This window comes from Leucoraja erinacea, chromosome 27 (genome assembly GCF_028641065.1).
Source record: "Leucoraja erinacea ecotype New England chromosome 27, Leri_hhj_1, whole genome shotgun sequence".
NCBI lineage: Eukaryota > Metazoa > Chordata > Chondrichthyes > Rajiformes > Rajidae > Leucoraja > Leucoraja erinaceus.
The window spans coordinates 26,712,284-26,784,372 of record NC_073403.1 but is presented as its reverse complement, the minus strand read 5'-3'; the positions used below and the strand labels follow the sequence as shown (position 1 = coordinate 26,784,372).

The window sequence follows — 72,089 nt, the reverse complement described above, 5'->3', positions numbered from 1 at the left end:
CCAAGGTCGCTTTGCTTGTTAAAGGCAAGAACTTTTATCTGAAAGTGGACAACGGCGCAAGATGCAATGTCATTTGTCTAGCTGTGTTTTAAAAGTTACGAAAAACAGTTACTTTTGCTCCTACGGCTGCCTCCCTTCTCCCATTTGCAGGAGGTCCAGTGCACCCTATCGGTCAAGTTGAGTTACTTTGCTCTCTTAACTCACGTGTCCACAACCTGAGTTTCTATGCTGTTCGGGAGAATGAGCCGTCTTTACTGGGTGCCAACGCATGTCAAAACATGGGACTTGTCTCTTTCAGCCCTTCTATTTGTCATCTGACTACAGCCTGTGACTTTAGCCACCAAATCCTGGCACAATACAAAATTTTGTTTGACAAGCTGGGCAAGTTGCCTGTTAGGTACACAATTACCATTGACTCTGAGGTAATTCCAGTTGTTCGTCCAGCTCATCCCCATGCTATGCAGGACCGTGTTCAAAGTGAACTCAATAGGATGGTGTCTCTAGGTGTGATTGCTCGGATTGGGTTTCCACCATGGTCGTGACAATGAAGAAGAATAAAGACGAAATACGGATTTGTATCAATCCTAAGGACTTAAACACATCCATTAAACTACCTCACTATCCCATGCGCACTGTGGATGAGATTGCAGTGCAGATGGCTGTATTCACAGTACTAGATGCCAAGAGTTCATTCTGGCAGATTTCACGGGAACACAACTTCTCCAAGTTAACCACTTTCAGCACATCGTTCGGGCGTTACAGATTTCTTCACATGCCCTTTGGCATAAGCTCTGCTAGTGAAGTATTTAAACAAACTAAGGAGCAGTTGTTTGCAGGTTACCCATGCTCTATTGTGGTGGATGACATCCTCGTTGCGGGACGAACTGTCGAAGAACACGATGCTAATCTGGCGAAGATACTGGATCCAAGGCCATCAACCTCAAGCTAAATCCTCAAAAATGCAAATTCAGGGTAAGTTAGGTGAAATACATAGGCCATGTGTTTACTAAAGACCAAAGATTATAGAGGAGCAAGATAAACCACTCGACGAAAAAGCTGTAGTACGGTCATGGGCTCATGGGTAATTTGTGGCGCGCCATTTTGGGAATCATAGATATTTGGGGTTTTTTTTAATGCGCGGCTGTCATGGCGCCCAAATCTACATGTGTACCGAGCCATTCTGCTATCGTGCTCGAATCGCCAATGTAAGCGATTCCAGCACTTTATAGCAGTCTTTCGTCAGGTTCCCCACTAAAAACGAAAGGTAAGAACAAATTAGAACTTTCTGTCTTGAGGCAAATCTCTTCCTATAGCTCAGATCGCAGAACCGGTGGTCGCCAGAAGAATTGCTCTGATCGCTGGCCCGCGGACTATAACACTCTGAAGCCGTGGTGTGTGGAGCTTCTAGTCGTGGGGACAGCGTGCACTTTCCCTCCTGGAGTCTGGGATTCCTCGCTGGAGAACAGCGCCGGCTCGCGGCCTATAACATCATGAAGCCCCGGTCTCCGGTAAGAGGCGGCCGATTCAGGACCTCCAAGCAGCGGAGATCCCGAACCGGCTTGTGTTTAAGCCGGTTTGAAATAATGTTTAAAATACAGGATAAATTGTGTTAAATATACACAATGTACACGGATTAATGGTGTTTAAAAATATAATGAAAATACACGATAAATGCTATTAAATATACACAATGTTGGTATATCCCTTTTATCTCTTTTTTTACTTTTAATATATCTTCTGTTTTCTTTCTCTTTTTCTTTTTCTATGGCTTACTTTTTAATTCTTTTTCGAATATTTCGTGTCTAAGGGTCTCTTTTGATCACTCTTTCACACACACTTACTATCCTATTTCACTCTCTTTACTTTTCTGCTTTTTAAAGTTTAAAATATGAAGTGGTACAGGAAATGTATTATGTTATTTTTGGCATATTATTGTAATGTACACTACTAATAAATAAAATTATTTAAAAAAAATATATATATACACAATGTACACGGATCAATGGTGTTTAAAATACATGATAAATAGAGTTATAGGGAACAACGACATGCCACGAGGAGCACACATTAAAGCCTTAATTTCCTTCCCAATATATGATGACTGTAACATATATAAATCTATTCTTATGATCCCGACAATGTATTATATTATATAAGACATTTTTTTGGTACATGAGCAAGTTATTAGAAAGTCTTCTTTTATAGATCTAGACTTAGCACAATAATAAAGGTAGACAAAAATACTGGAGCATTTTTGTCTACCTTCGATATTCCAGCATCTGCAGTTTCTTCTTTAACAATAGTAAAGGTATCAATTTTTACACTGCTGTACATTTTTGGTTTTGTTCTTGTCGGAAGGCATGCATGGTATTGTAAGCTCTTCTACATTTAAGATAAATCAAGTCAAGTCAAGAGAGTTTATTGTCATGTGTCCCAGATAGGACATTTAAATTCTTGCTTTGCTTCAGAACAACAGAATATAGTAGGCATGAATACAGAATATATTCAGTAGGCATAAATTGACCTACTAGAGGAAAAATGCATCTTCAATATACATGTCTCTCCCCACCCCTGAAAACAATTGCAATTAAGTGACATATCATCCATTCTGCAGTTATAATCAGATTTGTTCTTATAAGTTAATTCTATATATTTTACTATAATTTCAGATGTTGACAGTGGGTCCAGAATACTTGTTGATAAGATCTCCTATAGGGAACTACGGAGTACTTGTCAAAGAACTGCCGTCTTTGTTCTGAACACCCTGTATATCTCACACATAAAACAATAAATTATGTAAATCTTACCATAAATGACAGAAATAAAAAGTGTTATCCTTGCTTATGAAATTTGTTGTAGAACAATTTAAAAATGAGTGGATTGATGCAATACACTGCTAACCCACAAATGTTTAGTTATGAGATATTCACATTTAAAAACTCACCCAGAGCTCGGGTGGCTGCAAGCGGCTGCCGGGCCCGGACAGAGGAACTGCAGCTAGACCCGGGGCTCGCAGGTGACCTGGGAACTGCAGCTAGTCCCGGAGGGTCCTGGCCCCTAGACAAAAAAGGCTGCGGATCCCTGGAATAAACCAAACCCTCGATTCTGTCCCGCCATCATTTTTTCAAAATTTAGCAACTCAAATGGTGGTGCGTCTTCATTGCCGGGAAATACGGTAACTCATTTCCCTCAAATATACGTAGATTTCCCTCAAATATATGTTAAATTAAAAACTAAACTATGGTAGCAATGCAGTTTTCATGTCTAATGCTCGCACTTCTCCATCAATGTAGGTATGTATACACAATATTTCTTTACACTAATATAGAATGAAAAAATATCTTGGCATGTGTTCATTTTTATTTATTCATAATATTAGGATTTCAGAGAGGTTGAATGAAAGAAAAAAAAGTTCAACAAAATTGGGAGATCACAGAGAAACTAGAGAAACATACATATGTGTGTGTTATATATTTATATACATATATATCACACATATATACACATTATATATATATATATATATATATATGTGTGTGTGTGTGATTATATATATATATATAAGAAAACTAGAGAAATATGTATGTGTTATATAATTATATACATCAATATCACATTTATATATGTGTGTGTGTGTGTGTGTATCATATATAATATAAATATAGGCAAATATATTGGCTTATGTTCCTTATATCTTATAGCAAAATATAAAGGCAAATATAATTGCCTTTATGGCTTATGTACATCATGAGTTGCTTTAAATCAAAGTTGCTTCTGATCCATGAGGAACTTTGAAATCTATTATCTCTATCTTGCCACTCACACACAGAAACACACACATACCGTTCCCCCACAACACTGATTAAACAAAAGATCATAGGAATTCATATGGTCCAGAGACCTTTCATTGCGCATTGTTGCTCATTTTATACGCAGTTTCCCTTTTTATTTTTTTATAGGTGCACCTTATTTATTATAAACAAAGATAATAATAGTCTAACAATGAAGGCTAAGAGAATAAGATAAATTGAAAAATCCAATGGACTGATGTGGCTTAAACTGTGAGAGGCAGAATGGAGATCGGGGACTTATTCCTAAAATGGCGGAAGTGACGTTCCGTGACGTTCTGATCCGTACTACACGTCAGCCCATTGGATTTCGTAGCAGTGGTCTATCTTGCTCCTGTATAATCTTTGCTAAAGACGGCCTAAAAACTGATTCGGCGAAAACCAGTGCTATCAATGAGCTCCCAGCACCCACAGACGTGCTTGGTCTGCAGAGATTCCTTGGCATGGTTAACTACTTGAGCAAATTTATTCCAGACTTCAGTGAAATATCAGCCCCGTTGCGCCAGCTTATACACAAAGACACTGCTTGGACCTGGCACGAGCAAAATCAGAGGGAATTCGACACTCTTAAGCAGCAGATGTCTTGTGCTCCTACCCTCGCTTATTTTGATCCTAAACGACCGGTCTCACTGACTTGTGATGCCTCACAACACGGAATACGCACAGCATGTCTTCAAAATGACGGGTAGCGGTTGTTTTTGCCTGCATGAAATTTAACGACTTTATCTTCGGACAAGCGGTCACGATTGAAACTGACCACCAACCTCTTATCTACCATCTTTAACAAACCTATATATGCCTCTCCAGGGCGCCTACAGCGGATGCAGCTGCAGCTTAAAAAATGACATTGTTCTGATCTACAAACGTGGTAAGGATATGCACCTGGCTGACACTCTCTCGCATGCACCCCGGAAGACCTGCGAGGGTCCGTTCTCAACGGATGATGACTTTGTCGTAATGACTGTGTCTTTTATTCCCTCGTCCTGTATGGAGGACTTGGTTGCCCACACTGCTGGTGACAGTACTTTACGATCGCTTGCCTCCGTCATTAAGCCCGGCTGGCCAGACAAACACTACAACGTTCTGCTGCCAGTTTGGCCTTTCTTTGCCGTCCGTGATGAGCTAGTGCTGCAGGATGGCATTATTGTAAAAGGACACAAGGCTGTGGTCACTGCTTCGCTCTACAGCAAGTATTTTAACGCTGTCCACGCAGGGCACACAGGCACTGAAGCTACCGTCCAATGGGCAAGAAACATGTTTTACTAGCCTGCATAGCCGAATACATCACCGAGAATGTGGCGTCCTGTGCAGTGTGTAACAGCTTGGCACCTCATCAACAAAAGCAACCACTTCTTTCACATCCGGCTCCTGCACTCCTGTGATCTACACTGGCAACTGACATGTTTGAGTGGCATGGCAAGCAGTACCTGGTATTTATCGATTCGTATTCAGGATGGTTTGACATTGATTTTCTTAGCAGCCTCACTTCTCGCGGGATAGTTTTGAAGCTTGCTCACCATTTTGCAGACCACGGATCTCTGTGCATACTGTTACCTGATAACGGCAGTCAATTTACAAGCCAACACTTCAAGGAGTTTGCTGCATGCTGGAGTTTTCACCACATCACCAGCAACCCTGTATATCCACAGTCGAATGGACTAGCTGAGCGGGCTGTCAAGAGTGCCAAACAGTTCGTACAGAACTAATTCGGACGTGTTCCTGGATCTACTCAACTTACACAGCATCTCCTGCGACCCTATTTTGGGTTCACCTACTCAACGTTTATTGCCGAGGCATACCCGAGCCACGGTGCCTGTGGCGGATCAGGCATTGATCCAACAGGTGGTTCCACCATCGGAAGTCCAGTCCAGGTTACAACAAAAACAGTGGTATGACAAAACAAATAGGCCACTGCCACCATTAACCAGGGGGCAGGTGGTTCATTTGCAGACTGACAAAGGACATGACCGTATCAATGTAATTTCTGGAACTGCTTCTAAGCCACTCTCATATTTGGTCAGTGCTGGTCAAAGGCCATGACCGTATCGGTGTAATTTCTGGAACTGCTTCTGAGCCACGCTCATATCCTGTCTGTGAATGAGCCAGCTCCACCTCTGTATTACCCGGACCATACAAGTGTACTTTCGTCCGTGTCCAGCGGCATTAATTCGCCTACACAAGCACAATAACCCACTTCTGGAGCGGCTGCATTGCTAGTAGCGATGCCCCCTCCAAAGCCACCTGTGAAGCCACCGGCTCTGTCCCCGGTGGGGGACAACGGGGATGGTCTTTATCTCACACATGCTGGTCGTGTCTGCAAGCCCACCGTGAAGTACCCGGTCTATGTTTGACTTTCCTCCAGCTTATTATCAATTGCTATGCATACCTTATTTAGTTAATGGTTTTGTAGTGACATTTAATTCTTTAAGAGGGAAGATGTAGATCAGTGACTCATGTTATGAGTCATACTTTGTAGCTACGCCCACTAGTTTAATAGAAAGCCAGCCGGCCCTTTCTCTCACACTTTTAGAGTATCGTGCAAAGATGAAGTTACTTATGCTGTAATATTAATAAAGTCTTTGGATCTTAATCACGGTGTGTGACAAGTTATGCTTTGGATCTTGGGCAGTTCCTTCTCTCCTCCAGACTTTGCTCTTGCCATCACTCTGATATAAGTTAATCTTCGTTTCATCAGACCACAATACCTTTTTCGAGAACTGTGGTCGCTCTTTTAAGTACTTCTTGGCAAACTGTAACCTGGCCACCCTATTTTTGTGGCTAACCAGTGTAGTCTTTGTATTTCTGTTCATTAATTCATCTGCGGACAGTGGTCAGTGACAAATCCACACCCAACTCCTGAAGTGTTTCTGATCTGTTGGACATGTGTTTGGGGATTTTTCTTCATTTTAGAAATAATTCTTCTGTCATCAGTTGTGGAGGTCTTCCAAGGCCTGCCAATCCCGTTGTGACTAGTAAGCTCACCAGTGTTCACCCTCTTCTTAATTATGTTCCTAACAGTTGATTTTGGTAAGGCTGAAGTTTGGCTCATGTCTCTAACAGTTTCATTCTTGTTTATCAGTCTCATAATGGCTTCCCTGACTTTCATTGGCACAACCTTGGTCCTCATGTTGATAAACAGCATTAAAAGTTTCCAAAGGTGATGGAAAGACTAGGTGCTAAGATCTGAGATGCTGGGGTTTAAAACAGCATCTGCAGTTCCTTCCCACACATAATTGATTCTAAAACTCAAGAAAGAGTATATGGTAGAATGAAAACCTCTGTCATTTCCCCCCAAAAAAAGTGCCAAAATTACAAAATGAAACTAATACTAAAACATTTTTCCAACTTAAAATCTTTCTTCAGATTTATAAACAATTATGAATATTTATTACATTTAATACATTAACTCTTGCTTGAGTTCATAAAAAGCTTGCTTTAATAAAAAGTGTTATTGTTTTCCAAATGGAAGCAGCTGGAACTTTCTTCATCACAATGCAAGCAAATCTTATCTTCTGAGAGATACTTTAACTTTCAAGCCACATTCCCAGTTTTTTATATCTGATGTGGTCAGAAAGCAAAGTTTCTTTATCCCTCCTTTCTAGCTTTCATTGAAAAAACTTCTAAGTTATATAAAACCTTTCAATGCAGATTTTTCTCATATCACTTGACAGACTTGATAATTTCACAATATTCATGAATAGCCTTATAAATGTGTGTAAATTATTGACACATTATTAAAGAATTGCAGATGCTTGTTTATAAAAAAGGGCACAAAGTGCTGGAGTAATGCAGTTTGAATGCTCTCGACCCAAAATGTCGCCTCAGAGGGCAGCTCTCTGGATACTTTCAAGAGAGAGCTAGATAGCGGAGTCAGGGGATATGGGGAGAAGGCAGGAACGGAGTACTGATTGGGGATGATCAGCCATGATCACATTGAATGGCGGTGCTGGCTCAAAGGGCCGAATGGCCTACTCCTACACCTATTGTCTATCCATGTACTTCAGAGTTCTGCCTGACTCGCTGAGATTCCCCAGCACTTTGTGTCATTTTTGGTAAACCAGCAAATGCAGCTCCTTATGTCTATATTTTATTGCTCCATTGGTAAGCTATGCCTAATTAAAGAAGTTCAACGCATGCCGAATTGAAGTTCTCATCACAGCATGAAGGGTCCCAAACCGAAATGTTACCTGACCCGCTGAGGTACTCCAGCACTCTTCATAATATAAATTGTAACATTTCAAAGATTGAGTTTTAATTTGCCTCTAATGGTTCAGAACATAGAACAGTACAATACATGAAATGGCCCTTTGGCCTCCATTTGGGCCAAATATAATGCCAAGTTAAACTGATCTCATCTGTCTGTACATGATCAATATCCCTCTATTCCCTGCACTTCCATGTGCATATCCAAAAGCCTCTGAAACACCACTTTCATATCTGCCTCCATCATCATCCCTGGCAATGCATTCCAGGCCCTCACCACTCTTTGCAAAAAAACCCAAAAAAACCTGCTCCGCATATCTCCATTCCTCCCTCACCTCATAGCTATGCCCTCTAGTGTTGGACATTTCCACCCTGGGAAAAAGGTTCTGTCTATGCATCTCATAATTGTATATACTTCTCAACCTCAGTAGTTCCAGTGAAAACAATCCAAGTATATCCAACCTCTCCTTTCCAAGCAGCATTCTGGTAAAACTCTCCTGCACGCTCTCCAGCCTTCACATCTTTCCTGCAATGGGGTGACCAGATATGCAAGTAATACTCCAAATGCAGTCTATCCAAAGTCCTATAGAGCTGCATCATGACTTCCTAACTCTTATACTCAATGTCCCTAGCAGTGAAAGCAAGCATACCATACGCCTTCTTTACTACCTTATCTATTTATACTGCCAGCTAATGTGTGCTACAAACCTGGACTCCAAGATCCCTCTACACCACAATGCTGTTGAGGGTCTCGCTGGGAACTGTATGCCCTCTCTTTACATTCAACCTCCCAAAGTGCATCACCTCACACTTGCTCAGATTAAACGCCGTCTGTCATTTTTCCACCCATATCTGCAGCTGATCTATAACCTGCTGTTTCTTCTGACAGCCTTCCTCAGTCTACTGCAACTCTAATTTTGGTGTCGTCAGCAAACTTACTCACCAACCCATCTACATTTACGTCCAAGTCATTTATATATATTCCAAACGGCAGAGGTCCCAGCACAGATCCCTGTGGGACATATTTGAACATCAGGATCTGGAAACATTCACAGGAACGGTACTGGACTATATCAAGTTCTGCATCGGAAATGTGACTGTAGACAAAAACATACGGGTTTTCCCAAACCAGAAACCCTGGATGTCCAGCCAGGTCCGCACACTCCTCAGAGCCCGCGATGCTGCCTTCGGGTCAGGTGACAGTGCTCTGTACAGGGCTGCTCGAGCCGATCTGAAAAGTGGAATAAAAAAAGCCAAGGCGGACCAAAAGAGGAGCATAGAGTCCCACTTGTCCAGCAATAATACACGGAAGGTATGGCGGGGCATACAAGACATCACAAACTACAGAGGCTGTGCCACAATGACAGAAGACCCGAGTGCGCCGCTGGCAGAGAAGCTAAATTGCTTCTTTTCCCGCTTTGAAACATCACAACAGCAGCACTCATCTGCTACAGCCCTGCTCCCACCCTTACCTGGCTCCTGTACTACTCCACTCACTGTAAGGGAGCACGATGTCAGACGGGTGCTCCTGGCAGTGAACCCCAAGAAGGCTTCCGGCCCAGACGGAGTACCTGGTAAGGTGCTCAAAGTGTGTGCCCACTAGCTCACCGTCATCTTCACCAGAATCTTCAACCTCTCCCTGGACCAGGCAGTTATCCCATCCTGCCTAAAATCAGCCACAATCATCCCAGTGCTGAAGAAGTCTCCCATCACCAGCCTTAATGACTACCGTCCCGTGGCCCTCACTCCGGTAATCATGAAGTGCTTTGAGAGATTGGTCTTCCAGCACATCAAGGACTATCTCCCTCCAGACTTCGAACCTCACCAATCCTATCGCACAAACAGATCCACAGAAGACGCCATCACCATAGCTCTCCACGGTGTGCTGAGCCACCTCGAGCAGGGGCAGAGCTACGTCCGGATGCTCTTTGTGGATTACAGCTCAGCTTTCAATACTATCATTTCGGACATTCTCATCGACAAACTGGTCACTCTTGGCCTCCCCACTCTCACATGTGCCTGGATAATGGACTTTCTCACCAACCGGCTCCAGACTGTGAGTCTCGGCCCCCACCTCTCCTCCACTCGCATGTTGAGTACCAGCTCCCCACAGGGCTGTGTGCTAAGCCCCCTCCTATACTGTCTCTACACCCACGACTGTAGTCCGGCCCACAACAACAACCGCATCGTCAAGTTTGCTGACGACACTACAGTAGTCGGACTCATCTCAAGGGGAGACGAGCAGCCTACAGAGGGGAAGTCCTGAGGTTGACAACCTGGTGCTCAGAAAACAACCTGGCTCCGAACACCAAGAAAACAAAAGAGCTCATTGTCGACTTCAGGAGGCACAGCACTGACTTAGCCCCCCTATACATCAACGGCGAGTGTGTGGAGAGGGTCAACACCTTCCGGCTTCTTGGCGTCCTCATCTCCGCTGACATCTCCTGGACAGACAACATCACGGCGGTTATCAAGAAAACTCAGCAGCGGCTGCACTTCCTGAGGGTCCTCAGGAAGCACAACCTGGACTCCAATCTGCTGCTGACCTTCTACCGCTCGTCCATTGAGAGCCTGCTGACATACTGCATTACAGCATGGTATGGCAGCTGCACCATGGCAGACAGGGAGAGGCTTCAGAGGGTAGTTAGGGCAGCACAGAAGATCACTGGCTGCCCTCTCCCCTCTCTGATGGACATATACGTCTCCCGCTGCCTCAGCAGGGCGAAGAACATCATCAAGGACAGCTCTCATCCTGCGTTTGGCCTGTTCGATTGCTGCCCTCAGGGAGGCGCTATAGGTGAATCAGAACAAGGACAAACAGATTCAAAAAGAGTTGCTTTCCAAAAGCCATAACCTCCCTGAACTCATACATGTATTGACTTCACAGCCAAACCCCCGGACTTCCATCTATCCACCTACTGTAATTTGTACTGTAATTGTATATAGGAATCCTATTTATTCACTCTATTCATCCATTGTCTTTTTATAGATATGTATATAGCGCCGCAGAACTGTGTACCTTATCCCCCCCCCCTTTGTTTTTGTCTTTGTTTTTTGATTAATTACATGTCTGCACTGAGTAGGAGCTGCTTTTAATCTAATTGTACATGTGTATAGTGACAATAAAATGGCATTATTATCATTATTATTAACTCCACTGGTCATAGAACTCCTGCCAGAATATCTCCCTCCAACATAACCCTCTGTCTTCTACAAGCCAGTTCCAAATCCATTCACAGTCATCGTGAATCCTGTCCATCTTAATCTCTTATTGAACTTTTACTGAAAGGTTAGTGAAATAAATGTGATTTGACATTGATTTTTCCTCAGAAGAAAAGGTTTGATGATTTTTGAAGAAACCATAATATAATATAAAAAGGCATCCAAACTCAAAAATGAAAGCATTCATTGAACAGGAAGGCACAGAGATGCATTATGACGCATTATGATATGAATGGTATGTGTATTGGGATCAGATGGTAACAATGTCAGGATTATTCATAGCCATATTACCAAAGGACTCGCAAAGCATATTTTTAAATGTGCTAAATTAAAGGACAAGCTAAAGTTGAGAATGAGGATGCTGTTAGAGGCTAAAGTTATCTCTGGTGATCTGACAATGACGAAGAAATCGAAAAAAAGAATATTGTATTAAAAAATGTAGAGGAATTTGGTTGTCCTTGATGTGGTCTCTCAGATATTAATAAAACAATCAAGTAGATTTTCAGAAGAGAATCAACAAATTTTTACTAGATTTTGTGCTTTTCTTTTGACCCAATACATCTTAGAGATTTCTTTTAGAGATACATCACAGCTTGCATTTAGTTTAGTTTACGTTTAGCATCGAAAGAGGCACTTCGACCCACAGAGTCCATGCTGACCATCCACTAGGCCCACTCGGGGCAATTTAGAGGCCAATCAACCTACAAACCCATGTGGGCACAGGGAGAACATGCAAACTCCACACAGATAGCAGTCAAGGCCAGGATTGAATCTGGGGTCTCTGATGCTGTGAGGCAGCGGCTCTGCCAGGTGAGCCCAGCCCCTGCTCGTCCTAGAGGACTGGAGAGCGTCAAGATGGTGGCCGACGCATGAACAAAGGGCCAGTAAGAGGATCTGGGGTCATACCTTTGGCGCCCTCAAGGTCAGCTGCGGGAGGAGCACCTGGAGCACAAGGGCTGAATGGTGGCTGGGCGTGGAGCGGGTCGACAGTTTGCTGGCCGATCTGGATTGAGGCAACGGCTAGAGGCCCTGAAGAACCGGGTTTGATTGGATCGGGCGCCACTCCAAGAGACAGAGTCTGATTACTGGACAGGGCCTGCAGCGGCATGGAGCGGTAGAGCACACCTACGCCTTTACTTGGTCAGGCTGACCCTGTAACTCAGCTAGAATAATAGGCCTTTATGGCTAGCAGCACTTGAAGCAACCATTGACTTTGAAAATGGCACCAAATTCTGGCGACTATCGTCTCAGTGGGCTATTTCTATACGCATTATACTTAATCTGGAATTGTTTTTATGTATAGTAATAATTTACTATACTGCATGCAAAAAAATAATTTCATTGTACCTTGGTACAAATGACAACACAAAACCTCATCTAATGAGATATTTAACGAGGTGGCTTTCAGAACATTTCCTTCCCCAGTGATGGCAGGCCCAGCATGTGGGTGTAGGGAGGGATTAGTTAATGTCCGCTGGAAGGAACAGCCTAGACTAATCAACTGTGATTCTGCCCTTGAGATCTTTACTGAGGTGCATTTGGCTCCATCTTATAGTGGTTTATCTGGCTCAACATTGCTGCCATTCCTGACTGACAAGAAGTTGGGAAGACTCAAAAATAACAAGGCCTCAGGAGGAGATGGTATCCAAATAGTAACGAGCTTCAGGCACAAATCCATAGCTCACACATTAGGGAAGAGGAGTATATTCTTGGGAACTTCAGAGATGTTGAAATCAGTTCATTTTCAAAAATGGAGACGTCTGACCATGATAACAATAATATGGTCTCCCTGTACACTAAAAGGGAAGTAATCAATGGGGTCTTCCTCGATTGTTTCCTCCCAGTGGCTGAACAGCAACTTCTTAACTCACTGTATTGATTCCTTCCATCCAAAGGCACATTGGATTTGATCTTCATTACAAGTCAACTCACAGAAAATTGCAGGAAGCAGAACCAACCACTGCACATGGTCTTTTTTAATTTCATCAAAGGCTTTAACTCCAACTGGAAGAGACTATGGAACACCACCCTCAAATTTAGCTGCTCATGAAGGCATGCAAGTCGTGAGATTAATCATTGGGTCCACAAGAACATTGTCAACAAAGACTGGTGCCGAACAAGGCTGCATCAATTTCCTAACATAATTGTCACTTGTTCCTGCAGCAAAGTTATATCTCACTTCCCACAAACCTCTTGTGGGACTGGAGCTGATAACTACTTGGATGCTTTCAAGTCACAGACTACAGACCAATACCAAGGTTGACTGAATTTTAGAAATCAAGCTACCGTTTGGAGATGATACTTGCATTTGCACATGGTCAGAGACCAATCTGCAAGCCATGGTCAACACATTCATTGAAGCACGAGAATATGCACAAGACAATTGTCCTCGGCCAGCCTATACGTTTTACACAATACTACCCTTTGAAAAAAAAAGTTTCTCATTGAGATGATGAGAAACGTGGACGACTTCCCATATGTGAGAGACATTGCTGGGTAAAAATACACGACATATACATCCACCTCAATGCATCAGCAAAAGTGTTTCTGAAAATCAAGATCTCTGATCTGCCAGATAGCAAACTACAATAAAGTCTGTTTTTTATGTTTTGAGACCAGGATTACATATAGCTGTATGTCAAAGCACTGGAACAATACCTATCTCCCTTCATAAAATCCTGCAACATTAAGGGAAAGACAAGCAAACCATCATCAGTGTCTTTACCATAGCCAACATCCCCAGTATTCGATTCTAGTAATTGTCAAAATACAAGGAACTGCAGGTGTTGGAATCTTGCCGAGAAGACAAAGTGCTGGCCAGGCAGCATCTCAGGACAACATGGAGAGATGATGTTTTGGGTCAGGATTCATCTTCAAACTGGCCTGCTGAGTTACATCAGCACGGTGTGTTCTCGTTATCCAACTAAGCCACTTTTTGCATTCCTGACACTGCAACCCTCTATATGGTCAATTACAGGATGCTCAATTACAAGAAGAGATTCCCATGCAAATGGAAGGACAATAATACACACTCTAAGCCTCCTTAAGAAACTACAGCAACCCCATAAAGTCTTGGGGTACCTCTGCTCCATAACCATTCAAAATGTTGTTTCAGCATTCAGGATGACATTAAGAATCACACGTCCAAACTTTGCAAGCATACAGATACCCTGCGCACGTGGCAGACTATACATTCATCTACCACAGAGTACATCTGTTGAAGAGTCTGTGTCCTTACAATGGCCTCATTAGCCATCTCAAAACCTAGAGTGTAGGAAGGAATTGCTGATGCAGATTTTGTATCTATCTTCTGTCAAAATCTAGAGCTGCAGCATATCATCCTCGATCTTGCGGACTGTCCAAGAAGCTAAAGAAAAGACCAAAACATTTGCAACTACGATCACTGAAGCGCTGATTACATGATCCACCTTGGCTTTCTCTTCATATACACACACCATAGAAGCCTATCTCCAGCCAACTCAATTCATGGTTTCAAGAAATGTTTGAGAGCACTGGACATAATGAACAGTCCATGCCTGCATGCAGAAAGACTCAGTCAACATTCAGGTACAGGCTGATAGATGGCATACCACAGAAGTACATGGCAATGATCATCTTGGTCAAAAAATAATCTGATCACTTAGACACATAGAAAATAGGTGCAGGAGGAGGCCATTCGAGCCAGCACCGCCATTCATTATGATCATGGCTGATCGTCCCCAATCAATAACCTGTGCCTGCCTTCTCCCCAAATCCCTTGATTCCACTAGCCCCTAGAGCTCTATCTAACTCCCTCTTAAATCCATCCAGTGATTTGGCCTCCACTGCCCTCTGTGGCAGGGAATTCCACAAATTCACAAGTCTCTGGGTGAAAATGTTTTTTCTCACCTCAGTCTTAAATGGCCTCCCCTTTATTCTAAGACTGTGGCCCCTGGTTCTGGGTCTGAAGAATGGTTCAGACCCAAAATTTTGTATATCCATGTTCTCCAGAGTTGCTGTCCGCATTTTCTCAATAGATATTAAATGAAACGATTAAAACCTTATTAACACAAGAGGTTCTCTCTATTGCTCTATGAAACATAATGCAGTCCCATGTCCTTGGAACCACGAATGTACAATAACGTAAAAAAGACCAGTGCTATAATCAATGACATCAAATATAGCTCTAAAGTATCTTTTCCCCAATTTGTTTTGTACTCTGTATATATGAATTACAGTAGTTGCAAAGAATGCATGTATAGACTTGTGCTGCATAAAATGTGGACATTGGCAAAATACACACAAATTGTTAACTGACATTTTTTGGAATAAATATGCTAAATATTTGTAAAACTGAATTTTATGTATATAACAGCTACAAGAACAAAAATATAATTATTACAATGCGTAATGACATACATTTGTATCTTAGAATTGCTTCTAGATTTTCTACATAAACATATAGAATTTTTTTTAGTAAAATAAAAAACATGTATTAACAGAACTTCTCCATAATGCTTCAAATGGACAGGTTAGACTAGACATTTACCAGTCTTAATTGTTAGCTTCAAAAATCATTGCAGCACAGTGATAATATAATTCTCTTATACAACACAAGAGAATGAGATTATTTAATTTAAAGGATTAAAATTTCCCACAATATTTAATCAATGCAAAAGAATAAGCATATTTTCTTAATGCAAATAATATAATCCAAGATAAAAATACATATCTTAACAACAGATATGAAGTGACAAAACTGGTTACATCTGAATTAAAAAGGTTAAGCCCTTAGTTCACTGTACAAGGACAGCTCAGTTATTTTACACTATGGAATTATTAACTAAAACATGATTTGCTGTTCAGTGGGCTAGTTGTATATTTGGAATAAGTACATTAAAATTTAATAAAAATAATCTTTGTAGTTCACCATGATTACTCAGTCTTTTGCTGCTTAGTGCACAGTTAACAGGAGAATCACCGAACCTTCAGCGCCGCTAAGTGGAAAGTAAAAATATTGAGTTCTCAATGATGGTGGCTTCCACCAGCAGCAGTATTTTTTTCAGAAATATGTTGCAGGAAAGTGATCTCGTTTTGACATCTGTGATTCACACCTTCAACATTGAAGAGGGCGGGTGGTGGTGGAAGGTGAGCAACAGTAGGAATTGAAAGTGTATGGTGATGGGGATGAAGATGTAGATGAGAAAGTGGATGGGGCATTGGTCGTGGAGGAAGAGAACTGTGCGAGCTTATGTTGACTGGTGGAGGCGAAGAAGTGGTTGTCATGGCGACAGAGGCAGTGGTAACATTGGGAGGGAAATTGACTGGACTGGTGACTCGGAAACACTTCTCTTTGTGAGCTTTCAACATGTTGGAGAATCGGAAACGTTGGCCACAAACATCACAAGGGTATGGTTTCTCTCCCGTGTGGGTTCTGCGATGGCGCTTCATGTTTGGTCTGCTTGTGAAACTTTTTCCGCAGATTTCACAAATAAATGGCTTTTCACCTGAGAAGCAAATTAGAGAGTTGGGTTACACAAACCAATATTTAAATATTTCATCTTTGTTGTTGGCTGCACGCAGGCTGATCGGGGTGCGATCATCCCATTCAAATACTTTCTGTAGTGAATCTGAAGAAGTCCAAGAATCTTTGTGATTCCTTCGAATGTTTCTGAATCTTCTCAGTCGCTTAAGAAAGTAAAATGCTGATGTGCATTCTTGATTAGATTGTGCAGGTTACTGGTGACGTGGATGCCTAGGATCGAGATGCAGTCGACCATAACTACAGTAGGTCCATTGATGAGGACAGGGTTGTGTTCCCCTTCACTTCCTTGAATTAATAACTCTTTCATATTTGTAACGTTAAGGGCGAGGCTATTGTCCTAACACCATGACACAAGTTTCTCGATTTTTTTCCTGTACTTCATTGCATCGTTGTTGTTAATCTGGCCAATACTTTTTTGTATATCTCTCTACATCATCGTCTATATCCCTCATTTCCCTTTCCCGTGACTTTCAGTCTGAAGAAAGGTCTCGACCTTAAACGCCACCCATTCCTTCTCTCCAGAGATGCTGCCTGCCCCGCTGAGTTACTCCATCTTTTTGTGTCTCTCTTCATTTTAAACCAGCATCTGCAGTTCCTTCCTACACAATAACATCAACATTTATAAACAGGTTGGGGAGAGGAATGGAAGTAAGACTATTACATCAGTGCACCACAAAGCAAAAAGCAAACATTGCTGCCTTTCCCTTGCCTGCAGATTCTGTATGGTCCATAGGATAAATGGAAAAAAACACGGGTTCTATAGCAGGGTGAGCCATGTTTCATTGAAACAAAGAACACAGTAGTCTCCAATCTCCCAAGAAGACCAAAATGGAGGACTTCTATTGTGTGAAGATAGAACCTAATCTTTGAGAAGGATGATGTGGTGGCCAAATGTAACAATAGCCCCCTCATGTTGGTTCTTTCACCACTTCATGCAATACCAATCTTGGGACTGAACCTTTCCACACCTGTTTAGCCGTTAAATTGAAAAAGAATTAAGATTATACTGTTATCTGTATTTGATTATGTTTACATCACTAATTGCAAAGTAACATCGTTCATTCTCCTTATTGAAGGCAATTGCATCAATTGGCGCTGCTTTTACCTGCTCTAGTTAGTTTTAATAGTTTTTGAATGTTTCTTCAGATAAATTTAGTTTACAATTACATCATTTAAATAGTCTACATTAACTAATGCTTACCCTATAATTTCAGTCATTTTCCTCAACTGAAATGAATGGGAACCATTCCCTATGCCGGGTCCAAACTGGAGAGTGATCCACCAGTTAAAAACCGCTGACTAAAACATTGCTGGTAGTCACAGAGGGAAATGCTGATATTTCCCCACAAAATTTGGACTGCTTATTAAGCAGGGGCGACCATATGGAAATCAACTTTTCCATTTAATTCTTTCACTGGACTTTTCTGCTTTGTGGAAAAATAGGGTGAGGAAAAATGAGCTGGTCCAGGACATCCTTGTAATATCATAATTTGATTTCTCAACCTGGCTCCGATGGTATGGGATCAGAAAAATCATTGAAAAAGTACTCTAAATGCTGTAAAGGGCCATTCTTTGGAAAGCGAACCAAAATGTCACACACGTTACCAAATGGCATCACATAAAGTAATACATTAGAAAATTCTTGTAAGAGATTAATCTTATTCATTGCTATTTTCCTACCTACAGAACTATAATGCATGTCTGCTAAAGAAATGAACATTCTAGCTTTTTTAAATTCACAAGAGTTTGTAAGATAAAACTGAGATGAGAAAAATGCTTCCGTGTGAAGTCACACACACGTGACCAGTCATATTTGACCTCTGACCCTAAACAAACATTATCAGCATAACAAATATTTCACTTGATAAACTTAAAAAAAAGAATCATATATGCAGTACAACACTATACCTGTAATGCTTTCAGAATTAGAATTGATGTATTCCACAATTATTCATACTTTTGGTCATACACGTGACTAAGAATGGGCCTAAAGCAAATAGATGCTCCGCAAAATGATGACATGATACATGGAGAAATTAACTTTTCACATCCTAATATCTTCTCATAATCTTCGTATTCAAATTATCAAAGACATCATGTGGCCTTAGCGTAATTTTAAATATTGTCTAGTTTTTGCCAACTGATTTGTTTGTCTTAAGAACAAAATCAATTCTGTTGCAAAAAGAAAATTCTAGCGCCAAGTTTAAATTTCAGTCGTACAGCAGCAGCACCATGTTCTGCTTATTTATAATTTAATTAGAAATTAAGACATTTTTTATATCATTAGACTTTGTTCTTGCCAAGTTCAGAATACGTCCACCAAAGAAACAGAATTTGATGCCACTAATTCGCATGACGCAAATTAAATGTAATTTGTCCCCCAGTAGAATTTTTTTTGGAAGAAGCTGGCTCCCTTTGAAATACTCACATATTCGTCATGTTGACATTAAATTTCATAGGAAGCACGTTGAAATAAATATTCTGATTAGAAACAGATATAAAACTTCAGGCACAGAAGCAAATGCTTACCAGTGTGAGTCTTCATGTGCTCATCAAAATACTGTTTCATGTTGAAATCCTTGCCACACCACTGGCACATAAATTGTTTATGACCAATATGAATACTCATGTGAGAGCGGAGCTGATACTTGTATTGAAATCTTTCATCACAGTTCTGAAAAGAAAAGATTAATCAGTTTTAAGATTTGAATATTTCACATTCAATAATTGTAAATTATAATTCAAGTTTTATGATCCCTTCAAAATTATAGTATTTTGAAGCAATCAATTTAGAAGATTTACAATTTAGAAAATTATCAGGTTTTGTAGTTTCATTTTTTCATCAATCAGGACCCAGAGTATAGGAATAGGTGCTTTATGTTGCAGTTGTACAAGAAGTTGGTGGAGTTGTGTCTGGAGTATTGTGCACAGTTTTGGTAGTTCTATTGTGGAAAGTCTTAATTAAGTTAAAAAGGTGTGCAAAGATGATTTAGGAGAATGTTGCCAGTGCTCTAGGGCCCGAGTAATAAGGAGGGACTGGGCAAGTAAGGATTATTCCTTGGAGCGAAGGAGATTGAGCAGCAACTTTATAAAGGTGCATAAAAACGTAAGGTGAGTGCACACAGTCATTTTTCTGAGGAAACGCAATCAAAAACTAGTGGCATACATTTAAATGAGAGGGTAAAGATATAAAAGGCAATGTTTTACATGTTATTTTATCTGATTGAAGAAGATATAATAACAACACTGAACGGGAATAAATGGAACCTTAGATGGCTATCTTGGGTAGCACGGACAAGTTGGGCCTAATGGCTTGTTTTCATGTAAATTATTATGTAAATTAATACCATATGATATATCTTTCAAAAACCCTGGAGCGTATCGTTGCGTCGCAACTTCATTCCCACCTCCTTGCGTATAACCTACTTGAACCCCTCCAATCAGGCTTTCGCCCCCTCCATAGCACAGAAACTGCTCTCCTCAAAGTCCTCAATGACCTCCTCACCTCTGCTGACACTGGTTCCCTCAACATCCTCATCCTCCTCGACCTGAGCGCAGCCTTCGATACAGTGAACCATAACATCCTGCTCACCAGACTCAAAGACCTCGGCATTGAAGGCTCTGCACTCAGCTGGCTCCGTTCTTACCTTTCCAACAGATCCCACTTCATCTCTTTCCACAACCACACCTCTGCTACAGCCACAGTCACTCAAGGCGTTCCCCAAGGCTCCGTACTCGGCCCCCTCCTCTTCATCATCTACATCCTCCCCCTTGGTCAGATACTCCGCCACTTCAACCTGGACTTCCACTGTTACGCTGACGACACCCAGATCTACCTCAGCACCAAATCCCCCCACAACCCCCCCCTCTCCCATATCAACTCCTGTTTGTCAGCTATAAAAACCTGGATGCAGCATAGTTTCCTCAAACTCAACAGCGATAAGACAGAATTCCTCCTCATAGGCTCCAAAGCCACACTCAGCAAAATCAATAACCCCACTCTCACCATCGACGGCACCACTGTCTCCCCATCTCCCCAGGCTCGCAACCTTGGCGTGATCTTTGATTCCACCCTCTCCCTTGAGCCTCACATCCGCCATGTCATTAAAACCTCCTTCTTTCATCTGCGCAACATCGCCAAACTCAGACCCTCTCTCACACCTCCCGCTGCTGAAAGACTCATCCATGCCTTCATCTCCTCCCGACTGGACTACTGCAACTCACTTCTCCTTGGCATCAGGTCCACCTACATCAACCGACTCCAACTGGTCCAGAATGCAGCATCCTGACTCATCACCCACACCAAATCCTGGCATCACATCACTCCAGTCCTCAAACAACTTCACTGGCTTCCCATCTCCCACCGGATCAACTACAAAATCCTGATCCTCACCTACAAAGCCCTCCACCATCTGCGCCCCCCATATCTCACTGACCTCATCTCCCCCTACCAACCCTCATGATCCCTCAGATCCACATCAGCCGGTCTCCTCTCCATCCACAAGTCCAACCTCCGCAGTTTTGGGGACAGAGCCTTCTCCAGGGCAGCTCCCAGGCTCTGGAACTCCCTCCCCCAACTGATCCGCAATTCCGTGTCCCTCACCATCTTCCAGTCCCGCCTCAAGACCCATCTCTTCACCTCTGCCTATCCTTAGCCCCACGTCCCCCTCCCTTTTCATCTGTGCATTAATTGCCTCATATTGTGTTTTGTATTGAATTCTGTCTTTACTTTGTGTACTAGTCATGTCTCTACTATTTATCTCATTCCCCTTACATGTTTTTCCTCTGTAAGGTGTCCTTGAGACTCTTGAAAGGCGCCCATAAATAAAATGTATTATTATTATTATTATATCAAGTTGTGCAATAATTGTAATTATGTAGTTATATTCTGGGATCAATTTCCAGTATCTAATTTAGTTCTGTTCATTTTTCAACAGTGTTTGATGTATATACATTTTCATCTAAACATACATGACCAAATTGAATCATATATGACTTGCTTTAATGACCACCATCCAGTCGCCTTGGCATCATGAAGTGCTTTGAGAGGCTGGTTATGGCACACATTAATCCAGCTTACCAAGCAGCCATGATCCACTGCAGTTTGCCTACTGCCACAACAGGTCCACAGCTGGTGCTATCTCCCTGGCCTTACTCTAATCCCTGGGACACCTTGATTAGAAGGACACCTACGCCAGACTCCTACTCATAGACTACAGCTCTGCTCTCAATACCAATATCCTAACCAATCACATCACCAAACTAGTGGAATTTGGGAGTCAGCTCTCTCCACTGCCAATGGATCTTTGACTTCCTGACCAACAATCAGCAAGGACAGGTGGCAAATCATCCTCTACAATATTCCTCAACATGGGTGCCATGCAAGGATACATTCTCAGACCCCTACTATACTCCTTATACACTCATGACTATGCAGCCAAATACCAAACCAACTCAATTTGCATGTTTGCTGACAACACCACTGTATTAGGCTGGATATCAAATAATGATGAGACAGAGTCTCACCCTAGACCCTCTCCCTTCAGGCAAGAGGTACAGAAACTTGAAAACACATACCCCCAGATTCAGGGACAGTTTTTTCCCAGCTGTTATCAGGCAACTGAACCATCCCCTCACCAGCTAGAGTGTGGTCCAGACCTCCCATCTACCTCATTGTGACACTCTGTATTGATATTTTATCTGTTACCGATGTTGTGAAGGATGGACCCAGGTAGATTGCTTAACCTAGAGGAAAATGTTGATTGCAAATCTGCAACACTGCAGACTACATGAAATGTTGCCAGAGTACTGTGGGAATAGGAAATTGTGGATCCTGTGCAGTGGTTCCCCAAGAAGACGGACTCAAAATGTAGGAGAACATGGATAGGTGACATTTCAGGTTGGAACCCTTCTTCAGTCTGTCAAACTCATTTGGCAGAATGCCATAATACCAAATCTGTGCTATATGAGCTGCTGTGGGGATACAATCAGAGACAATTGTCAACTGATGCTGGAAAACTATTAACGCAATGAATAACTCCTTCCAGGACTATGTCTTAAGGATTTTGCTAATGCTGGGTGCAGCCACTGCAAGAACTATATGGGGAAGGGTCACAGTGTAGGGGCCTCTTGTCATTGCAAACAAATTAATTGAAATTTGTGTTAGAATCCCATAAAATATTTATTACAATGTTATAAATTAATGATAACTGATGGTATGCTAATACCGTGTAATGGAAATCAGATGATTTGTTATGTAAGTGTTGACTTTGACGTTCTGAATTACACATCTTCGAACTTATTATGAATAAAGTATATTTTATAACAAAAAAATATGGAGAGGTTGGTAGAGGGCCTTTAGTTTGCTGTCGTTAAATGCTAGGCTCATTCACTCTCATGCTTTGCTGAATCAGTTGACAATGATTAGCCCTGCATCAGTAGGATGGTTGTTGGATGCAAGGTGCAGCAATATAATGAGAAAGATAAAGAATAACACAGGCTTGATTGACACCAACCTGCAATGGACTAGTTTCAGTTTCGGTTAGAGGTAAATCAAGCAAAAGAAACAGTTTGGCAGACAGCTGAAGGCTGCGTCCTAATGGGAAACTTAGAGAAAAGACATTGAGAGCTTTATCAACCCACTGGTAACCATCAAATATGCAGATTCTTCAGCCTTGACAATTCTATCCATGATACAAAGATACGAGAAACACTTGAAGAACTCAACCGTAACTCTGTCCTTGACGCGAGCATTCGTTATTGCCTCGTGCAGCAACTACCCAGCACAGCTGTCACCCGTCAGTCAAATTTTAAAAAATGACCTTGGTGGTTGACAATACCCGTTGAATTTGTGAAACCTGCTAGTCTTTTAGTTCTAAATTTACAACCTTGCAACTCGCACCTGGGTGGTGAAGGACAGCTTTGCATATCTATCTAATCTATATCTATCTACTAAGATATAGATCCTAAGATGGCGCCTACCTGCGGCAACATTTTGCGAACGGCACAACGAAAAATAGTAAAATACAGTATTTTTAAACTCACCTGCATTAGAGAATCCACTGATATCAACGCTGTAAGTAGCAAGCTGCTAACGCGTTTAAATGCATTAGCGCTACTGAGAACTCCCGATGTTAGCAACGGTAAGGGAATCCCTGTTCAGAGGGGAATCCCCAACCTCGTGGAGGAGCGCAGGTATAGCAAGAACCTTACCTGCAAACACCGGGGAGGCCTTCATGGACTCCAGAATCGAAGCCGTCGGGCAGGATCCCCCAGCAGCACAGGAGCTGGAGGTGCCGACTGTAAGGGAGTCCCCAATCTCAGGGGATTCCCTTACCTTGCGGAGACCCGTAAGTACTCTACCTTCTACCACCGAGGGAGGCTCCATGGAGTACGGAAACGTGGCCGTCGGGCAGGACTACAAGTAAGACTGAAGCGGAGAATACTTCGGCCCCCACTCCCCCCTATCCTACTGGCCAGCGTACAGAGGTACAACTCCAGGACTGTTTGGAGTCTGTAGACTGGGCAATGTTCAGGGACTCGGCAATGGTCCTGAATGAATACGCCACTGTAGTTACAGACTTCATAAAGAAATGCGTGGAGTACTGCATCCCAACAAAAACCTTCCAAGTGTTTCCCAATCAGAAACCTTGGATGAACTATGAGATCCGCACTCTTCTGAAGTCCAGACACCGGGCATTCATGTCTGAAGATACTGAGGACTACAAGGAGGCAGGTTCTCTGAATGCTTTCAAGAGTGAGCTAGATAGGGCTCTTAAAAATCACAGTCAGGGGATATGGGGAGAAGGCAGGAACGGGGTACTGATTGGGGATGATCAGCCATGATCACATTGAATGCCGGCGCTGGCTTGAAGGGCCGAATGGCCTACTCCTGCACCTATTGTCTAAGACCAGATACAACCTTAGTAAGGTCATCAAAAAGGCCAAAAGGGACTTCTGCTCCAAGCTGGAGGATGTTCCGATGTTCGGCAGCTGTGGCGGGGCCTGAATGCAATCACCTCCTACAAGGCAAAATCAGTTGAGGGCTATTGGTGAGTGGTGGAATATTGCATTGGGGGAACGAGTGAGTGGTGAAAAGGGGTTGCGTTGGGGGAAGTGAGTGTGAGTGTGTCTAAAACCTGTACCTATATGTGATTGTACATTGTACCTATATTTGCACAAAAACGGTATACGATAACGTTACAATTTCTCACCATTGTCCTGTGATATGCCATGACAAGTTTTGTTCAGATTGATGCTATCTTTTACAAGTTATTGACATTTTAAACTTTACAAAAAACACTTTTCCACTTGCCCTCCCCCTCCCTGTCAGTCGTGTTCAACATCACAATGATGTCACAAATGGACCCCGAATATAATTTTTTTTAAATCATGATTTTCATTGACATTGATGTTATTCAAAAAAAAAAAAAAAATTCCCTTTTAATCAAATTATCCCGTTTTCATTAACAGCTAATATTGTCTTTGGGTTATTTTAAAGAAAAAAATGCGATTTTCATTGAGAATTTCATTTAAAAATATATTGCGATTTTCATTGTTCGGGGATGAGATGGGGGGAGGTGAGGAGTGGGGGAGCAGGAGGATAGAGAGGGATGTGGAACGGGGAGAAGTGGGAGAGCAGGGGGATAGAGGGAGAGGAAGGGGGTAGGGAGGAGAGAGGGGTTATGGAGGGAGCTAATTGTGAAACTTCATAAATAACTGTACTAAATAAATTGCTAATGAGAAACAAATTTACCCGTAAAATTAGATACTCCAGCGAGGACAAAAATGTGCATCAGAGAACCAAATTTTTGTATCTTTGTGCAACAAACATCTGAAAACCCTGTTCATAAAAGACAATAACATCCTCAAAAAAGCATATTTGCATACCTCACATTTGAAAGGTTTTTCTCCTGAATGTTGAAGAGAATGGACTTTCAAAGACATACTGCGTTTGAAAGACTTGCCGCATGTTTCACAGGTGAATGGCATGTCCTTTGTATGTGCTGAAAATAACAAATGTTCAAAATATTTTACTGATACTTTCCTATCATCTTTTAATTAGTACACTGTACAATTTAAAATATCAATAATTTTCATAATGTAATTAGGCTAAATATTTACCCAAATAGATGAATCAAACACAAATAATGAAATTGCTGGAGGAATTCAGTAGGTCAAGCAGCAGGGAATGGAATTGTCGACGTTTTGTGTCAAGACCCTGCATCAGGACTGAGAGTGAAGAGGGAAGGTAACATGAAGAGATGGGGGGGAAAGGGTTCAAACAGGAACCAGTGGGTGATAGGTAGACTGAGGACTATGGGTTGATAGATAGATAGCGAAAGAGGAGGAAGATGGAAAGGTGGAGATGGAGGTTAGGTGGTAAACAGAAGGACTATTGAGGTTGGAGTATAATTAGAAAGCTGATCCCGGGAAGCCATCAAAGGAGTTATGGGCTGTGAGAATCAGATGGGGACGTGATCTAGTCAATTGAGCGGGTAGGTGGGAAGTGGATGGAATCAGGATGGGGGCAGTGAACTGGCTTATAGCAGAGATAGAAATCAGTGGGTGGAGGGGGATGGGGATGTGGTGGAGAGGGGAGGAGTTCTTTGCTTTTTTGTTGTATAAATAATCTCAATGTATTTCAATACGTGGTTGTGCTTCTTCTCAAACTGTTTAATCTCTGTGCTGTGGTGTTTCCATAAATATTGCAAAGCAAATTCTAGGCACATTGACCCAGCAACAAAGGCAGCAATTTCCACATAAGTGTGGTGGAACTTGGAGATATTTGCATTGCTATTCTAGTTCTATTTTTGTTGGCAGGAGTTACTCAAGTGAGAAATGTTGAACAATGTTTTCTGTAGTTTTTTTTTTTACATACGTTAGCCACAATGCACCACTGTTGGGGTGGCAGAGGAAATGATCTAACAAACTTTTCTTTCTTTGATGGTATTGAGCTTCAAGTGTTGGCAAGGCTACTTTCATAGATAAAAAATATGAACTTTTCATTTCATGCTTGGGTTGCATCAGCCATCTGAAAAGTCACTCACTACAGAACAACTAGACATTGCTTACACAAGTACCAATGTTGAGAAGCCTAATTATAACTACACTCCAAGATAATGCCACAGGAAGGAAAGTGGGAAAAGACTGACCTCCTTGCTCAAGATGATCAGCATGTAATTTGAATGGATGGATTAAGTTCCATTTCTTAACCATGAATGTGGACTCAAATACTACCGAATAAGACTAGAGATGATACACATATATCAGAGCTACTGAGGAGCAGCATTTTAAAACCTGCAGATACATTGGTATGTTAAAGCAAAACAATTTATAAACATTCGATGCATAGCCAAATTTCTTACAGGATAGATTTTTTTTAATTGGCATTTGTTTAGACTATTGTGTATATCATAAATTATAGTTCCATATTTTACTATCCAATTTAAAGTCATTCAGTTACTCAGCTAATATATTACAGTTTGGACTGAGGATTATTACCTTGCAATTTACACTCCATTAATCATTCTTCAATTAAGCAACTTGGCTGAGAGTAATCCTATAATTTTAAAAATACCTTATTGATATAAACAAGAGATTTTCATTCTCTTTCATGATTCAGGATTATCAGGAAGCAATAAAATGGATACAAGAAACTGCAGATGCTGGAATCTTGAGCAAAAAAACAAAGTGCTGGAGGAACTCAGCAGCTCAGACAGCATCTGTGGAGGGAATGGACAGATGATGTATTGGGTCAGGACCCTTCTTCAGGGGGGAGAAAGCTGAAAATGAGAGGTGGGGGCGTGGCAAGCTTGGGGAGTGATAGGTGGATACAGTTAAGGGGTGGAGGTGAATAGCAGATGGTGGAATAATCTACAAAGACTAGAGGTGAAAAAGAGACGAAAGGATCAAATCAGCATAGCACAATTAGATGTTGTTCCAACGGTTCCATTACCTTCAAATCCACCTTGGATACTTCCAGATGCAACAGTAGACTTTACAATATTAGAACAGAAAAACAAGGATAAACAACGTATGTATAATTCATTCATCATACAGGAATACATTGACAGATACTACAGCTTTGTCTAAATTTATACAGATGCATCAAAAGATTCAGTAGATAAAGTAGGAGTAGCATTTATTGTACCAGAATTTCACATCAAAGTAGGGAAGAGGATCAATAATGAGGTCTCAGTATACACAGGTGAAATGATTGCAATATTGTTAGCGGTAAAGTGGGTCGAGTATACCAGGCCTTTAAGGACAATTATTTGTTCAGATTCAAGTTTAGCAATAAAGAGTTTACAGCACAGCCATTCAGACAGTAGACCAGACATTTTGATTGAAATACAACACTATTCAGAATTCAAATGATGGGGCTTACAGTCATATTTTTATGGGTACCAGCACACATTGGCATTAGAGGAAATGAAAGGGCAGATAAGGTAGCAAAAGAGATAACAAAAAGAAGTAAGATTGATTACTGAAAGGACGGTGGTTCTACAGAGTCCAGAGGAAAGTGGGAGAAATGAGATGTGCAGGAAAAAACAGAAAAGAAGAGACAGTAATTTCAAGAATCAGATTTGGACACACTGGTCTGAACAGTACACTTTTTATAATAGGCAAGCATAATACAGGCAGATGTGAATACTGTGGGCAAGAAGAGACAATAGAGCATGTCATTATACATTGTGAGAGGTATGAGGGAGAAAGAAGACAAATGAGTGAACAATTCGGAAAAGAAAAAGTACAATTTGATTTAATAGATATTTTACAAAAGAATTCATATAAGTGCTATCAAATCCTATTGCTTTTTCTCAGGGTAACCAATTTGTTCGGAAAAATATAGGTTATTAGTATACAAGTTATAATGTTATTTGATCCACACTCCATACCAGTTGGGGGCGGTAATGCACTAAAAAGTTGTTTGCCAACCGCCAAAAAAAACTACATAGAAGAAGAAGAAGAGACAAAAGGATTTCAGATAAGGAAAGAATAGAGGTGAAATGTAAAGCCAGAGAAAGGGATATGGGTGGATGGAGGGGGGAGGGGGGAGAGGAGAAAGAAGGGGGATAAAAGGGTAAATATGGGACTCAGAGACAGGAAATAAGTATGTGGAGGAGAAGGAGATAGAGAGGGTGGTATTACTTGAAATTGGAGAATTCAATGTTCACTGTTGGGTTGTAAGCCACATATTTCCTATATATTTCCCTTTTTTCACCCTCACTTTCCACCCATATACAACCCTTTGACTTTACATTTCACACCTCTTTATCCCCCCCCCCCCCCCCCCCATATCTGACACCCCTTTGTCTTATTTTTATGCCTAGTCTCTTGTCACTTATTCTACCAACCAACACCCTCTCCCTCTCATCTATATCCACCATGACTTGCCAGGCTAGATACAAAGTGCTGGAGCAACTCAGCGGGCCAGGCAACGTATCTGGAGAAAAAGGATGGGTAACGTTTTGGGCCAGGACCCTTCTTCAGATGTCCAAAATATCACCCAAACCTTTTGGCCAGAGATGCTGTCTGGGCCACTGAGATACTACAGCGCTGTGTGTATATCTTCAGTATTTACCAGCATTTGAAGTTCATTTCTGCACATGGCTTGCCTGGTTTCGTCCCACCCCAACCTCTCTTTTCCAACTTTCTCCCTAATTCTCCAAACAGTTTGAAGAAGGGCCCTGACCCAAAACATTGTCCATCCATCCCCTCTACAAATGCTGTCGGACCCTCAGAGTTCCTCTTTTGCTTATTTAAAAAAAAATTAGGAAGCAATTTATTTTCCTTCAATTAAAGATCATACACTCATATTTGCAACTTACCAACCATGTGTTTTCGAACATGAGCCATTGTGTAGAACTTCTTCTCACAAATCTCACAGGAGAATTTCTTTTCAGCCAAGCCATGAACAACTTTTATATGTTCATGCAGAGACCACAGTTTCTTGAAACATTTTCCACAGGAAACACACTAAGGGAAAACAAGAAAATGTTATATATTGAACATAATAGCATGTGTTTAACTAGGTAAAATATACTGTGGGATACATTTCACCAAATGCCATTTTTCTCTCTCTCTCTAATTCAGCAATCCATCCTGCAGTAAAATTCCACTAGCACAGGAGCCCTCTGGCACTTCATCCACATGACTAATTAGATTATTTGGGTACTCAAACATGCTTCTAGGCAGAGGGGGGCCTGGACAGCTGCCACATGCACTTTCAAGAACTCAGATAAAGAAACACTTTCAAGATTCCACAGTAACTAGCCACCAACTGTCTCCTCATTTCTCCTTTTGGTTTTAGACAATGGGGTTTAGGTGCAGATTAAACATAACCTAATTTCATAGAGAACAGTCTTAAGGTGATGAATGATCTATAGCTGTTCTTATGTTCCGTCACAAGTTTTGGTTTTACTCGAGAAGATAGAAATAAACCTTTCTCCATAACATAGATGCCTAGACCTAAAAGGCATAGGTTTAAGGTGAGAAGCAAGAGGAAATCAAATAATGTTTTCTTTTCACCAAGGTGTTTGCAACGTGCAACGCCGTCTCAAAGGCAGAACTATCAACATTTAAAAAATATTTGGGTGAGCTCTTGAATCACCATTCCAAGGCAAAGAAAGCTACAGAGCAAGCGATGGTAATTGGGATTAGAACAGAGAGTTGGCATGAACATGTGGGCCATAGGGTTCGTTTCAGAGCTATATAACTCTATGGATGTACCAATCTGTAACTTGGTTCAATAGTGAGCAAAACAAAAGTCCTAGATTCATTAAGAAAGGAACTAAATAATCCCAAATTGCATAAACATACCAAAACTATGTAAATCTAATCCACCATTTACACAAAATCTCAAGAGTTTATTGTCATATGTACCAAAACAGAACAAAGAAATTATTGCAGCTTCACAATATATAGATAATTTTATTTTTGACCAGTTGGAATTTAAAGATAAAAGGAAAAGCATAGTTGTGCTTGAGTAACAAAGCTGGAAATCTACATCCACTTCCATGGTTTTCATGTTCTCTAAGTACTTTGTACTATTTCTTCCGCATATGATTCTACCCGTCTCTGAACTGCCAAGTACAGTCAAAAGTGTCATCAGTTTAATTTGCTAAATTGATACATCAAGACCAGAACAGATCACCGCTCAGATTGTGATTTACAGAGCTTTTTGTCATTACCCAATAGGAAAGGTTAATTTGGTTATTGAGTTCATTTGTTAACCAAGCAATAATGGATATGTGAAGATAGACACAAAAAGTTGGAGTAACTCAGCGCGACAGGTCCCATCACTGGAGAGAAGGAATGGGTGACGTTCACCCATTCCTTCTCTCAAGAGATGCTGCATGTCCCGCTGAGATACTCCAGCCTTTTTTGTGTCTATCTTTGGTTTAAATCAGCATCTGCAGTTCCTTCTTACACAATAATGGATATGTGGACTTGCTTGGTTATCAACATAGCAAAATTACTAAGCAGGACTAGCTTGGTTTAACTTCCATTGTCATGGATCATTTTTTTGAATTATGAAACTGTAGATGCTGAAATCTTGAGTGAAAAATATAAAATGCTGAAGGCAGGTCAGGCAACATTCGTGGGTAGAAATGGACAGACTATTTTTAGTGTCAAAACCCATTAGATTAGGGTGGGTTTCAACCCAAAACACCACTTGTCGATTTCCATTCATAGTGCTGCCTGATCTGAGTTGCTCCAATAGTTTATTATTTTGCTCATTTTGAATTATTTGGTCTGTTTAGAACTGGTTAACCAATGGACAAGTTTGCCAGGAACAGCAGTCAAGAGACAAGAGGGTTTAATTGCCATATGTATCCAAACAGAAGAATTGCATTCTTACTCGCTGTTCAACAGATTTGTAAACATAGAAACATAGAAAATAGGTGCAGGAGTAGGCCATTCGGCCCTTCGAGCATGCATCGCCATTTGATATGATCATGGCTGATCATCCAATTCAGTATCCCATCCCTGCCTTCTCTCCATACCCCCTGATCCCTTTAGCCACAAGGGCCACATCTAACTCCCTCTTAAATATAGCCAATTACTGGCCTCAACTACCTTCTGTGGCAGAGAATTCCACAGATTCACCATACTCTGTGTAAAAAATTGATTTCCTCATCTCGGTCCTAAAAGTCTTCCCTCTTATCCTTAAATTGTGACCCCTAGTTCTGGACTTTTCCAACATCGGGAATAATCTTCCTGCATCTAGCCTGTCCAACCCCTTAAGAATTTTGTAAGTTTTTGCATAGTACTCAATAGATAAAATAAACAATTAAAAAAGCTTAATTAAAATAATATCCCAATATAGTACAAAAGAAAACATATATCCAAAGTCTGGAGTACAATCAAAACGGTTCATAGTTTAGTTGTAGTTTGTGCTGTTCAACAACATAATGGTTATGAGGAAGAAGCTGTTCCTGAACCTGAACAGTTTTCAGGCTCCTATACTTTCTTCCCAATGGCAGGAGTGAAATGAGAGTGGGTTCGGTGACTGACATTGTAATACCATTGGGATCTTCCACAGACTGTGTCTTTGGTTGTACTACAGATCTCAGCATTTGCACTATTATGGTTATCTGGTATCATAATTATTAATTATATTATCTGTGTTATTGTCAGTACATATTTACAATTTAACAGTCATGACATTTGAAATTTGTGGAAACCCGATTACTTGGGTGAGATTTCATTTTTCAACCTATCATGTAATTAGTTGGACTCCTGTGCCATCTACAGGAAATATGTACCGTCTGCAGTCATGAATGACAACAGCACCTCGTGATCAAACAGGAGATTAATACAGCTATTTTAAGTTCACTGCAAATACAACTCAACATATTTAAATACTTCAATTAAAAGCTTACTCTAAAGTTCCTTTTTATGCAACATAAAAGGTGACATGCCATCGAGGAAGAAATTTCCTTTCATATTATATTATTCCCTCTCTCACAAAAACAATTTAAAGAAAGTATTTACAGCAAATTAATATCCAAGAGTTTGGAAAATTCACTCGAAAATGATGCATTCAAACTAAATAAGTATTTTTTTTTCATGCTTTAATAATTGTAATCTACCCTGATATTCTCAGGCTGAGTAGCAGTGTTGGGAAGTTTTGTTTCAGTACATTCAATATTATCATTTCTTATCATTCCTGTGATTAGAGACCTCTTCACTAGTTGAACAACAATAGGGAACTTGCTAGTGTTCCGTGCTAGTGGGCGGCGCGACTCTCGTCAGCAGCGGCTTCTGCAGTCTGTCCGCGGTTTATTATTTTTTGTCTGTGTTTTAATGTAGTTTTTGTTATTTTTTGTTGGGGTGTGTGTGTGTGGGGGGGTGGGGAGGGAGGTGGGAAACTAGGGAGGGGGAAACTTTTTAAATCTCTCCCTGCACTGGAGACCCGACCTTTTTTCGTCGGGTTTCCGTTGTCGTTGGGGCCGCAACGAGGAGCGGCCTCCAACAGGAAGAGACTGGGGATTCTGGTGGTACAACTCACCGTCGCCGTCGCGGGGCTGGCCGAGTCCGGAGCGGGTGGAGCGGTGGAGGAGCGCTGCTGCTGCTGCTGCTGCTGCTGCTGCTGCTGCTGCTGCTGCTACCGGAGAGTCGGAGGCTCCAACGGCAGGTCTGTGGACGGTGGCACCGGGAGCCCGCGGCTCCCTGGAGGGAGACCGCTTTTCAGGGCTCTCGCAACGGCGACTTCCCCCGTCCGAGTTGCGGGGTCGAAGAGCTCCTGGAGCGGGGCCTTTACAGCACCGCCCCGCGAGGCTTGGAATGGCCTCGGGACTCTGCGAGCGCACGCCGGGGGCTCTAACACCAAGACCCGGTGTGCGACCTCGCATCACCCGGCGTGGCTTTAATGGCCGCGGGACAATCGCCATCGCCAGCCGGGGGCTTTGACTTTGACATCGTGGGGGGGGAGAGTGCAGTGGAGAGATAAGTGTTTTTGGCCTTCCATCACAATGATGTGATGGATGTTTATGTAAATTATGTTGTGTTGTTGTGTCTTGGGTCTATTTGTTTGTAATGTATGGCTGCAGAAACGGCATTTCGTTTGGACCTCAAGGGGTCCAAATGACAATTAAATGTATCTTGTATCTTGTATCTTGTAACATACCATCAAAAATAGATTTGGTTATTAATCCTTCATTAGAATTCCTTCAAGAAGAAATATACACTTGGGTTAACAGGGATATCAATGGATGTACTATGAGGATTGACTGGCTAACAGGGAAGTAAGCAGAAGCAAGTATTTTACTGGTTGACAAGTTGTGATGAGTAGTGTGCTACATGGATCAGTGAGGAGCCTCAATTTATCTTAATTTCTTGTGTAAGCACCGTGGATTAAATTTGTGAAGTGGGTTGTGGGTTGAAGTGAAAGTGTGGGTTGAAGTGAAAAGGCACTGCATGCAAATGGTTGTTTGTCTAAACTTGACAACTTCATGTTCGCACTATATTGATTTTAGATAAAACGCTACCACTTATGGCTGTGATTTTTGGCCATCTTACTCAGTCCCCCTCTGCTCATCAGGTGCAGAGGATTCTTCCCATCAATGAAAAACACGTGTTATTAGTGTTTTAAAAATGTTGGGAATCTCTCTCCTGTCAATCATGCCATGAAGGCCACACCTTTTCTGGTGGGAGGGGGAGGGATTATAAAACCCGGAAGTGTGGGTGTGGCTCAGTCTCTGCATGATGGGGGAGGGAGAGGTCACGACTCTGTCTGAGCTGTGAATCAACTGAACACACTGAATGTCGACTGAACTGTGAGTGTGGTGTTTTGTGTGGTTTTATGGTGGTTTTTATGGTGGTTTCACCCTGCTTGAAATAGTATGAAACTGCATTTGAATGTGGTGGCCTTGCACTAAATGGTATGAAACTGCATTTGAATGTGGTGTTGTTGCACCCTGCATGAAATGGTATGAAACTGCATTTGAATTTGGTGGCCTTGCACCCTCCTTGAAATGGTATGAAACTGCACTTGAATTTGGTGGCCTTGCACCCTGCTTGAAGTGGTAGGAAACTGCACTTGAATTCGGTGGCCTTGCACCCTGCTTGAAGTGGTAGGAAACTGAACCTGAATTTTGTGGCCTTGCATCCCGCTCGAAGAGGTAAGAAACTGCACTTGAATTTGGTGGCCTTTCACCCTGGTTGAAATGGAATTTCAAGGAATAGCCGTGAGTCAACTGCCAGCTTATGGATTTGAAAATGGATTTGAATTTGGTGGCCTTGCACTCTGCTTGAAATGAAATTTCAAGGAATAGCTGCGAGTCAAATGCCAGCCCACCAGCCGTGAGTGAGCTGCTAACACATCAGGCTTGAGGGACTGAGCTGCCACTGCAAGAATCCATTTGGCCCACAATGTTCATACTAGCCCTCTGGAGACCAGTAGTCCCTGCAGCCAACAACACCCATACCAGCACTCAAGAAAGCCCCCCCCCCCCCACCAATATTGGAATTGGTGGAGAGGTGGAATATTGCGTCAAGGGACCAGCCCTCCCGTGTGAACATGGGACCCAACGGGTCCCACTTAGTCTAGTTTATGTTATAATTAGATCAGCCAAGACCTTTATAAAGCACTTCCACATTCCCTGGAAACCACTCCCTCCACATGTACTTTTCCCTGCTACCAGTGATGTAACACCTGCCACTCTCATACTTCCATCCAAGGACCCTAACAGCTCTTCCATGTGAGACAGAGGTTCACACGCATCTCTTCAAAACTCATCTACTGCATTTGGTACTCCTAATGTGGCCTTCTTTACATTAGCGAGACCAAGCGTAGATATGGCAACTCGTTTCGACAAACACTAGCGCGCTGGTGTTCACCAAGACCCATTGAATCTCCCAGTTGATAACCATTTTAATTTCCCTGCCCATTCCACATTGACCTTTGTCCTTGGCCTCCTCCATTGCCAGAGTGAAGCTGCATGCAAACTTGAGAAACAATACTTCATATTCCGCTTGATTAGCTTACAACCCAACAGAAGGGTGCCGACCTGAAGCATTCCCTTTCCTATTTCTCTGGAGATGCTGCCTGACCTGCTGCTTTACTCCATGACTTTGTGTCTATCTTTGGTTTAAACCAGCATCTACAGTTCTTCCTTTCTACAGAATAAAGGGTCCTGACCCAAAACGTCACCAGTCCATTCCCTCCACAAATGCTGCCCAAACCACTGATTCACTCCAGCACTTTGTTTTTGCTCATGATTCATGATTTTGCTCACGTTTTTGTCTCGTATTTGGATACCCATTCTCCAGGCCTTAAAATTCATGACGCAAGGTAAATTGTAGTTGGCAGAAAAATGATTACTACTGCTACATTTTCAAGTTTCCAGTTTAGAGAGAGATAAATATTCCCCCCCTCCCCCCCCTACGATTTAATTGCTTGGAACGTATGGCAGGTGAGTAGAATGAGTAATATTGTATGGCACCACAGTGCAGAAGTCGAGAAGGTGCTGCATGCTGGGGAATTTTATTTTGGCCCCAACTCAACAGAAAGGTGCATTTTGTATCTGGCTCTTAAGCTTTGAGTTTACAATTTCCTAGTATTTTGCATCTTCTGGTAATTGTATTAATGATTCCTAAATTATATTGGAATATAAATGGCACATACAAGTTTTATTAAGAAAATGTTCACATTGCCAAATTTTATTATTGTTAATGTTTTGACATGAAATTTATTTTGCATTCGACTCAAACAGAATCAGTAGCCAGGAGAACAAAGCAGCAACGTTTCTGCAATTTATAAATGTACAAAAAGTGGAGGGAGATATTATGCAAGGCATTGCAGGTGTAAACTGTGATAAGAGGATGCATGGGTTACGTAGATGATGAAATACTTGGGGCAGATTTTTATCAGAGTATTGGAAAAATGGAGTGCTAAAAGATTAAGGGTGGTGTCTAGATCCAGGCAGTTTTGAACTCCCTATGCAAAGAAATATACTTTGCCTATCTGCCAATTATCTGACTCCTTAGTGATGGATATTAGTGAATTCATGCCAAGTCCACTTTAGTTCTTAATATTCAGCCAAAAGAAAATGGAATTGAATGTCAAAATTGTGAAAATGTTTTACAAATCCAATACATAACGAAAGGAGCAAATCATCCATCAGTTATTGCAATGAGACAAAAATACTGCCAATTAAATTTTATGCACAACACAGATTCCTGACTGAGGCCGCTGTTAATAGATGTGAGTATGATTAACCCACACTCTAGTATTTGGAACAATGGAGGGTATCTAGCATGCATAATTCTGACAGGAGCAGCCAGGATAGACTTCAAGAGACTGTTTGATTTCTTGGGAATGTAAAGAATCAGAGAGTGCAGCCCTAAATGTTTCAGCAATTTGGTTCAGGTGCATAGACGTTTATTTGCACAGAAGGCTGTAAATATTTGTAAATTTGATCCACAGGGAACCTGTGGATGTTTAAGTTATTCACTAAATGAATGGGTGCAGTTTTGATGGAACTTGGTAGAAAAGTGTAATGGAGGCATAGGATCAACCATGGATTTAGTGAATGGCAAAGTGATCTAAGCAAGCCATATGGTTTTAGCTGTCAATACCAATGTTCAAAAGAATTTACTGATGGGCAGAACTTGGCAGAAAATTACTTGGAAAGCTAGGATTGGCAGAGTCTTTATACGCAACTAATTCAAGGCTTACCGCCCTTCGAACTAATTCAATCATCCAACTCAGATAGAAACCATAGACATAACTCCCTATATTCTAGAGTGGCAGAGAGTTCCAGAATTCACCAAGTCTCATCCGGTTTTAAAGTCTTATCTTCAGCTAAGTCCTGGACTTCCCTAACATCGGGAACAATCTTCCTGACATCCCAACCCCTTAAGATTTTTGAATCAGTCTGGAGTGAACCGTCTCTGCAGTCTCCTTCTCTTCACTCCGCAGATACCAGTAACTACTATCCCAAACATGTTTTTCCTCCCCAAACGGTCTCCTTCCTTTGTCTTTAATCATCATATTCTCCCTTTATCACACTGCAAAATTAAAAGACAAATAAATATTCCGACTTCAATTTATAAATGAAATCATTTAATTTCCTATTGAAGTATAATCTAACAATCCCATTGTTTAGTTTAGAGATACAGCACGGAAACAGGCCCTTCGGCCCACCAAGTCCGCACTGATCCCGTACATTAACAGTACTTTACACATACCAGGGACAATTTTACATTTATACCAAGCCAATTAACCTACAGACCTGTACGCCTTTAGAATGTGGGAGGAAACCGAAGATTGCGGAGAAAACCCATGCAGGTCACGGGGAGAACATACAAACTCCGTACAGATAAGCACACGTAGTCAGGATTGACCCTGGGTCTCTGGTGCTGTAAGGCAGTAGCTCTATTGCTATGCCTGCATGCCGCTTTCAACATTTATGCTCCAACACTGCCTCTCACCCAGTCCCCTTTCTACTGTAATTCTGCCAGGCCACCCAGCTTATTGCAACCTTTTTGCCCAACAGCTGCTCCTGAACATTCAGAAATCATTTTCATTAAAATTCAGCAGCCTTCCACCACTGAGCGCTCCTTGCTGAGACCGAATGAAGGAAACGTGCCTGCTGCTGGAAAACCGAGGAGTGACTTTCATGCTAGGTTACATAATACCCAGTCAATCAAACAGAATGTTTATCGCTTCTAGTACATGACAAAGGTGACAGGCAGGTTTTTCAAAGCAATGCGTATGGATTCATGGCACCCTGCACTATGAGGATGACTACACAGACTACATACAACCTTGTTAAAGAATCTTTATGTTCCTGTTCGGTTGAAAGGAAACAGTACAAATTGGAAAGAGCCCTGGTTTTCAAGGGAAATTGGACATCTTGTTTGGAAAAAGAGGGAGATCTACAATAATTATAGGCAGCATGAAGTAAATGAGGTGCTTGAGGAGTATAAGGAATGTAAAAAGAATCTTAAGAAAGAAATTAGAAAAGCTAAAAGAAGATATGAGGTTGCTTTGGCAAGTAAGGTGAAAGTAAATCCAAAGGGTTTCTACAGCTATATTAATAGCAAAAGGATAACGAGGGATACAATTGGTCCATTGGAGAGACAGAGTGGACAGCTATCTGCAGAGCCAAAAGAGATGGGGGAGATATTGAACAATTTTTTTTCTTCGTTATTCACCAAGGAGAAGGATATTGAATTATGTGAGGTAAGGGATACTAGTAGAGTAGCTATGGATACTATGAGGTTCAAAGTAAAAGAAGTACTGACACTTTTGAAAAATATAAAGGTGGATAAGTCTCCAGGTCCTGACAGGATATTCCCTGGGACATTGAGGGAAGTTAGAGAAATATCCGGGGCTATGACAGAAATATTTCAAATGTCATTAGAAACGGGAATAGTCCCCGAGGATTGGCGTACTGCGCATGTTGTTCCATTGTTTAAAAAGGGTTCTAAGAGTAACCTAGCAATTATAGACCTGTTAGTTTGACTTCAGTGGTGGGCAAATTAATGGAAAAGATACTTAGAGATAATATATATATAAGCATCTGGATAAACAGGGTCTGATTAGGAACAGTCAACATGGATTTGTGCCTGGAAGGTCATGTTTGACTAATTCTTGAATTTTTGAATTTTTTGACAAGGGTAAAGAAGAGGTTACTAGGGGCAATTGACACGGGTTAAGAATGCAACTGTTGTGGAATGGATGGATCTATGGGAGAAGACTTTAGTAAGGCCTTTGACAAGGTTCCTCATGGAAGGTTGGTTTGTCATGTAGAAGGTTCAACTGTAAATTGGGTATAAGTATGCAGATGAGGAATATAGGGGGCGATGGATTCAACATGAGTATGAATGGGATGAGAAAATTGCCAGAGGGTATTGGTGGATGGCTGTTTAGGAAGGGTGTCAACAAAATAGAGAGAGTACAGAGGCAGGTGACTAGGTTGAAAAGTTAGGTGGGGTGCCTAAGGTGGACAAGCTGTTGGTATCATTTAAAATAAAACAAGGAATAGGCATATGGATGAGAAGGGAATGGAGGGTTATGGTATTCCAGTGCAGGCAGGTGGGAAAATAAGGAATAAAAAAAATGGAGTTGTTGAGTGCAGGGGAAAAAAAAATGTTGTTCGGGCACGGACTTGTAGGGCCGAGATGGCCTGTTTCCGTGCTGTAATTGTTATATGGTTATATGGTTGTGCTCAAACCATCTGCTTAGCTCTAGAGGATGCCGAGTAGCTGTTTAGCTGAAGCCATTAATACATCTGTGACATATCCTTGCACATTCTGGCTTCCTGCATTAGATTTCAGGAAATGTAGATTAATAGATGATTTATAGACAATGTAACAAGTTACTTCCATGTGGTATATTTATTATCCTGATATAAAATGATCAAATACTCTGGAAGCTGGTAGAAAGTAAAAACCAATGGAAGTGATACCATGGTGCCCATCTGCCAATTATCTGGCCCCTTAGAGGTGAAGATTAGTGAATTCATGCCAAGTCCACTTTAGTTCTTAATATTTAGCCAAAAGGAGAAGGAATTGAATGCCACAAATGTGGAAATGCTTTACAAATCTAATACATAAAGAAAGGAGCAAATCATCCATCAGTTATTGCAATGAGACAAAAATACTGCCAATTAAAATAAAATGTTATACAGCCCCAATAATTGAAAAAAATATTCATCTGGAACTTTAGCCCTGCTGGAGACCAATTCATTTTCTTAAAATGCCATGAGTAACAGGCAGCATTACTTGGTACTGCGAACCATTCTAATGCAATATTTATCCAATCTGTCAAGAACTGGATTAAAATTTATGATTACCATTTTTATTTTATACTTAAAACAACTTGCAGCACAGTAACAATCCAATCACCCCAATTAAGTCCCTTGCTGGTGTTAGAATATTGCAAGAATTTGCCTATTCCTCTGTTATATCACCCTAACATATTCCTTTTCCTTCATCGTCCGCTCGAATGCACCTACATAAATTGTATTAACTACTTACTGCGATAGCTTGTTCATGTGCAGCGAGTAGGAAAATAATAAGCAGAATTTTTTTGCAGAATAATTGCCAGTTTTTTCCTCAATGGAAATTAGCAATATCGGTTCAGTACTTTATCTGTCAAAATTTAAATTTTACTCCAGGAACTGAGCACCTGTATGTCAGCAATAGTTATGAAATGAAAAATCACTGAAGTCGAGGACTTGACTACCTTGAGAATAAAGGGCCTGTCCCACTTGGGCAACGTAATCCACGAGTTCTGGCGAGTTTGCCCTAGACTCACATTCGCAGCATGGTCGACACAAGGTCATAGGAGGTCTTCGTAACTCTTCTTCATGCTCGAGAGCGGTCTCCGCGTACTGGAGGCCTCAGCTAGGTCGCAGCGTTTTTTTCATAAAGTTTAAAAATGCCCACGAGTAAAAAAAGGTCGCCATGGAAAAAAAATCGATACTTTATTTACTCATAGGTTTAGTCGTAGTAGGTCGGCATGTTAGTCGTAGGTAATCGAGGGTAGTCAAAGGTAGTTGTAGATAGTCTTCATCAAAGTCAAAGGGAGGTCGAAGGAGGTCGTCTTCACTCTTCACTATTCGGTGTCCAATTTTCCCAAAGTTAGTCATAGCTAGTCTTCAACATAGCGGAAGGAGGTCGAAGGGGGTCTTCTACATAGTCGAAGGAGGTCTTCAACATGTTATTTTTTCAAACTCTTCTAAAATCGCTAATTAGGTCGCCCAAGTAGGACAGCCCTTTTAGGGTTCAGGTGCTAACTTCGTGATGCTGTATAGGGCAACGCATGCGCTAAATTATATGCAACAAAGACAAGTAATAATCTCATAATAAAGGGTTCAAATCAAAACTCCGCACTCCTGCCACATCTATTCCATAATGAGGTTAAACTATAAGTAATTAATAGAAAATGACCAATTCAAGACCATCTCTATCTTTAATGATGGCCATATCCTACATGCGAGTACTAAATGACAAGGTTGAAGCATTTGTGACCATTTTCAGCCCTAATTCCACAGATTTTCAATCTTAACATTCTCCCAAAAACCTCCAACAAGCGCCAATTACTTTTTGCACTTCATGTGATATCAAGAAATGACCGAGAGCAGGAGAACAGGAGACACGGGACCTGACAGCTACCCAGGGGTAGTGTTAGAAGTGTTTAATTGTCGTATGTACCACAACAAAACAATGAAATTCTTACTTGCAGCAGCATAACAAACTTGTAAACACAATACTCATAAATAACATAAAAAGTTAAAAAAGATATATGAATAACCCAGATACCATTCCCAAAGTCATCGTTGCAACCAAGATAGTCTATAGTTCATTGACAACATTTCGTAGAGCCCGATGGTTGTTAGGAAAAAGCTGTCCAACCTGGAGGTCACGAGTTTCAGGCTCCTTCTCCCTGTTGGTGGAGTGAAATGAGAGCAATGCCAGGGTGGAGTGGGTCTTTAGTGATGCTGGCTGCCTTTTTCAGACAATGCCTCCCATGGATCTCTTCAATGGTGGGAGGTCAGTACCCGCGATGAACTGGGCAGTGCCCATCACTTTTTGTAATCATTCTTGGGTGTTAAAATTGCCGAACTAAGCCGTGATGCAACCAGTTAATATGCTCTCTACTGTATACCTGTAGAAGTTCGAGAACACTCATCAATACACCGAATCTCCTCAATCTTCTGTGGAAATAGAGGCACTGATGGGCTTTCTTTATGATTAGTTTAGTTTAGTGATACAGCGCGGAAACAGGCCCCACAGCCCACCAGGTCCGCGCTGACCAGTGATCCCCGCACATTAACACTATTCACACCCACTAGGGACAATTTTTACATTTACCAAGCCAATTAACCTACAAACCTGTATGTCTTGAATGTGGGAGGAAACCGAAGATCTCAGAGAAAACCCACGCAGGTTATGGGGAGAACGTACAACCTCCGTATAGACAGCACCCGTAGTCGGGATCGAACCCGGGTCTCTGGCGCTGCATTCGCTGTGTCAGCAATTCTACCGCTGCACCACCGTGACCGCCCTCAATGTTTTGGGCCAAGGGCAGATCTTTAGAGATATGCACACACAGGAACTTGAAGTTGTTGACTTTCTTCATCACTGTCCCGTTAATGAAGGCAGGTTTGTGGATCCACGGCTTTTCCTCTTCCAAGTCAACAATCAGTTCCTTGGTCTTTCTGACAAAGAAAGCAAAGTTGTTGTTCTTACACCATTCAATCAGATTATCAATCTCCCTCCTTTACTCCAACCCATAATTGGTCCAGTAACCATGGTGTTGTCAGTGAATTTAAAAATAGAGTTTAAAGTGTCTCTGTAATGGGTAGACACAAAGAGCTGGAGTAACTCAGCGGGACAGGCAGCATCTCGGGAGAGAAGGAATGGGTGACGTTTCGGGTTGATACCCTTCTTCAGACTGCAATGTAGTGGGGTCAAGATCATTAGAGAGAAGTGGATCTACGCCATAGCGAACCTTTAAAAGCACCACCACCACCTACAGTGCCCTCCATAATGTTTGGGACAAAGGCCCATCATTAATTTATTTGCCTCTGTATGCCACAATTTGAGATATGTAATAGAAAAAAAATCACACGTAGTTAAAGTGCACATTGTCAGATTTTAATAAAGGTCATTTTTATACATTTCGATTTCACCATGTAGATATTACAGCAGTGCTTATACATAGTCTCCCCCCCCATTTCAGGGCACCATATTGTTTGGTTTGCGGCAATGTTATGTAAATTAAAGTAGTCATGTTTAGTATTTTGTTGCATATGTGTCTTTTTACAATACTGCACATAATAATGTGACCAAGGGGGTCAAATTTCAAATTCCTTCAAAAAAGTTGACAAGCACTTTACTGGGATCATGACTAACATAGTATCAACAAAAAATAAGAAAAGATAGCATATTGATGGCAAGTGTCCGAAAATGGCATCAGAATACACAAATACATTTTGTGTGACGGTCCACCAGTGACCTGGTTGGCACAGTAAGTGCACGTATTTCTTATTCCTTTCTATGTTGATGAATACCACATGCAACAATAAAATTGCAAACACCGTTTCCACATCATTCACCTGATCATGTAGTAGAATACTGCATCCATCTGAGTGGACACCCATCAACGTGCGTTACACATCATACACACAAACGTACGTTGCGGTGGACACTCAAAGGTTTGGTATACCAGAAAACAAACGTTACATTATTTTCACCAATGTGATCTAAACGGTACATTACCTTATGGATTTGAGCTATATCGATGGCCAATGATTCATCAGAAGGCTTGATTTGGGATGATTTTTTAGTAAGTAAAACGTCTCTAACAGTCGTTGTGGAGCTTCCAGAAGTTAACACGAAGGTATGAAGCTTGCGACTTGGTCCGTACGAAAGGTAAACAGGCTGTGTTGCCAAATTGAAAATTGGCCCCGTTTTAGTTTTGATGACCAATTTATGTCCAAAAATGTTTTTTAATTGATTTTTAAAAGTCGGAAAATATATTGTAAATGTTCGTTGCGTTTTTGAAAATAAGAAAAAATTAACTCGCCCAAAAATCGCTATTACTATAGGATACCTCGTTGGGTTTTTGAAAAGCATTAGAGGTTTGGAGCCTCCGTGGTTTAACTTACGGAGGTACCGACCCTGATAACGGTCGTTATGACAATGGACACCAAGCACAACGGCTGCTACGGGATCTTTGCTAGGCGGAATACGAGACATGTTACTGGTATTTAAGATATTTCCCTAGACATATGTATGAGGGGCTATATGAAGTTTATTTATGAATTAACTATTCATGACTAAATGTGGCAGAGTTTTTAATGTCACATTTCTGGTGTTCAAAATGGTGGTAAAACAATGACATTTTGTCTGTTATGAAAAAAGTTTAACTTTCGGTCTTGAAGTTATCTATGATCTGTTATTTGTAAGGTTTCACATGATGGGTGGATTTTTGTTAAGAACAGTGTAATGGTGTAAAAACCCGAATAATAATCTTATTCCTCAAAATCTCTCTGGTATTGTAAAAAGACACATCCTTTGCATGCAATGACTGCTTGAAGTCTGCGATTTATGGACATCATCAGTTGCTAGGGTGTCTTCTCTGGTGATGCTCTGCCAGGCCTGTGTTGCAGACATCTTTAGCTTATGCTTGTTTTGGGGGCTAGTCCCCTTCAGATTTCTCTTCAGCATATAAAAGGCTTGCTCAATTGGGTTCAGATCAAGTGATTGACAACCACTCAAGAATTTACCATTTTTTAGTTTTGAAAAACTCCCATGTTGCTTTAGCCATATGTTTAGGATTAGTCTTGCAGCAGAATGATCAGCTGGCCAATGTGTTTTGAGGCACTTGTTTGAACTTGAGCAGATGTCTATACACTTCAGAATTAATTATGATACTATCATCAGCAGTTGTATAATCAATGAAGATAAGTGAGCCAGTACCTTCAGCAATCATACATGCCCAGGCCATAACACCTCCACCACCATGTTTCACAGCTGAGGGAGTATGCTTTGGATCTTGGGCAGTTCCTTCTCTCCTACATTCTTTGCTCTTGTCAATCACTCTGATATGTTAATATTTGTCTCATCTATCCATAAGACTTTTTTTCCAGAACTGTGGTTGCTCTTTTAAGTATTTCTTGGCAAACTGAAATACTGCCATAAAAATGCCATCCTATATTTGTGGCTAATCAGTGGTTTGCAGAATTATTTTGTCATCAGCTGTGGAGTTCTTCCTTGGCCTGCCAGTCCCTTTGCGATTAGTAAGCTCACCAGTGCTCTCTTTCTTTTTAATGATGTTCCAATCAGTTGGTTTTGGTGAGCCTTAGGTTTGGCTGATGTCTCTAACAGTTTTATTCTTGTTTCTCAATCTCATAATGGCTTCTTTGACTTTCATTGGCACAACTTTGGTCCTCATGTTGATAAACAGCAATAAAAGTTTCCAAAGGTAATGGAAAGACTGGCGGAAAGACTAGGTGCCGAGAGCTCTCTTATACCTTATATAGGAGGCAATTAAATTCACCTGAGCAATTACAAACGCCTGTGAAGCCATGTGTCCCAAACATTATGGAGGGCACTGTATGTTAGTCACGGAGGCACGTCACATTTCTGTTCCTGGGCACTGGTATTATTGATGCCTTTTTAACGCAGGTGGGAACCTTGGAAAAGGGAGGGTGAAAATGTCCTCAAAAACTCCTGCCAGTCCGTGCAGGTGCAGATTGTGGCTCAACACACCATCAGGACCAGATGCTTTCTGAGGGTTCACCGTCATGAAAGATTTTCTGATGTTAGTTTCGGTGAGTGAGATCACCATGGCCTCAGGTGCCCCAAGAAGGCACACCAGTGTTCTCCCTTCTGAAGCATCCATAAAACACATGGAACCCATCGGGACATGATGCATCACTGTCCGCTTATAGGAAGTGTTGGCATGCCTGCCCTGCGACAGCAGCCCAACGTCCATCTCATCCTCCAATTTAGGTGGAAGTGTTTCTTTGCATCATAAAGGCCATGGAGGCCATATCTGGACTTCCTAGATGGACCGACAGCTCTTGACTCAAATGCCGGAGATCTGGTCCTAAGTAAATTGTGGACCTCCCTATTCATTTAAGGTTTGAGGAACACTTGGATAGTTTTAGTGGGAACACCTCCACATATTTCCTTAGTCACCAGGGACGCCGCACGATTGGCAGCCTCGCCAACAGTCTGTCTGTTTTTTTGTTGTTATTTTGAGTGTGTTTTAAAAGTTTGTGTAAATGTTCTCTGGTTTGTTTTATGTGGGGGAGGGCGAGGGGGTCGGGGGAAACTTTCCCCCCCCCCAATCTCTTACCCTGCTGGAGATGAGATTGCTTTCCGGGTCATATCTCCGGTCGCTCTGCCACCTAACATTTTAGAGCTGGAGATCTCGCTCAAGACTGACTTTGAGCCCCACCGCGGGGCGTGGACTTACCATTGGAGCCGATCCCTTGCCTGGGATCGCTCCAACAGCGGCCTGCAAACTTTACCATTGAGAGCTCACAGTCTCAGGTAGAGATCGTGGATGGCGGGAGCTCCAACAACCCAAAAGGTTCGACAAGCCCCAACCCGGGTTCCATCGCCGGCACGGGGGAGCTGAGACCCCACCATTGCAGGAGCTTGATAGCCCTGACGCGGAGGGCTCAACCGCAGGCTACGGGAGTAAGATTGGCTCGAGGCCCCCGACCGCGGGAGAACAAAGAAGGGAAGAGATTTAACTTTTTTTCGCCTTCCATCACAGTGCGGAATGTGGAGCAGTCACTGTGGTAGATGCTTATGTTAAAATGTATTTTGTGTGTTCTGTTGCTTTTTATTTGTATGACTGACTTGGCAAATGAAATTCCTCGTATGTAGCAAAATATACTTGGCTAATAAAGTATTCTTGTATTCTATGAAGTCGGTAACAACAGTGATGTAGTCGCTCAGGTCTGTTATTGAATTTTTGAGTATTGTGACTGCTTGGCATCAGTAGTCTGGACAGAGTTGTTCCTCTCTTTCCCCCGACCAGCTTTATGCAGTCATAACTGTTGGAGCTGTGCTCTTCAATTACTACCCATATGCAGGAAGGAGCACAGCCAGGTGGTCTGATTCTCCAAAGCAAGGTCAAGGGATGGAGCAATAGACATCTTATATGGCGGAATAGCAGTTGTCAAGGGCATTTGATTTTCTGGTATTGCAGGACACATGCTGGTGCTAGGTAGGAAGTAACTTCTTCAAACCGACCTTGTTGAAATTCCACACCATGATGGAAAAGGCATTGGGGTATGGTGTCTGGTGTTTGCTGACCACAGAATGTAGCTCCTCCAGTTTTGCCTGGAAGACCATAGTTATGATGATGGGAGAAAATTCACTCAGGAAGTAGATGTTCCAAGTGCAGAGAGCAGAGTTGGACAGGGCCACTACGTTTGAGAACCACAACAAATTTACCATGAGGCAGGCACCTCTGCTTCTTCCCTTCCCCGATGCTGACAAAAGAGTAGAGTCTGGAATGCTGGTGGTGAGCCATTTCTCTGCGAAATAGAGCACATAGCCTTTCCTCAACTCCCTTTGATAAAATAGCTGAGGACGTTCTCTGGGACTACCTGCATCTCTATAAAAAGCTGTTTTAGTTACAACACTAGAATCTACCCAAGAATAGGGAACATTTTCCAGCTATGTCCTGTTCAATAAAGTAAGGGAAATCAATCTGCTAACTACTGTCCAGTGTACTTTTGATCTTCTAAGTGATGGAAGGTATTGTTGGCAGGAACGAGGGGATGAAAGGGTTACTTGAAGTTGGAGAAATCAATATTCATAGCGCTGGGTTATAAACTGCCCAAATGAAATACGCGTTGTTATTCCTCCAATTTGCATTTGGCTTCACTGACAATGGAGGTAGCCCAGGACAAAAAAGTCAGTGTGGGAATGAGAATTAAAGGGCCTCCCTGATTATCTGGTTGCCAAACACTTTAATTCCCCTCGTCATTATCACACTGTCCCTTGTCCTGTGCCTCCTCCTGGGTCGTTGTACTAGTTTCAAAGTCATCTTGTTGAGTCTCATTGTCTGCAAATCATTTTCACCTAGTCTAAAGCTAACAATGGTCTGTTTCCTTTAACTTGTTGGCATATCTTTTGTTTATTCGTTCCATATCTCTCTATATCACCGTCTATATCTCTCGTTTCCCTTTCCCCTCAATCTCAGTCCGAACAAGGGACAGCATTTTGTGCCTCTCTTCAGAAAAAGGTTGTGGGTGTTGCAGGTTAACCATTCTGCCATGATTATCTTTGCAGAGTTCCACAGGCTAATGTATTAGGCTAATTGATGTTCTTTAATGATATTCCTTCCAATAGAAAGTTAGAAGTGGGGATGTTTACTATGATTGCATAATATTCAATTTCATTCATAACTCTTCAGCCCAAGATGATGACAAAGATCAAACAATACTCTTCCAATTCACAGAGCTACCACTAAATGAACGGATACTGCAATCTACCCAACAATAGGGAACATTTTCTAGTTGTCACGTTCAGTAGGGCAAATCAATTTGCTAACTATTGCCCAGCAGTTATGATGAATGAAAAGCATGCTTCCAATAACTCAGTGAAGATAGGTCCAGGCTTGTGAAGAACAATGCCCACAATAGACATTTTCTTTCTGTAAAAAAAGGCTACAATGATGCTCCAGGGCTTTCACATGCACACCAGGCAGGAAGATTTACACAAGTAGTAATTGCATAAGTGTAGTGTGCGAACGCCAGCTCTTTGCAGATGTCAAAAATTTTAGCAATTCCCTATTCCCAATCTGCTCACTAAGTTGAGTCAAGTATGGAGATTGGGTTATTTTCCCAATGCAACAGTGAAAAACATACCACTGGTTGTGGAATAGATCAGCAGCATCCCAACTTGGATATTCAATCAAACAGCACTTTACATCGTTATGTATCGACAAAATAACGTGTACATCTTTCCTGCACAATGTCAGTTTGGTAATCTATAATGTTACATTTGCCCAGTTAGTTAAATCAAAAGAGCTCACATTCATTTAAATAAATACCTTAACACATGGAAGCAAGATCAGAAATAAGAGTGGGCCATAATGCCTAGTCCCTGAGAAAAGGGATGATTTGTTAGTGCACTATAATCAAGCACTTGACAATGCAACTAAAATATATCTTCAAGTTATCTATACATTGCCATTATTGAAAAGAAAAAAAGTCAAAAAAAGATCCATTTACAATTGTGTATCACAAATTTAAATAATTGTTCCTTTGTGCTTAAAAAAAATAGAATTATAGACCTTTTATATAATTATAATGCTGCAGGAACCTAATATACATAATTTACTCCCACATCACAATTGTTCAGCCCACTAAAATAATTCCCCATCTGTTACCAAGAAAACAAAAATAAATTCTCAGAAAGATCCAGAATGATCTTACAACTTTCAGTTGGCAGAGCACCTATTTAAATTTGTACAATTTAAATATTATTGCACAAAGAATCGACTATTCAGAAATTCAGCATGCATATGCATTCATAAATCTTAAAAGGTTTCAATCCATTGCAATTTTTAACTTAAAACCAGCATGTCTTTATTATAAAGACGGGGCAGCATGGTGGCATAAAGCTACTGCCTCAGTGCCAGAGACAACAGTTCCATCCCGACTACAGGTGCTTATCTGTACGGAGTTTGCACATTCTCCCCGTGGGTTTTCTCCGGGATCTCCGGTTTCCTCCCACACTTCAAAGACGTAGAGGTTTGTAGGTTAATTGGCTTGGTATAAATGTAAAAATGTGTGGGTGTGGGTAGTGTAGTGTTAATGTGCGGGGATTGTTGGTCGGCACGGACACGGTGGGCCGAAGGGCCTGTTTCCGCACTGTATCGCAAAACTCTAAACTAATCTCTCTATTGCATCTTTTACATGACTTTCTAAACAAACATGAAGCACAAAATACATGGGATCATACAAAGAAAAAGACGGAGGCCATGTAGTTGCTTGGAAGTGGTCTGCAATTCAAAACAATCACACCTGATCTTTTACATCAACCCAAATTTTGCTCCAATTTTACATTGTTTATGTATCCCTAGAAACCTATTTGCACAATTGAATGCATTCAACTAATTAACAATAATTCAACATACAGTAATAGAGAAAAACAACATCGAAAAAATCACAACCATTAAGTAAACTATTACTTCTCACCCTCACCCTAGTTGATTAACCCCTCTCCTGCAGCCCACTTCTGGACTTTCCACCAAGAGGTCGTCAGATCGACCCCTGTGAAAGCCTCTCAAGAGCCTAGTTCCAGGAATCTAGCTGGTTAACGTTCATTTCATCTCCATATCCTCTAGCAAAGAATAACAACATTTATGATCTTAGCAAGATGCTAAATTATCTGATCTTGGCAAGATAGTAAATAATTATTTGATCAACGATCTTACAATAAGAGCTAACCTACCATTTTTCTGTAAATACTGAAAATTTGAATACTAAACAGAACGGGGTGAAAACACTCAGCAGGTCAAGCAGTATCTATGAAGGCTTATATTTCACATTGATAACCTTCCATTATACTGTTTCTCTATGCATAGATTATGCTGTCTGCCCGAATGAGTATGTCCAGCATCTTCCATTCTTTATTAACTGAGACGCAAGTACAGGAGGACATTAATTGATCCAAATATCTATATTTACTAGATACTCAACTTTAAAATATGCGTTGCTATTTTTCAAAGAGAAAATTACACATGACAACCCACTATCATTACACTCCATCTAGAACATTCTAGTCCAATCACCTGCAGCTTACAAATCCAAGTGGTGTTTAGTTTACATCTACAACAAACTTCAATACATTGAATATAATATTTCCTTTTAAATTAATGATTGCCACAAACCGAGGCTCCGTACTAATCATTCCTGCACTCGCAATCAGAATCATAACTTCTTACAGCACAGGATGCAACCGAGTCAAACCACTCACTGGGGAATAAAAATATTCATTTTCCAATTACATTTGCCACTCAACTTTATTCATAGTCATATTCTTAGTGTGGAGACAGGCCCTTCGGCCCAACTTGCCTACACTGGCCAACATGTCCCATCTACACTAGTCCCACTTGCCTGCCTTTGGCCCATATCCCTCGAAGCATGTCCTACCCATTTAACTGTTTAAATGGGGTCAAGGAAAGAGCGTTCACGTCGCGGCCCTGTTTCCACCAATCTTTCCACCACCACGCACGAGAAGCACAAGAAGCGACAAGACAGACACCATTGTGTGCAGATGCCGAGAATGTGTTCAGCTCTGGCTGAACAACTTCTAATCTTGTGTGTGGACTCGATAAGAAGAAGACCTGTCTAAATGTTTCTTAAAGGTTGCGATTGTACTTGCCTCAACTACCTGCTCTGGCAGTTCGTTCCATGCACCTACCACCTTTTGCGTGAACCCTCAGGTTCTTATTAAATTTCCCCCCCCCCTCACCTTAAACCTCTATCCTCTGTTTCTTGATTTCTCTACTCTGGGCAAGCGACCAATTTCTAATGGTTAATGCCTAATTTCTTGCTCTTCTACCAATAGAAACTGCTTCTCTCCATTTACTTTATCAATGCTCATCATGATTTAAAATATTGCTATCAGATCCTCTTGCAAACTTCCATTTCCCCAAGGCTTCTCTTGTCTAGCTACATATCCAGAGCCCAACTGGAATTATTTTGGTAAATCTGCCCACTCTCTCACCCAAGCCTTTACAAGAGTGGCACCAGAACTGGCCACGATTCCTCAATTTTGGTGGAATCGTTGTCAGGGATCTTACTTGACTTTTTTTCTCTGTTTCCAGTCGGGCAACCTAGGCAGCTTTTTAGGTTGCCAAATGACAGTTTAGGTGGTCATTTAAGACGGTTTGCATAACGCATGCGATAATGTGCTCGGACGAAGTGCGTAGTTACCAGTCGGAATTATGCTCAATGAAGCATTCACATATTATTTCTGCTACAAATAAAGTCACAAACTAAACATATTCACCAATCGAGACATGATATATACCACAATGACATGCAGCAAAATTATAATACAGTATCTCAACTCTTTTTACATGTCGCAATGAATGCAATTTCTATTATTTTTTTCCACTTCCAAACAAAAATGTGGTTGGATTATTCAGCGTATGATCAACCTCGGTGAGACCAAGCGCAGGCTTGGCGATCGCTTCGCACAACAGCTCCACTCAGTTTACAATAACCAACCTGATCTCCTGGTGGCTCAGCACTTCAACTACCCCTCCTATTCCGAATCAGACCTTTCTGTCCTGGGCCTCCTCCATGGCCAGAGTGAGGCCCACCGCAAATTGGAAGGACAGCATCTCATATTTCGCTGGGGTAGTTTACACCCCAGCGATATGAACATTGGCTTCTCCATCCAGTTTCAGGTAGTCCTTGCCTTCTCTCTCCATCCCCTCCCATTCCCAGCTCTCCCACAGCCCATGTCTCCGCCTCTTGCTTTCTTTCCCCCCCACCCTCACATCAGTCTGAAGAAGGGTCTTAACCCGAAACGTCGCCCATTTCCTTCGCTCCATAGATGCTGCCCCACATGCTGATTTTCTCCAGCATTTTTGTCTACCCATTCACACAAGTTCTGTTATCCCACTTTCCTCACCCACTCTCTACACATTTGGGGCAATTTTACAGAGACAAGTTAACCTACAAAGCCAATGCGTCTTTGGGATGTGGGAGGAAACCCACAAGCTTGCAGGGAGAATGTGCAAATTCAACACAGACAGTGCCCGAGGACAGGATCGAACACAGATCTCTGGTGTGTGAGGCAGCAAGTCCACCAGCTGTGCCACTATATTTTGTTTTCCAACACACAAAAAATTATACGTTGATAACTTTGGTTACTAAAAAAAAAAGAAACTATCCATTTTCAGTCTTAAATCTCTAAGTGACGCTATGTCCTCCTTTACAGCTACTGTATGTTTTAATTCAGTTCAAGACTATGGGGCAGTACATTGGCCATAAAGTTGCTGCCTAAAAGTGCCAGAGACCCAGAATTGATCCTGAATATGGATATTGTCTGTATGGAGTTTGCTCCTTTTCCCTTTGATTGCATAGGTTTTTTCCAGGTGCTCGTTTCCTTCCACATTCCAAAGGTGTGCAGGAACCTTTTTCAGACCCAACCCAAAACATAATATTTTCCTTTTGTCCCGATATTTTGTCTGACCTGTTGAGTTACTCCAGCAATTTGAGTCTATCTTCAGTTTAAACCAGCATCTACAGTTCCTTCCTTCCGATACACACGATACTATACGATAGAACTTTATTAATCCCAGGAGGGAAATGTTGTGTGTGTGTGTGTGTGTGTGTGTGCGTGTGTGTGTGTGTGTGTGTGTGTGTGTGTGTGTATGTGTGTGTGTGTATGTGTATGTGTGTGTGTGTGTGTGTGTGTATATATACACACACATATATATATGTTTATATAGTTATATAAATATACACTGTTTTGTTTTCTCGTTTATAACATTGTTTACAGAGTACTATGTTTACATATTCTGTTGTGCGGCTGCAAGTAAGGATTTCATTGTTCTAACTGGAACGTTAGAGAATAAAACACTCTTGACTCTTGTGTCGCTAATGTGTGGGATAGACCTAGTGTACGCAGGGCTCGAAATTAACGGTTGCCCGGGTGCCAATGACCACCCAAAGTACCACCGGGCAACCTAAACGCCAAGTCATTTTTACTGGCTTGGCACTGCAGATACTGATTTATACCGAAGACACAAAAAACTAGAGTAATTCAGCGGGTCAGGCAGCATCTATGGGGAAAAGGAACGTGACGTTTCGTGTCGGCGACGGCTGTATTGCGGGGCAAAGATACTAGGTGCGTGGTGATGAAGGATTGAAGCGAATGACGGGCCCGCACAGCGGCAGAAGCGGCCGCCACAGCGGCTCCATCTCCTGCTCCTCCCGCACCCCACCCGCCCTGATAGCGGCCGCTGCTTGCAAATCCGCTAACGGCAATAACCGCTTCGAAACAAACTATCTTGCACACCGAGGCCGGAGGGAGGGAGTGGGAGGCTTTGTTTCGCCGTCTGAAGCAGCTGCACCAAAGATCCTAGCACTATAGGATCTTTGAGCTGCACCGCTCGGCCCCGCACCCTTGCTGTTGGCTGGTGAAGGAGGGGAGGCGGTAGCGAGGAGATCCCAATCGCCTCCCCCTTTGGAGGCGGCACATGGTGGTGGATAGGGACGGCCAAGGCAGCAGGGCGATGTTGTCCGAGGAGCGCTGACTTTCCTCCCTCCCCACCTCCTCTGCCCCTTACCATCTCTCTCTTCGCTCTCCCTCTCGTACGCCCCCCGCCACCCCCCCCCATCCTCCTCTCCATCCCGAACTGATCCCCAGTCCCGCCTCTATTCAGTCCTCCCGTGCTCCCCCGCCCCATCTACCCCCCCCCTCCCCCTTTGGAGGCGGCACATGGTGGTGGATAGGGACGGCCCCAGGGGCTATTCCGGAGGAGCGCTGCGCCCTCCCCATCACCCTATCCACCTCACATTGATTCTCTCTCTGCCCGCCCCCCTCCACCCCCCCCATCCAGCTACACTGGTCCCCCCGCCTCTATTCAGTCCTCATCCCCATCTACGGACCCCCCCCCCCCCCCATCCATCCTGCACTGCTCCACCCATTCATCCTGTACTGACCCCTCCCCCCCCATCCTGTACTGATCTCCCATCCTGTACGGACCCCCCTGTACTGATCCCCCCATCCTCATCCTGTACTGATCCCCTCATTCATCCTGTACTGATCCCCTCATTCATCCTGTACTGATCCCCTCATTCATCCTGTACTGATCCCCTCACTCATCCTGTACTGAATCCCCCCCATTCATCCTGTACTGATTCATCCTGTACTGAACCCCTCATTCATCCTGTAGTGATCCCCCATTCATCCTGTAGTGATCACCCATTCATCCTGCAGACCCTCCGATCCACACTGTACTGACCCCCCCCCCCCCGCCATCATCCTGTACTGATCCCCCCCAGTCATCCTGCGTTGACCCCCCCCCCCCCCCTTCCCCATCCATCCTGTATTGATCCCCCAATCAAGAAGACTGGGGGGGAACAGTCAAAGAAGGGTCTCGACCCAAAACGTTGCCTATTTCCTTCCCTCCATAGATGCTGCCTCACCCGCTGAGTTTTTCCAGCATTTCTGTCTACCCCCATTCATCCGGTGCTGATCCACCCATTCATCCTGTGCTGATCCACCCATTCATCCTGTACTGATCACCCCATTCAACACCACTGACATCCCCCGTGCTCTCACCTCACAATTTACATACTCCAACCAACACGTACTAATTCACCTGCCTCAATCCATCCATTCCGCACCGATTGCCTTCTCAATAAATAAAGTCCATTTCTTTATTGTTTATGTATGACTCCAGTTTGTCCCATGGTATTGTTATCCATCTTACACACTGCCCGCCCACCAACACGCTTCATTCACACGAATACATGACACACATAATCCTCGTGTGTTGTGAACTATGCTGGCACTAAAGTAGAAATAAACGCTTCGGGTATCACTGCTCCAGTGCTGCCCACCTCTTGCTTCGGGCGACTCTCTAACAACTTGCAGTTTTTAACATGCGACTTTATCCATCGCATTTTCCGTTTAGTTTCACAAGCTCTCGGGAACGCTCAACATTCATGAAAGTGCCAAATGCGGAAGCTTCCCGTTTAAAATCTTGCGGTTGTTATTAAATCGAATTTCGCATCGAATTTGCCGCCCCCTCGGTCCAACTTGTATGTCATGCCAAGCTAGGTCCTTCCTAGACGGCTTGGGTTGCAAGAAGAAGGTGGATAGGTTTGAGTTTTTTTTTCTTTGCAGTGCAGGAGGCTGAGGGATGACCTTGTCTCACATTTGGCCTCTATCCCTCTAAACCTCTCATACTCACCAGGTTTCTGCAGAGTCTACAGTACAGCAAGGCTTGTGTTCCATTCAATATTTCCGCCACCATCTCCCACTACCCTGGTAGTTACTCTAGAGTAACTCGGGAGAGGAACTTAGTAACTCGGGAGACGAACTTGGAACATCGCAGAAAACGGCAAACTTGTCATACCCGTGGGAACTCGATTAAACTCTTGATCATACACTTGGGTTCTCGTACACAACCACGAGTCTTTCACTAGGGGTGCCTCGTGGGTCAGTTCCTACTGTGAGACAGGGCTTTTACCTTACCACTTCTCTATCCATCCTGCTCGCTCTTTTAATCCAGTCTTCAAACTCAACAAACCCTTATTTGCACCCTATCAAAATACTTTTAGAAATTCAGTACCTAATATTAACTACATTTCCCTCATTAATTTAATTCGGATGCCCAAATGGTGGCCATTGTTTAGTCATACAGCGTGGAAATAGGTCATTTGGCCCCATTTGTCCTTGCCAACCAAGATGCATATCCATGCTAATCCCAAATTGCTGCATTTGGCCCATAACAGTCCATTTTTCTGTGTAACAATCAAAATACTTTTTAAACATTGCGATTGTACCTGCTTCTGCCTCTTCCTCTGGCAACTTCTTTCATATACCTTGTGTGAAAACTATCCCTTAGTTTTTAATGTTTGACCTCTCACCTTCAACCTACGAGCTCAAGTTTTAGACTCTCCCTACCCTTGGAAAAAGTCTGCAACTATTCTCGATCTATTCTTATAATTTTGTAAAAATCCAAGGTCACCCCTCAGCCTCCTATGAGAAATAATGCCAACCTATCCAATCTCTCCTTGTATCTAAAGCCTTCTATTCTAAGCAATATCCTGGTGAATCTTTCTCATGTAATCACATCCCTTCCTCTTGTGGTGACAAAATTGCACACAATATTCCAAATGCAGCCCAAAGACATCCAGGTTAGTAGGTTAATTGGCTTGGGGTATAAATATAAAATGGCCCTAGTGTGTAGGATAGTGTGAGTGTGCGTGGATCGCTGGTCGGTGCGGAGTCGGTGGGTCTCTAATCTAATATCTGTATCTCTAAACTAAACCAATGTCTCGTAGATCTGCAACTTCTTGCGTATGACGTGCACAGCCTAAAGTTGTAGGACAACTTGTTCTATTTGGTCCTAACTCTTACATTTAATAATCTTGCCTATGAAAGCAAGAAAGCTAAATGAGGGTCTCGATCTGAAACGTCACCCATTCCTTCTCTCCAGAGATGCTGTCTATCCCACTGAGGTACTCCAGCATTTTGTGTATATCTTCAAGCTAAATGTTATCTTCACCACCCTATCCATACATGTCACCACTTTCCAGGAGCAATGAACTTGCACCCCAAGGTCCCTATATACATCAACATTAAGGTTCTTGCTATTTACTGCTCATCTGTCCAGTTTTAGAAGTATCAAAGTGCATTAACTCACATATCTGTGTTAAATTCCATTTGCCACTGCTCTGCCCAACTTTCCCACTCATCAATTTCCCTTTGTATTCTCAGGTATCTATCCATAATTGCACCAATCTTGCATCATTTATATATTCACACCAAACTACATACTGTCCTAGCACCAATCCCTATGGTACATCACTGGTTGCAAACCTGCTGTTTGGAAAAACAACCCTCCACCGCTACTAAAGATAGACACAAAAAGCTGGATTAACTCAGAGGGACAGGCAGCATGTCTGGAGAGAAGAATGGGTGACGTTTCGGGTCGAGACCCTTCTGTAGACCTCAACTGCTACTATCCGCCTCCCATCATCAAGCCAACTTTTTGATCCTTTGCATGTCGCCTTCATTTAATACAGAACGGTATATATAAAAAATGTTTCAGGATCAGGAATGAATATTTTGATACCCTTTATCATCAAAAAAGCCGGGCATGCTAAATCCACTACAGCACACACTTTAACAGTAGAACAAATCAGCTGCATTCTCCATTCCACGGAGACATTCACTTCATCTCAGCTGTGGAGAGAGTGTAATTGGTAACAACTGGCTTCAATCCCATGTGCATGTGGATAATGGAAAAAAAAAATCAATAACCCATTACTCCTGAACACCTAAATCAGCTAAAACGACATCATTGTTGTATTATCAGCAGACTATTTATCTTTTCTACCAATGCGAATGCTGTCCACAGGAAAACCTACAAGCATGAAAACATGATGCATATCTTTCTTTGAACGGCATCAGATCCAGAAAATTCGAAAGGAATAATCTCTTAAAAATTTCTGCCTGATGCCGTTACTTTGAATGTACAAACGTTATTATTTCTTAATACAACAAAAAACTGTGGCCTACCTGAATATTCTTTTCACATTCAGTTTGTTGATGAAGAACAAGTTCGCTTTCCAACACAAATTTTTTTTCCACACTTATCACATATCTGCATGCGACTGTGAGTGACCGTCATGTGTTTCTCAAGATACCAACGATTGTTGAAAACTCTGGGACATTTTTCACAAGTGAGGTTCTGTTTTTCTTCTATCTGTTTTTCTTTCCGGGTTGAAGATTTAGACATTTTATTTTTTCTCTTTCTCTGCTCGGGCAGCTGAATCTTTGCACATTCCCTTGAAAGAGTTGCCTCCGTTGTTTTCAATCTGGTCATTTCCTTAGGTTTTCTGTGTTTGATATCTTCTATTTCCTCGTCATCTTGTCCATCATCTTCTATGTCAATATCATCATCCTCGTCCTCGTCATCCACCTCCTCATCATCATCCTCATCCCCTTCATCATTTTCTCCATCACTCGAGTCAACCATAGCTGATTTTTCAGACTGTGAAGTAACACCTTCAGTCCCTTTAGACACATGTAAAGTCTGATTATTAAGGTTCACTTCAACAATAATTTGCTCTCGGTTATAGGATCCTTGGTCATCGGAGTCAGAATCTTCTGCGTCTCCTTTCATTCCATGAACAACTTCAACTCCTTTATTCTCTTCATAACATGTTCGATCTCTAGCTTTCAAGTGCCGTTTTGCCATTGTATCCTCAACTTTCACCAGATAAGATTTATTCCCTTCTCTAGGACAAATCTTGGTTGATAAATCAAGTTCTCTGTCAGTATCACCATAAAATTGAGGAGGGATCTGGGAGCACTGTTGTCCCTCCTGGGCCATTCCGACAACATAAGAAGCGCAGTTGTCAACCAGATTCTTGCAAGAGTTGACAACGTTACTCATCAGAAGCACCCTAACTATTTTTACCACCTCCTGTACATCATATACATTCACATTAACTCTAGATGTATAAATAAAGCATAGGATCTGACTGAAAGTTTCCGACGTTAAGATTGCAGTAATAAGTTCAAATTGCTGCAACCACTTGGTCTGTGTGAAGAGTAATAGAAAGAACCAGCTGAAAGCAGTCAGTGCAATTTTGTTAGAAATAAATGACTGCTTCCGTTTTATCACAACAGTGTTGTCATCACAGAGGTGAGGCTCAAACATGCGCTGTTCTGTTTGTCCATCAAACATGTACAACGGAAACAGAAATTCTCCTGCAGAGGGTACCCAAAGGGAAGATAGAAATATTTTCAATCTTTAGCTGCAATAAGAAGAAACAAAATTCTTGTTACCTGAAAGTCATAAGCTTATTACATTTGGAATTTTGTTAATGATTAGGAGAAAGCATAAAATAGCATTTACAACCAAATAACTATTGAAAGTACAGCATCCCTCGTCAAATAGCTATGGCTCCATATCTTAATCATCATACACAAATCATGCAGTAAATCAGCTTCTTTTGATACTTTTTCTCCAATTCAATGCTATTAAATACAGTTTAAAACAATACAACATCTACGGGCACAATTCTATCATACTAAACATTTTCAGTTTAGAGTAATAAAGTTAATCATTGCAGATTAATAAATTAAATAAATAGCAATTCACCAGCAACCAGTTTCAATTTAGTTTATTGTCACGTGTACCGAGGTACAGTGAAAAGTAAATTACAAACAATAGCATTTTTTTAAAGACTGATAAAGAGTAAATATGTTCATCATGCATCACTGACACCTAGATAACTTAAAAGTATTAACGACACTCAAATGTATGTCTGATCGTCTTGATGTGTCACAGAGGCCACTGGTTTTCTACTGATGAACCATTATCCATTTTATCAAAAAGCAGCAAGAGCTCTCAGATGACTGCAGGAAGATACATGTTGGATGTGGGAGAAGAGGAATAATTTTAGCAGATTCCATTTACAGTAATAACCAGACAAAAATCACCCAGTGAATGTTGGAACAGTTCCTGATGCTACTTTTTGCACAATATAACAAATAAATTTAGCTCCAAAAATACATACATTTTGGAAGTGTATTTTGGAACATACATCATGATGTGGGTGTATCTATCTTGGGATGTTGTTTCTACATCCTCCATGTAGCCAAAAAGTCAGAGACATGGGCTCAATCCTGATTACGGGTGCTGTCTGTATTGAGTTCGTACATTCTCCCTGGGTTTACTGTGTATTCCAGTTTCCTTCCACATTCCGAAGACGTTGCAGGTTTGTATGTTAATTGGTTTCTGTAAAAATCGACCCAATTGTGTAGGACAGACTAGTGTATGGGTGGTAGCTGATCGGTGCGGATTCGGTGGGCCGTAGGGCCTATTCCCAAGCTGTACCGCTAAATTAAACCCAACCCAATCTAAGTCCTATAATAATGGTCTCTTGCTCTCTTTCCAGTGCCCATTACTGATGGCTCTATTTTTAGCTGCCTTGGCCAAAACATTTCATTTCAATTCGTGAACCCATGCCTTTTTCATCTCTTGAAGACATTCCTCAATCTTTTTGAGATTTTTCTGATGTATCTCAACAGTTTGATGGACATTTTCTTTATTGGATTTTCAATAATAACCAAAGATAACCAAGTGTTCAAATATTCTGCAATCGTATCATTTGGTTGAAAAAGCAAAAAGGAGTCAATCTTTGCTGTGCAAAACCGTCTGTGGCACTGCCTTGATTGCAGATACCAGAAACTTAAATTTGAGCTAGACTGTTCAATGGAAGATAAGACTAATAGTCAATTTTGAAACCAGCTTAATTCAGTTGTACAGCGGGTTGGACAATTGCTCCACCAGGTTGCTCTCAGATAACTAAGTTAATCAAGGATTAACACTCCTCCTATTTCCTTTGTTGGCTGCCATAATGCACTATTAGAACCACCCGAGTCTTTCCGTACGTACAAAAGTTTGGCTTTCCACATATTATACTCATCAAGGGTGATCCATTCACTTCTAGAGTAGGAAACCTTTGCCATGTGGCTTGTAATCTAACCATTATAAAATCCAATAATGTAATTTTGCAATAAAACTCGCTCCTTTCTTCAATGTCGAAACAAAACACTTGCTTCTTTTCCTCAAGAAACATATTTCAGCTTCCAGATTCTAGCATATTTTAGCTTTCAGACCCAAAGATACTCAACAGTGAATTGTGCATTTCTATGTATAGAATTTTCAGTTTCAGGACGCAGACCTATGGTTTTGATTCCGAAACAACAAATATTTACATATCTGTTTTTAATGCATTGGCCTTTTGCATTTATGAAACCCCAATTGCAGATTTTTTTAGTAGAATATGTGACAATTACATGTAATTTCAAGAGTCAGGATGCCTCGTGAAGTGTGGAAATAAAACCTTACATAATTTGTTGCTATTTTTAATGTCTCAAATGATTAAAAACAAAAGAACAACTTTCTGCTCCAGTGCAAAGTTGACAAATTTTGGTATGGCAAAATTAATAATTTTCCAAAAATTATAGTTAATGTTAAGCTCAGAATTGAGGTGCTGGAGATCTTAAAATGCATTAATGTACATATATCACTGGGACCACAATTGTATCCCAAGGCTTGTGGGAAGCTAGGAAATAAATCGCCCTGCATCATACCGAGATAATTGTATCATCGACAGCCACAGCTGAGGTGCCAGAAGTCAGCTAATATTGTGCTTCTGTTTAAGAAAGGCTGCAAGGAAAGCTTAGGAATTATAGACCGATGAGACTTACATCAGTGCATTAATCAAATAAATTATTGGAAGGAATTCTGAAAGACAGGATCTACATGCATTTGGAAAAGCAAGGACTGATTAGGATAGTCAGCATGGCTTTGTGCATGGGAAATAATGTCTTGTGAATATGATAGAACGTGATTTGAAGACGTGACCAAGACAATTGATAAGAGCAGTGTGGTAGATCTACTTCGACTTTAGCAAGAACTTTGACATGGTGCCACGTGGTAGGCTGCTCTGGAAGGTTACACCATATAGGATCCAGGACAAGCTAACCAAATGGTACACAATTGTCTTGATGGTAGGAAACAGAGGGTAGTAGTAGTTTCAATTTAGTTTATTGTCATGTGTACTGACGTACAGCGAAAAGCTTTTGTTGCTTGCTAACCAGTCAGTGGAAAGACGACACATGATTACAATCGAGCCGTTCACAGTGCACATACACATAAGGGAATAACGTTCAGTGCAAGATAAAGCCCAGTAATGTCTGATCAAAGATAGTCGGAGGGTCACCAAAGATGTAGATGGTAGTTCGGTTCTGCTCTCTAGTTGTGGTAGGATGGTTTACTTGCTTGATAACAGAAAAAAACTGTCCCTGAATCTGGAGGTTTGTTGTGAGTTTTTACACTCCTATACCTTTTACCCGATGGGAGAGGGGAGAAGGGGGAGTGGCCAGGGTGCGACCCATCATTGATTATGCTGCTGGCTTTGCCGACGGACCGTGAGGTATAAATGGAGTCAATGGAAGGGCGGTTGGCTTGTGTGATGGTCTGCACTGCGTCCACAATTCCCTACAGGGTTGCTTTTCAGATTCGAGGCATGTGGTGTGCCATAGAGATCGGTGCAGGGTCCATTGTTGATTGTTATTTATATTAGGGAACTTGATGTGAATGTCAGTGGTATGGTTAGTAAATTTGTGGATGACACTAAAATTGGTTGTAGACTGGATAGTGAAGGAGGTTATCTATGATTACAATGGGATCTTAAATAACTGGGCCAATGAATGGCAGATAAAATTTACTTCAGATAAATGCGACGTGTTACATTTTGGTAGGACAAATTAGGACAAGGCTTATACAGTTCATGATAGGGCCCTGGAAATGGTGTAGCACAGAGAGGCCTAGAGGCACGTGTAAATCTGCCATGACGACAGCAACATAGGTGGTCAAAGTACAGGAATTGAGACGTCATGTTAGTTGTACAAGATGTTGTCGGTCAGGCCACAGTTGGAGTACTGTGTACAGTTCGTGTCACCCTGCTTTAGGAAGGATATCTTTAAACTGGCAAAGGTACACAAACTATTAACAAGGATGTTTCTGGGTCTGGAGGGTTTGAGTTAAGGAGAGGCAAGGCTTTTTTTCCCTGCTGCATAGGAGGCAAAATCATGAAGAGCTATAGATAAGGTGAATACCCACAGGCTATTCCCCCAGAGTAGGGCAGTCTAAAACTAGACCGCATAGGTTTAAGGTTAAAGGGAAAGATTTAAAAGGGACTCGAGGGACAACTTTTTCAACAGTGTGGCTGATACATACTATGAGCTGCCAGAGGAAGTAGTAGAGGCGGGTACAATTCCTACATTTAAAAAACTCTTGGACAGGTTCGCGGATTGGAGAGGTTAGGAGGGATAGTCAAGTGGGACTAGTTCGGTATGCATGGATAGGATCAATAATTCCATGCTGGAAACCTTTAATACTACGACTTTGGAAATCAGAGGCAGATAGACTCTACCCACTACAAGTTTGCAGGGGAAAATAAAAGTTCAACACAAGCTATCTGATGCGAATCAGAGCACAGTTCACTTCCTAAACCAAAAAGATATCCAGCTTTTTTTAATATAGGTTAACTGTGAATTCAGGGTATTTCAACCAGCACTACTCCAGGAAGCAAGTTGTGGGCCTTGATTAGTGTCACTGCTTTCCTTCCTGTATACTATTCGTCATGATTCAATTCTGACAGCAAACAGCAGATTAATATCAATTTAGCAAAGGCATTGCACAACTCAAAGATGATATTAAAAAAAGTCTAATTTGCCAGTTTTGTGTAAAAAAATATCTTCTGATCTTGCAATATACTATTTGTTTGTTGATTTTAGCTCCGCATTCAACACCATTCTGCCAGAGCTACTACACTCTGGCACTACGACTATAAACTTTCCCAGTTGACTGTGCCTGAACCCCTCTGTCGGTGGATCACCAGCATCCTGACAGACAGGAAGCAGCATGTGGGGCTGGGAAAGCATATCTCGGACCCACAAACGCTCAGCATAGGAGCACGCAAGGATGCGTACTCTCTCCTCTCCGCTACTCTCTCTACACCAACGACTGCACCTCCACAGACACCTCTGTCAAGCTTATCAAGTTTGCGGACGACACAACCCTGATTGGACTGATCCAGGATGGGGAGGAATCTGCCTACAGGCAGGAAGTGTCACAGCACAGATGGTCCAATTCTACACGGTCTGTTCTCACCTTCTCCATCATGGTCTGGTTTGGCTCAGCCACCAAGCACGACACCTGGAGGCTGCAGCGAATTGTCCTATCAGCAGAGAAGGTTATTGGCTGCAACCTTCCCTCCATTGATGAACTGTACACTGCAAGGGCCAGGAAGCGAGTGGGCAAGATCATCTCTGACCCCTCTCACCCTGGCCACAAACTCTTTGAATCACTTCCCTCTGGAAGGCGACTCCGGATTGGCAAAGCTGCCACAGCCAGACATAAAAACAGTTTTTATCCACGGGTAGTTGCTCTACTCAACAGCCAAAAATCTGTAGCCTCCCTTTGATCTGGTATTTTGTTGGTTCACATGCTTGATCAATGGAGTTTTATCATTAATGTTTTATTATTATTAATGTTTAGTATTTTCTGAGTCATTCATAATGGTCACTGTATGTCATGTTGTTACTTGTGGTGGAACACCAAGGCAAAATCCTTGTATGTGAATACTTGGCCAATAAACTTACTTACTTACTTGATGTAAATCTATAAAGTCTCAGTAGGATATGCTACAATACACAGAAAAACAGACATCACCTCACTTTTACTCTCATGCGTACACTATATTTAAATGAACGTGTATCAACATTTACATCAATACGAACTGCTTCCATGATATTACAGCTATTTAACTGGCCTCATAAGAACAGCACATTTCCAAAACTCATTACATAAAATGTCTCCATTTGTCTCAACTCATTCAAGTTATCACTATTTTTAGTTTTTCCTCAGTTTTAATAACAATGGGCATCTCTATATGGACCTCGGAGAGAGTCTGAAGAAGGGTCTCGACCCGAAACGCCCAGCATCGGAGACCCAGCCCAGCCTAGAGTGGGAGAACCAGCTCAGCGTCGGAGACCCAGCCCAGAGTCGGAACCCAGCCCAGCCCAGAGATGTCACCAAACGGAAAGCGGAGACTCTGATCCCGGCGGAGAACGACCAGCGACCACTGTGAGTCCCCATCGCACCACCAATCCCAGCCACTACCCCTCTGGTCCCCCTTGCTGGCTCCTCTACCTCTCCCCCATGATACCCCCCTCACATTATCACATGCGTCATGCATGCCGTCCCAAATGACCACCTAAACTGTCATTTGGCAACCTGAAAAGCTGCCTAGGTTGCCCGGCTGGCAACAGAGCCCTGTGAGCCGCGCCTGCACAGTTCGGGGCTATGGGTCAGTGGTGGAAAATTGCATGGGGTTGCGTTGGGGGACCAGGCCTCCCGTGAGACTGGGACCCAACGGGTCCCACTTAGTCTAGTCATACATAAAACTGAAGTTCATAAATAAATTTCAACACGATTCATATTAATCAAAAACCCTCACAGCGGCAGTACATGACAGGGAGAGATAGTTCATGAAGTTTGAGAAAATTGAATTAGTGAACAAAATTCCTTGTGTTCCTATGCATTTTTTTACACTTTATGTTTGGTGTCCACTGAACCATTACGTGAACTTTAGAAAGTCATTTTTTTCTAAAGCATGATAGCAGATTTCTTCACTGCTGTTTTTCAACATACACATGTACATTATTGCTATATACATGGAGTATGTGACCATATGAGCAATATTCCTGTTATCTACTGAAACGTGCGTTACACACGTTACACAGTGTCCAAGGGTGGACACCAAAATGAAAGTAGCTCCTGTTTCTTCCAGTATATCTTTTTTTGTAATTTCTTTCTCAGGTTTTGAATAAACTTTATGGAAGTAATTGTCCATACATAATAAGAGACTGCAGGTACATAATTTGATGGAAATATAGCTACTGCAAAACGCTGGTGTTACACGTGTGATGGTGGGCACCATATATATTCACTAATTTTTGCATGCACCAGCTTTTACAGAATCTTGATATTGAGGTTACTTTCTTCTCATAATTTCATTATCTATTGAGTTCTTCAAACTAGAACATTTTCAATCTCCTTGGAAAGTTCTTTGGTCTTAATTTACCATTGTGGTGTAACGGTGGTTTAAAATAGGGTGGACACCAAAAGTAACCACCGTTACACTCTTTGAAATATGGCCATTCAGAGCACTTAATGCCAAATTCATCAAAGGTTTTGCTTATTACTGTGAAACATGCATCTCTTGAAAATGTTTTGAATTATAATGAAATTAATGCAGAAATTGCCTCTTTATTTCATTGTGTCAAAGCAAGTCACATTTTTGGTGTCCTAAAATTTGATATCTTTGAGATATAAACTGGTTGAATCTGGGAATTTATAATTCCTAACTTGATTTTATCTCTACTATCTCTTGCACATTTGAGTAACAATTCCTGAAAAAAAAACACTATACTACTTGAAACAGTGGAGATATGACATTTTTTATGTTCCGTGCTAAAATCTCTCCAGTATTGTAAAAACACACATATGACATGGGCATCTGAATGTTTCCAACATTTCCAGGTAATAAGGATGTCCTGAAACATGATAGCAGAAAAAGTCCGATTTTAGCAATATGGCCACAAATGAACGGACATAGAGAATGCAGAATAATCATGTGAAGCTGTCACGGCGATAAGTCAAATGTCAAAGCATTTGAATAATTCTGAAATGGGGCAACAGACACAGGGTAGAATAAAGCTGTGAAAATATTAGGTCACCAGGCATAGAAAAATGAATAAATAATTGATATGTCATAGGGCAACAAATGTATGGATGAATGGCTTGGATGATCTGAAGAGCAAAATGGAAGATACATAGACAAAGCACTAAAATAATAGAATGATGTTTAAGAAAAATGACTAATTACTCATTGACAAGGAAATATGATGAGCAGGAATGAGGACACCTCGTTACAGAAACAAAACAGGAAGATGATGCAAGACCAGGTCATCCCCGAGTCAAATAGTTCACCAAAATTGCAGAGTTTGGTTTTGACTAATACCGGGGCCAAAAAGGAGACTGAATCAGTAGTAAACCAATGTTACTTGTGTAAAGTTCAAAGATATTAGCAGTGAATTTGCCAAAGTTACATGCATGTTGGATTGCATTCTTGTTGTGGTCGGGGAGTTTGTGTGTCTCAGTGACTCCTAGAGCTATGCCAGCGGGAGATTTGTCTCCTGTTAGGGTCTCCCATGCTGGACAGGTCGAAGGGTAGAGGCGAGACGAAGAGCGATCCACTGGTCCTCCAGGTTGGAGGTTAAGCACAGGGCTAACAACCCTGTCTCGTAAAACAAATATGTTACGGAAACAGCAACTGAAGGAATCAACACTACTGAGTGGAGGACCTTCGTTGCTGCCCTACATGCCAGGAGGCATAATAGGCAGTAAGTAATTAAAGTAAGTTGCCAAAGTTAACAAAAGGAAATAATAGGTGGATCACGTGAGCAAGAAAACTCAACATGCACGGAGATGGATGAATAGAGAAAGATATGGATTCGCGATTACCTTGGGTTATCATTTGCAACCGTTCTAATTTGAAAGGATTGTTTATTCAACCAGCATGGCTAGTTCTGTGAAGAATGAACTCTGAAGATTTGTTTGCCTGTAATTGTTTGCACGACTAATGTATTAAATAGAGTGATGCTTAAGCAGTAAAATTTCACATGTTCTTTAAGAATTTTAGTTGACTTGCCATCTTGTGATCTAGTGCAAAACACACTCAAATTAAGCATTTTGTTGCATATTCATGTAATCTACACTTGCATCTTAAATTAGAACAAATACAAAAACGACATGATTACAATGTTCAAACATTACACGCAGTGTATAACTTCCTCAAAATTCGATGGAAGTATCTTTAGCAAGGCACATGCAACTTGTTACTACAGGTGCACAACCTTTAATCCGAAGATCCAAATAACGAAAACCTCCGAATAGCGACATTTTTTCAGTCCTTGAAGAAAGGTCCTTGAAAACGTTCACTGAGGGCGGCCCGCAGAGGTGACAGCGGGACCTCCGGTCGGTCCTCGAAGAAAGGGGAACTAAATCCCCATTCATAAAAGAGAAGGTATATTGCGCGGGAGGGTTAATAATTGACAATATGCTGCTACCTGCCCGCTGAGTTAAAACGTTCCCACGGTAGACTCACGATACACAGTGTATCGTGAGTCTTGCGTGGGAATTTTTTAACTCAGCGGGCAGGCAGCAGCAAATTGTCGCTCCCTTCAGTTTCACCCCACCTACACCCCTCTGCTTCCCGGCCATGTGTGTGACCCCTTCCCTCCCCTCTCCAGCTCCCCGCCCATTGCACCGGCGCGGGGGCTTTGCACTGTCTTCACGTTGGTGCAAGTGCCAGTCACCGGAGACGTCAGGACCAACGGGACACCAACCCCCAGGCCCACTGCAAGCACGGAGATCCCAGAGACCCACAGCCAGCAGCAGCCCAGCCCCGTTCCAATTCCAGAGGAACACGCTCTCCGCTGTCCCCGTAGGGACAGAAGCTGATGGTTCGGGCTGTGACGTCTCCGGCCACCCCCCTGTACAGGAGCTGAGACTGGGAACTGTGGGGTTGTTTGCAGTTGCAGAGGGAGGGGGCAAGGGCGGTACAGTTCCCAGTCTAAGTTCCATTCCAGGGGGGTGACTGGAGACGTCAGGACCAACGGGACACCGACTGCAAGCACGGAGATCCCATAGACTCACAGCCAGCAGCAACTCTAGCCCAGCGCCGCTCCAACTCCAGAGGAACCCGGGTTGCGGATGAGGGGGCGCAGCTCGGGCTGTGGGCGAACTGCCACTTGTCGCTGTAGCGGCGCATCGGGGAGCGGGTTCCTGTTGGTCCTGACGTCTCCGGCCGTCCCCCTGGACAGGAGCTGAGAGACGTCAGGACCACCAGAAGCCGCTCCCCGATGCGCCGCTACGGCGACAAGTGGCAGTTCGCCCACAGCCCGAGCTGCGCCCCCTCATCGGGACACCGACCCCCAGGCCCACTGCAAGCACGGAGATCCCAGAGACTCACAGCCAGCAACAACTCTGGCCCAGCCCCGCTCCAACCCCAGAGGAACCCGGGTTGCGGATGAGGGGCCGCAGCTCTGGCTGTGGGCGAACTGCCACTTGTCGCCGTAGCGGCCCATCGGGGAGCGGATTCCTCTGGAGTTGGAGGGACAGGGAGACACAGCGGCTTTTGAGAATGGTGGGCAATCACTTCCAAAGTTCTGCCCACACAGTCAGTACACCTCTTCTACACTTGTCTCCCGCACTAAGATCATCTCGCAGAGAATGATCCCAGCCTAACCCTCCCTATTCTCTCCTATTCTGCAAGAAAAAACTACATTGAAGACTCAAACTCGCGATCGAGTAACTGCCGGGATCGAGGCGCAAACTCGCGACCTTGCGGATACGAGCCGAGCACTCTACCACTGAGCCAGCCGTTAAAATCTACGCTAAAAATCTTCCATTCCGAAAGCCGAAAAAATCTGAATTACGAAAAGTGTCTGGTCCCAAGGCTTTCGGATAAAAGGTTGTGCACCTGTACTGACATATGGCGGTCAGGTGTGTTCCAACAAAAAAAATCTCTTAGCCTAAAAAAAACAAATTGCTACATCAAAAGAATAATCCTTGAATTACACATTTTAATAGGAAGTGCAGAATAAAAAATGCAACCCATTTTTAATACAATTTTGTATTTTATTCTGTTATCTAGTAACGTGATCCAAGTAATTCACTGCAGTTTACAACAGGTAATCTGTACTTGTCAATTAATTTATATTGTTAGATAATGATTTAATGCGAAAACAATTAAGTACATGAAATGCTATCTCTCATTCTGATAGGAAAGAATACGATCCAGAATCTATACAGAAAACCCCCCCCAAAAATTGTAGATAAAAATGCAATCATTGAATTGAGTCTTACTGCCTGTTTAAAAAAAAAAATATATGCGAATAAGATCTCAGAAAATATTCAAGCTAATATATCAGTTAAAATCTCCAATTATAATAAGTAAAAACAGCTAATTGCGTGGATTTCAAAGAGAACATTTTTTCAGTACCCCGACTAGTTTGCAGTCTGATCGTAGAAATATTATTTATCTATACTCAAATCAGTCATATCTTAAAATGAATTGCTATATAACTTTTACAAATGACCTGCGTGACCATTCATAATAACAACTTTCAAGAGACATTTTTAGTTCCGTCATAAATTTATAATTGCATTTGTATCACATTTTAGTGCCACTCAGATATGCACAGGCAGGTCCAATATCACGCTGAGGGGCACAATGCTGCAGATAGTGCGATTGCCTCAGTTTCAGTGACCAAGGTTCAATTTTGACCTCTAGTAATGACAACATGGAGTATGCACAATTTCCCTATAACATTGTGAGTTTCTGCCAAGTGCTCTGTTTCCTTCCAAAAACGTGTTGGTAAATGCAGTAAAACTGTTAATCCAGCACTCTGGGGAGTTCAGTGATGCCGTATTGGCAGATTTTCTGGACTATTAAATGTTATTCCTATTAATAGCCCAACATGTATTTAATGCAATTTACAAAAAAGTTTCAAATGCAATATTTTTTTCAGTGAAGTTGGAAATGTGGCATGGTGATATTAAAGGGAGCGCACAAAATAGGGCCAGATGAATTTAGAGGGAAATATCACATGATGAGCAAGATGAGAAACAGTCACAATTTCTGATTAATCAGATAGTAGATAGTAAGAGTCTTACCCTAATATAGCTAGGTGGCAAGAGAATTAGGATGGAGTCGATGGCCATGCAAGAAAGAATAAAGGTTTTTACAAACTTGAATTGTTACTCTGGAATGCCAGAGGTTGAGACAGGAGGTAAAATTATGAGAGGCATCGATACGGTAGACACAAAATCTTTCTCCCCAGGTGGAAATGTCAGGAACCAGGGAGCATAGCTTTAAGGTAAGAGGCAAAGCTATAAAAGATGTGCAGGCATTTATTTTACTGACAGGTAGAGGCAGATCTGCCACGACAGTAGCACTTAAGAGGCTATAAGATAGGCACATAATGTTGATAGGCACATAATGTGCCTATCTAATAGGGAAATGGAGGCATATGAACCATGTGCAGGCAGAGGAGATTAGTTGAACCGCTTTACGTTCGGCACGGATGTTGTGGGCTGAAAGGCCTGTTCATGCGCTGCACTGTTCTACATTGTATATATGTCACAAATAAATAAGTGGAGGAGTGGTTCTGATCGGAACTGGCATACACACTAGATTGAACGGTTTATTGAGTAAGAAAGAAATATGAAAAACTACTTGGTTATTTATGTTCTTTGCTGTTACTTTTTTGCAACTTTTTCATTCTTGCATGAAGCTTGCTCTGAACTGCTTGCTGTTCATTCCCTCCTCCAATTTCTGCTTCAAATGACCCTTTTTACTTTTTATTTTTCTGCT

General features: G+C 41.9%; 1 protein-coding gene across 1 annotated transcript; it reads right to left on the bottom strand.

Annotated features, from left to right (window-relative positions):
* Positions 1-15,732: 15,732 nt before the first annotated feature.
* LOC129710374 (zinc finger protein 652-like) lies at positions 15,733-59,748 on the bottom strand. The gene is given in 7 exon segments (XM_055657331.1): positions 15,733-16,759; positions 19,327-19,471; positions 25,687-25,802; positions 29,631-29,778; positions 58,579-58,644; positions 58,646-59,736; positions 59,739-59,748. Coding segments are annotated over 7 exon segments (2,055 nt in total). The 5' UTR covers positions 59,746-59,748; the 3' UTR covers positions 15,733-16,277.
* Between the last annotated feature and the right edge of the window lie 12,341 nt (positions 59,749-72,089).